The sequence below is a fragment of the Tenrec ecaudatus genome, chromosome 1 (assembly GCF_050624435.1).
Source record: "Tenrec ecaudatus isolate mTenEca1 chromosome 1, mTenEca1.hap1, whole genome shotgun sequence".
Taxonomy (NCBI): Eukaryota; Metazoa; Chordata; class Mammalia; order Afrosoricida; family Tenrecidae; genus Tenrec; species Tenrec ecaudatus.
In genome coordinates this window covers 24,934,345-25,004,439 of record NC_134530.1, presented here as the reverse complement: position 1 = coordinate 25,004,439, position 70,095 = coordinate 24,934,345, and the positions used below count along the sequence as shown (strand labels likewise).

General features: G+C 54.5%; 2 protein-coding genes and 1 pseudogene across 2 annotated transcripts; all 3 read left to right on the top strand.

Annotated features, from left to right (window-relative positions):
- The first annotated feature begins 4,440 nt into the window (after positions 1–4,440).
- On the top strand, positions 4,441–5,433 carry LOC142432737 (glyceraldehyde-3-phosphate dehydrogenase-like; annotated as a pseudogene).
- Positions 5,434–40,546: 35,113 nt separating this feature from the next.
- On the top strand, positions 40,547–58,613 carry C1H1orf159 (chromosome 1 C1orf159 homolog). Its single transcript, XM_075549608.1, has 10 exons — positions 40,547–40,653; positions 49,500–49,616; positions 52,183–52,273; positions 52,723–52,798; positions 53,338–53,439; positions 53,515–53,580; positions 53,789–53,923; positions 54,065–54,090; positions 54,184–54,214; positions 55,093–58,613. The coding sequence occupies exons 3-10, from the start codon at positions 52,202–52,204 to the stop codon at positions 55,188–55,190; spliced, it is 606 nt and encodes a 201-aa protein (XP_075405723.1). The 5' UTR covers positions 40,547–40,653; positions 49,500–49,616; positions 52,183–52,201; the 3' UTR covers positions 55,191–58,613.
- Positions 58,614–60,121: 1,508 nt separating this feature from the next.
- RNF223 (ring finger protein 223) lies at positions 60,122–65,727 on the top strand. Its single transcript, XM_075549595.1, has 2 exons — positions 60,122–63,036; positions 64,418–65,727. Exon 2 carries the CDS (start codon positions 64,427–64,429, stop codon positions 65,318–65,320), a length of 894 nt encoding a protein of 297 aa, XP_075405710.1. The 5' UTR covers positions 60,122–63,036; positions 64,418–64,426; the 3' UTR covers positions 65,321–65,727.
- Positions 65,728–70,095: the final 4,368 nt, after the last annotated feature.

The window sequence follows — 70,095 nt, the reverse complement described above, 5'->3', positions numbered from 1 at the left end:
CCTCACAGGGGAAGGCAGAGCTCCTGAGGAGCCTGCAGAGATCCGAACACCCGGCCCCCTGCAGCCCCACCAGCCTGTCACACAGCTCAACATCCGCTGTACCACCCAGAACCTTCCAGGGGTCCCCCTCAGGCCCTCCTGCCTCTTGAGCACAGCTTAACCTCACCAGTCCCTCCATACACTACAGGCCAGGGGCAGCATGGCGGGACCGCTGCCCAGCCCCAGCCAAGGTGGGACAAGTGGAGCACACACCACAGCCAACACAGCCCTAGCCCACCCCCACCCCCTGCTGTCTGACCCGGCTTTCCCATCCTGGACAGAGGGACCCATTGCCATTGGAAATTCCCACTGGGAATTAAAAAGATGAGTGTCTAGGACCGAGGTCTGTGGGAATATGAGTCTGCAGATGGTGGCCCCTCAGACAAGAGCTGCCAGCGACTGATGCCGGCACAGGACAGGAATAAAAGGTAGAACTTTCCAGAGCCCCTTGCCCGAGGGTTGGGTGCTGGGCAGCCATACTCCCAGCTCTTTATTAAACAAACAGCATCTGCATCAGGATACGTGCCCCGCCGAGAGCCAGTCGTTAAAAGCTGGCCAGCACACACTAGTGCTGGGATCCCAGGCCAGGCCCACTGAAGGACATTGCCACCCTGATGCCACCAGGAGCCAGGAGCATGGTCACAGGGTGGTCAGAGAGGCTGGGAGGTTGGGGGGCATGGACTCATCAGAGCCATGGATGAAGGCAACCTGGGCCTCGGTGTCAAGTCAGCGGCTGGACCTTCCCAAAGTGTACCCTGGCCACAAACTGCCCAGACCACAGGCCCAGCCTCACCACTGCCAGGCCCAGAAATGACCACCAAGGTGGATGGAGCCTGTCCCAATGGGACCCAGAGACCAGCCCTTCTGAAGGACTCTCAGGGGATGGGTGCGGGGCATGTGGGGCTTGCCAGGGGATGACGCTATACCCAAACTATTTGCAAGAGGTCAGTGTCTCAGGAGGACCAAAGGTGGAAGCCGTGACCCCTGCCCCTCCTGGCTCCATGCACCCGGTCAGGGACTCCGGAAATAGATTCTGAGTTTATCAAATCGTTGGTTCATTTTCGTGCAACAAAGCCTGAGGTCCAGTTCTCAGAGGTTCCCCCTAAGCCCCACAGCCTGCCGAGCCAGACGCCAGAAAGCTCCACTGCCCCGTGGGGCACCCCTCCCACCTCCCAGTCCCCATTCGCCCAGGTGGAGTTGTCCTGGAGGCTGACCGAGCCCAGACTGGCAGCCAGATGGCGCTTGGTCTAGAAGACATGCTCCGCAGAAAGGGTTAAAGGGCCCACTGGGGGTTAATCATACAGGGAGGTAGTCAAACATTAAAACGCAGAGAAGCTGTTTCCCAGACTGACCCTTCCTCTAACCCAGAACCTGTGCTGACATTGGGGGAAAGGCCTGGAAGCCCACCAGGGGCCCTGAGAGTTGGCTAAGGAGCCTAGGCGGGCAGACAGGTGCCCCCAGCTCAGGTCTCCTGCCTCTGTGGGCGTCATAGCTCTATGCACTGACCTGAATACCTCCAAGACACCCCAAAGAGGCCACTGGGCCCCATCAGGCCCCCTGCCCGCGTTCGCCATTGCAACAGTCTCGGTTTGTACCATGCCGGGGCATGGGTGACGTTCTTGGAACCGGGCCACCGTCCTCTGGCTCCTGTTCTAAATCACTCCATGCCCTTTCGGCTAAGCTCCCCCTCTGGCCCTCCCTCCCACTCCTGATAGCTACAAATTGTTTCTTTAAAAAACCCAACATTTCATTGTGGATTGGGTGGAGGTTATGATCATCTTGCGTATCTCTATACTTGCCGGTTTTCATTCAGCGACATGGTCAAGGGTTCTCCACTGGGTTATTGCACTGGACATGGTTTTGAGGTTCACCCCATGGCGGTTGTCTGCCGGGGAGAATTCCATTGTGTGTCCATGACATTGCATTTAGCCACTGTCTGTTTAAGGGCTCTCGAGCCATTTCTACCTGTGAGTTCTTGTGAAAGGTGCTGCCATGGGCACTGATGGACAGGTGATAGGCATTTTGAATACCTTTATGCAAACACCCACCTGTGTCACTTGGAAGAAGGGTGTCAGGGTGACTGTGCCTGCTCCTGGCTCATTAACTCTCCGCGTGTCTTTCAAGCGTAAGTGCATAGAGCATATGCTTCTGTAAGGACCGACGCCCTGGTGGTGTCGTGGGTGACACGTTGGGCTGTTCACCTCCAGGTCAGCAGTTCAAAACCACCAGCTGCTCCCTGGGAGAGGGATGAGGTTTTCTACTCCTGTGAGGATGTACAGACTTGTTTTACCCTGTCCTATCGGACCCCTGCATCAAGAAGGTGGCAGGGAGTTTGTTTCTGGAAGGAGGTTTTTTCTTTTCTTTCTCAGAGCAAGCTTTAGAAGGACGAGGGGTTCCATGGATTTTCTTGGGTGGGTGCCTCCAAGACACCCCTCAGTTAAGCGACGGTCATGAGCACCCCCAGCAACCCTTCCCAGGGGCTGCTCACTCCCAGGGAAGCTAAAGCCAGCACGCTGGCTCCACGCCCCATCCTCACCTGGGGGAGGGCCTGCAGGTGGAGTTTACAGGTGTTGTCACGTCGACACTAACTGGCACACCGGCCTGTTGTGCCCAAAGGCTAAAACCTTACCACTGTTCTGTGGGCTCCTCTCCCCCTCAGCCTCCCCTTTAGCAATGGATGTTTTTGCTTTTTTCCATTTTGCCAACATCTCAACGGATTTCTCGCCTCACATAAAACTTCAGTGCCAACCTTACTGGCAGGTGTACCTGTACCAAGGCCCGGGGCTCACAGCTGCCACCTTCTCCAGAGACTTGCCCGTGGTCCCGATGGGCCCACACCGACAATGGAGAGGTTCTGTATGAGATGTCACCTCAGGCCCCGTCAAGGCAGGCAGTTCTACTTATGGCCACTGGCCCCTCCGAGCTCCCTCCCACCCCTGACCTACTTTCCCCAGGGCCTGGGGCTTTCTCCTGAGAGGATTCCTAAACTGGAGCCCTGCCTCGGGCTTTGCTTCGGGAGAAGCACTCCGGAGCCAACCCGTGGTTCCTTTGAATCTTTCCTCCTTGCCGATTGCTGGGACCCGAACTCTCCTGAAGCTTCGGGATTCCATGGATGTTCACTCTTTTGTGGATTGTGAAGGCCTCACTCGCCTTTCCCATGCGTTCTTCGTCTTTTGCTCAACAATTTCTTTTTCTCTTTTTGTTTCATTTTATCAACGATTTCTAAGAGCTCTTAGTGCAAGATTGATCTCGCCACTGACCGCCTAGAGGAAAGCTGTATTCTCAAATCAGTTGACTCCGGTGTGTGGAATCTTTCGCTGCCAAGGTTTCATACGTGTTGTCAGAAATAAAACAAAGCACCCCAAAGCGGGACGCCAGCTTCTCAACGTGGACAGTGTAGCGATAGGAAGGTGCTGACAGAGCAAACACGCAAATGAAAGGGACAAGAACTGTGTTTCTCCCGAAACAGCATCAGTGCAAAGAGAAGACGGTTTTAGGTAGTTACTATTCGCGCCTTCCTAAGAAGCAGAAAACATCGTGAAGGTGGGAAAGTTCAGAATGCTATAAAAATAGTTTCTCAGAGAAATGAACTCTCGACAATCAAGGCGGTAGCGTTAAAAGATGGAGCTTGATTAAAAAGATGAAAACTCAGTTCAGTAGAAGAGTTAAATGGGAGAGTTGATATGACAAAATAACAATGTATAAATTACCAAGGGCGCATGAGGGAGGGGGGAGCGGGGAGGGAGGGGAAAAAAAAGAGGACCTGATGCAAAGGGATTAAATGGAGAGCAAATGCTTTGAGAATGATTGGGCAGGGAATGTGCGGATGTGCTTTATACAATTGATGTATGTATATGTATGGACTGTGATAAGAGTTGTATGAGCCCCTAATAAAATGTTTAAAAAATAATAATATGCACCAAAAATTAAAAAAAAAATTTTAATGGGAGAGTTAAGGAGATGTTGGAAGTAAAAGCAAAGAGCCAAGGAGAAGTGATCAGAAAGATGATCTGGCCCAGGAGGTCCCATGTTGGTGATGCTGGAGCATATCATTAACATTTCACTAGTACTCGCGACAGAGAGAGGACAACCGAAACAGAAGGGAGAAATAAGAAACGAAAACTCAAGGAAGCTTCCTTGAACTGAAGCGTACGGATTTCTCGGCTGATGAAGGAAAATAACCCCTCACATGTACGTTTTCATGAAAGGCCAATGCTGGGAAGTAAAAGAAGGGCCTACCCAGCAGGAGAGACCAATCACAGGAAGCAGACATCGTATGTAGTGAGGAAGAGGGTCAGAGAAACCCCTCCATGTAAGATGTTGGCATGGCCCTCTCCCCCTCGTGTGACAGGCAGCCACATCTTCCTCCCCGTGTAGTCCCAGGCACCCCCCAGAGACACGATGGTGAAGGTCAAAGTCAACGGATTTGGCCGCATTGGGCGCCTGTTCACCAGGGCTACTTTCAACTCCGGCAAAGTAGACATTGTTGCCATCCATGACCCCTTCATTGACCAGAATTACACGGTCTACATGTGCAGTGTGATTCCACCCGCGGCAAGTTCAATGGCACTGTCAAGGCTGAGAACGGGAAGCTTATCATCAATGGGAAGGCCATCTCCGCCTTCCAAGAGCGAGATCCCGCCAACATCAACTGGGGTAAGACCGGTGCCGAGTATGTCATAGAAGCCACTGGTGGCTTCACAACCCCAGAGAAGACTGGGGCTCACTTGAACAGCATTGCCAAAGGGTGATCATCTCCGCCCCTTCTGCCGATGGCCCCATGTGTGTGATGGGCGTGAACCACGAGAAGCATGACAACTCCTTCAAGATGGTCAGCAATGTCTCCTGCACCACCAACTGCTTAGCCCCCCTGGCCAAGGTCATCCATGATAACTCTGACATCGTGGAGCGACTCATGACCACAGTCCACGCCATCACTGCTACCCAGAAGACTGTGGATGGCCCCTCTGGGAAACTCTGGCATGACGGTCGTGTGACTGCCCATAACATCATCCCCGAATCTACTGGTGCTGCCAAGGCTGTGGGCAAGGTTATTCCGGAGCTGAAACTCCCTGGCATGGCCTTCCGTGTCCCCACCCCCAATGTGTCGTCGTGGATCTCACCTGACATCTGGAGAAAGCTGGCAACTACGATGACATTGAGAAGGTGGTGAAGCAGACGGCCAATGGTCCTCTAAAGGGAATCCTGGGCTCCACTGAGGACCAGGTTGTCTCCTGTGACTTCAACAGTGACACCCACTCTTCCACCTTGGACGATGGGGCTGGCATTGCCCTCAACGACCACTTTGTCGAGCTCATTTCCTGGTATGACAATGAATTCGGCTACAGCAACAGAGTGGTGGGCCTCATGGCCCATGTGGCCTCCAAGGAGTAAGAGCCCCCCTGGACCAGCAGCCCCAACAACAGCACTAGAGGAAGAGAAAGAGACCCTCAAGTGCTGGGGGGGCTTGGCCCCAACTTGATCCCCCAACACCCTGAGAATATCCATCATCCCAAGTTTCCATCCAGACCCCCTGACAAAGGGTGGACCTCAGAGAGCCTAACCTCCTCATTTACGAATAAAAAGAACACTGTACCCAGAAGGGAGAGAGAGGGATTGACATAACAACCTCAACAATAGGCACAAACATATCAGAGACCATGGCGATGATGAAAGGCTCAGACAATGGTTTATTTTGTTTTAAGATCGCAATGAGTCGGGGCTGACTCAACCACAAACAGACAGCAACAATGGAAAGTCCCAGGGAGAAAATAACACACTAAAAATTAATCATTAGAATGCTATCTTTTGGAAATTGCTGGAGCAATGATTTCCAGAAGACACTGACACAATGGTTTTCAACTTTGGAGGAAAAATGATGGCCATTTTGGAATTCTATACCCAGCTAAACTATCGTTTAGGTGAGCGACCAGAAGAAAGACATTTTACAGCAATATATCTCTCATGTGTCCTTTCTTAAGAAGCTACTGAATGACATTCTACACCCAATCCAGGAGCCAACCAAGAACGAAAAAGACACGGGAGCCAGGAATAGGGAGAACTATGCCAAGGGAGAAGCAATGGGGGCTTAGAGATGAAGACCAAGGGAGTCTTTGATGCATTCCAATTGTGGTGCTGGAGAAGAATGCTGAAAGTACCATGGACTGCTGAAAGCACAAGCCCATCTCTCTTGGAAGAAGTGTGGTCAGAAGGATGGCCAGACTTTGTCTTCCGTGCATTAGTCATGTTGGCAGGAGAGACCAGGCCCCGGAGCAGCGGTTCTCAACCTGTGGGTCACGACCCCTTTGGGGATGAAATGACCCTTTCACAGGGGTCGCCCAATTCATCACAGTAGCAAAATGACAGCGATGAAATAGCAACGAAAATAATCTTATGGTTGGGGGGTCGCCACCACATGAGGAACTGTCTGAAAGGGTCGCCACGTTAGGAAGCTTGAGAACCATCGCCCTAGAGAAAGACATGGTGTTTGTGAGTGAAGGAGCGAGGAAGGGGAAGTCCCTCAGGAGATGGCTGGACACCATGGCTGTGACAAGGGACTCAGATCAGGAACAGTTAGAAGCATGGCGCAGGGCCGGGCAGTGTTGCACGCAGTTGTCGCACACAGGGTTGCTGTGGCCGAACGGAGTTAATGGCACCTCCCAGCAACAACAAGACCAGAGGAATGCTCAAGATGCCAGGCACGTCCCAGACCCAGGGTGTAGCAGATGTCTCCTGGAGAGATTTCATCAGAAATCATGTGTTTCCGCTGAACCTACTAGGAAGGAGTCTGAGAAATAGGGATGAGTTCAGAGAAAACGGGGAAAGCCAGTGAAAGCAAAGGCAATGATGAACTCCATGACAAACCATGGGGCTAGGAAGAAGCAACCAGGGGCGTGCTCCTTGCCCACCAGCATCATCCCTGGAGGTCGACCTCGCTAGAATGACACCCCGCTGGGAAGCTCGGAGGAGACCCGGCAGAGGTGGGTGGGCATGGAAGGGACAGAAGAGAGACTAACGCCATCTTTCTTCAGGAGACCTCACTAATAATACATGAGGTCGAAACATCAAGTAGACCTTTGCATACTCCTGTCCTTGAGGGAATGGAGATAAATGCTGCCCGGAGAGGACAAAGAATAGACGTGGGACTTGGGGAGGGTGCAGGGGGCTGTCCAAGAAGCTGCTGCTTCTCCAAGTCCCCTAGAAAGACTTGATTCTTAAATTATGGCCAAACCTAACCGATAAAAACGTTAATCAGGAATCCACTTCTCCTCTGAGGTCTCAGGACTCCCGGCCTGAGTGGCAGCGAAAGGGCTCCGTCAGGAAGAAGACACGGTTTCACTCCGTGCTCCTCACGGCCATTGTGAGTCAACGCCACCTAACAGCCACGGCAGAGAAGTTGGGCTGCCAACCACAAGATGGGCAGTTTGAAGCAAGACCAGCTCTTCCGCTCCCGGAAAGAGTTCCGTCTCAGAAACCCACAGGGACAGCAGCTATTTCCCCCGTACTGCAGGGTGGCAACGATCAGAAACGACTCCAGGGCTGCGGGCTTCCTGAGGGTGACTGTCTTGTTTTCCTTGTCTCCAGGGAAACATCTTGAGTTTCCTTTCAAAGCTTCGGCAGTGAGCGCCCCCCCCCCCAAACACCCCCTCCTGGGGTTTTCCACTTCCTTTTGTCAGGCTGGCTGATACTCAGCCAATGACGTCTTTTCGTCTGAGCTGCCCATGGCCCAGCACCCTCACCCACACCCCCCTCCCACCTCGCTCTGCCCACCCTGTCACAGCTCCAGCAGGCCCCAACGTCAGCTTTGGCGAATGAAACCGATCGGGCCCCATTCCAGGCCAGCAGAAGGGCCACCAGAAGGGGAATCACAGGAAGCATGGGTCAGGCTGGTGCAATAAACCAGACTCGGCCCTCCGAGAGCTTCCAGGCTGCTAGGCCGGCCAGGGGCCAAGATCAGAGGCATTTCTGCCTCCTTGGATACCAGCCCACCTAGGAGGTGGCTGGGGCTCAAACAGGGCGCAGGAGCAGCTCACTTCGACAGGAAGCTCGGAAACACCCACAGACGTGACAGAGGTCAACAACTCCCCGCTCCTGGGGGAGCGGCAGGTCGGACGTGGCCTTTCTCACGCCAGGGAGGGACTTGTAACCTGCACGAGCGTGGGAGGTGTGAACCCGAGGGATGAGCCCCACCCGTCCCCGACCCAAAGTGAGAGCTGTTGGCAGACTCCCAGATGTGGCCACAGCGTGACCCCCAGCCCCAATGAACGCCATCGATCAGCCTCCAGCTCCAACCACCCTGGTCAAGGCCCCGGCTTCTTCTTCAGGCTGTCCCCCACTGGCTCAGAGCCCCGGGCCTGGCCACCGCCCGGGTACCTCAGGTGCGAGTGGTACTCAGCACCGGGTGCCACCAAGGCCTAGGCCAATGTGGCAGGGACAAGTCAGAAAGAAATCCGTACAGGCTACGGGGCCGAGGGCCATGGAATGTGGGCTTCTGAGTCACGGGCTGCTCCCTGGGGCGGTAGCCCCAGCCCCCATGCACCCACTGTGCTCCCAGACCCCCTTGGAGCTCCCTACCTGGCTGGGGTGACAGTGCAGGCGGCTGCGTTCCCGGGGTCTTATCTGCGGCCCTCGGAATGTTGGTGGAGACCTTCGCCTGGTACGGCCCACTGCCGCTTGGCCCAGGAATCCCGCACTGAATAATTTTTAACTTCTGCTCCTGGAGGAAGCCAGGGGATGGTGCGGACTGGTTTGTCCTCACAGGAATGCGAAGGGGCTTTCTTCGAAAAGGATATGCCCCACAGGAAAAAAAATGTGAAACCTTTTTTTTTTTTAAGCTACGTATGTTTCTGCCAAAATAAAAACTTTTTAAACGAATACAAAATAGACACTGACTCATCTTACCTTGTTAAAAAGTGCTGTTTAAAGCGAATCTTGTGATCGTAACAAGGAAAGCTGACCTTGGGAAAGAAAAAAATCGAAGGAGAGCAAGTTGACCAACCGGGGCCTGGGGGCCCTGTGGGAAGGTGGCTGGGCCCGTGGGCCCTCCCCCACAGACTGAATGCCTGCCTGGTGGTCCACGACAGCGCTGGGTCTCTGGGAAGAGGGGGGGGTTGAGTCCTGCCTCCACACCAAGCCCTTTCCTGCCCAGCAGCCACCGCGGTGCCCACCCCTTGATTCCTTGATTTATTTTTCTTTAATAACTTTTATTGTGAAGAAGTGAGCCATGGTGGGGTAGTGGTTACGTGTCAGGCTGCTATCGGCAAGGTCAGCAGTTTGAAACCACCAGAGACAGGGTAAAGAGTTAGTCCGACAGCCCACACACACAGCTCCAGGCTCGCTGTGAGTTGGCATCGCCTCGACGGCAGTAAGTTTGATTTGGGAGGGCTAGCTGTCCCCTGTCCCCCTCATACCACCGGCTGAGGTACCCACACAAGCTTGCAAAGTGGGGTCATTCGGTCCAGGTCGGGCCAGACCCATCACAAGGGTTGGGTACCTGCAGCCCCTGGTCCTCAGCCCTGGGGCAGGGACTGGAGATGACAGCCCCAGGACCCTGCCCTGGACACGGCAAGGCTGCCCCAAGATCTTGGGGGCCTGTGACCTCAAGGGGGGTGGGGGGGACTGCTAACCCTGGCCTAAGTGCCCACAGCACCCAGTGAATCGAGAAACAGGTGTCAGAGATCCAGTCTCTCTTTAACAACGTGAGACACACCCACAACTGCAGGGCAGGTGCTGAGCAGACACCGGGGGTCCTGGTGGACCTACAGATCCCACGTGGGGACATCTGCTGGGGGAAGTTAGGATAGAGCGGAGGAGGGAAGCAGAGAGATGGAGCAGGGGCCAGAGGATGGCCTGGGGGACAGGAGGGAGAACAGGGGAGCCAGGTAGAGACAGTGGACAACAGAGAGGGTCTGGAGTCTGCCAAGGAGGAGTCAGGCCGCCGGCCCATGGCTCAGCCCTCTCTGTCTGGCACCATTCACAGGCTCAGCCGCCAGGGTCCCCAGGGAGCGCTTGGATGTGACATGTGGTCACTGAACAGTGGCCAGACGGGAAGGGCCAGAGCTGAGGATCAGGCGAGCTCCTGGGGTAAGGCCTCCCCAACATGCCACAGACTCACCGTGCCCAGCACCTCGCCCCCTCAGGTCCCCAGACTCTCCATCTGGCGGGGTGTTTTCTCTTTTCTCTCTCCAGCCCTGGGAACCCCCAAGTCTGCTCAGGGACAGCAGGAGAGAGTTTGAATTGTGATGGCCAGGCCAGGACCCCAGGCTGGTGGATGGATGGTCAGCGCAGGCCCTGACAGTCCTTCCGTCTTGGGGGGGGGCACAGGCGGGGGGCTGTTTCCACCGCCATGCTGGGAGTGAACCACGGTGGGCAGGGCAAGGGCCTCCCAGGAGGACTCAGATGTCTGGTCCGATGTGAGCGCCCAGTAGGCCCACGCATGGCCTGGCTGACGGGCTGAACCCAGCTTACCCTTCTTCTCCTTCCCTGAGATTGCCTTAGGAGTCCGTGCCTTTTCCCCACACGAATGTCCAGCTAAGTATGTTTGTCGTTCAGAGCTCTGGTGGTGTCACTACAAGGGCAGCGGTTCAAACTCACTAGCCTCTCCCACGACAAGGACGAAGCTCTCGCCGAGGAAGACTTACAGTCTCAGAAGCCCGGACGAGCAGTTCTTCTCTGCGCTGTCTACCCACTGTGCGCTAGAACCACACAGCGCCTGGTCCTGCTTTTGTGCCGCTCTGTCCATCCAGGCTCGGGGCTGCTGAATATTGAAGGATTCTGGGAAACCCCACCTGTCCTTTGGAAGAGGCTTGAACGGGACGGAAAGATCAGTGGGGAGGAAGAGACCCTTCACAGCCTTCAGTTCTCCCCGTCAGGAGCATGGACCCCCAAGGGGCTCTTAGGGCCACGGGCTTGGCCTTTCTCTGCATTTGAAAATTCCCTCTCTAGAGACACTGTATATATTCTCGATTAACTGTCAGGTTATTGTTTGGTTTTCTCACAACTATACATTCTACCCAGACTTTTTTTTTAAATTTAATTTTCGAATTGGTTATGGACGCTGTAGAAAAAGACAGTTTGGTTTTGTTTAGCTTTGCACTTTTAAAACAATGGGGGTCAAGCTCCCCTGACATGAAACTGACCATTGAGGCGTGGTTGATTCCGTGGCCTTTAGGAGGTGCACAATGGAGCACCGCCTGACCTTTCTCTGGCTCCCAAGCCATTTCCAAGACTCCCAAAGCAAACACCGCACCCTTCCAGCAGCCCCGCCCCACACCGCCTTCTCCACCCTCCACGGCCGTTAATCTGCTTTGGGCCTTTGTGGGGCGACCTGCCCTGGAGATTTCATAGACGTGGAAGCACACCACATGTGATCTTTTGTGTCCTGGGCTCTTTATTGCTCTTGGTTTCTGTAAGCTGAGCAACCTGATTCTAATGTCTTCCCCTGGACTCCATCGGCGTTTCTGGATACGCCATCATCTCCTCTGTGAACCCCGTCACTGGTCTCCTCCCTTCTGATCCCTGTTGTCCTTGTCAGGGGCCATCGGGTTGGCTCCGACACAGAGCGACCCTTTGCACCCCAGAGCCAAACGCAGCCTGGTCCTGAGCGGGTCGCATAGCTCCAGCCCCTTGCTGCCGCCGCCCCCCCCCCCCACCCTGTGTTGTTGGAAACCTTGCTCTTTAGAGACTATGCCACCCCTCCCCCCACCCCCAGCGGGAGAGAGGGGGTGGGGACAGGAAGGTAAGGAGGGTGGGAAAATGAAGACCAACAGAAAAGAACCACATGTGGCCCGGGGTGTTCATGGGATACCGTCTCTGATGCGATGAGTCGGGCTATGCAAATACAAACCAAACCAAACTCACTGCCATGGAGTCAGTGCTGACTCAGAGCGAACCCCTGTGTCTCTGCTTACGGGAATAGAAAGCCCTGTCTTTCTCCTGCGGAGCTGCTGGTGGTTTTGAACTGCTGACCATGCGGGTCGCAGCTACCACCAGTGCTCCATGCAGCTACATAGAGCGTGTTTTCCTTTGTCTGCATTACATTCCACAAACACAAGGGAAGAGATCAACGAAATATATCCTGGTGGTATGGTGTCCATGCATTGGGCTGCAATCGGCAAGGTCGGCGGTTCAAAGCCACCAGTCTGAGAAAGACAGACAGGGCTTGCTACTCCTGCGCAGAGTCTCCATATCAGAAACGCACAGGGGCATTTGTAGTCTGTCCTGTGGGGTCGCTGTGAGTCTGCGTGGACTCAATGGCTGCGAGTTTGGCTTGTTGTTCGGTGCTGCCGAGTCGGCAGAGCCACCCCGTAGGATCCTGTACCTGAGCCCGTTCTGCCAGTTACAATGCCCAGCCATCCTGTCCGCGGCCGACTTCTTCCTTGCTGCCTTGTAACATTTAAACAATGTAAAGCAAGAGAGACAGAGAGCGCAAGAGAAGGGTGACAGGCCGGACAACGCCCCCCCCCCCAATTCCTTCCCTAAACCGTGGTCTGAGGGGCCGTAAAAGAAGGACAAGTAAAAGTGAAACTGATTTAAATTCTTTTGTGACACAAAAGTTCATTTTAAACAAAAAAGAGAGAGAGAAAGATGAGGCAGGAGGAGGGACAGAGAGAAATCTCTCCTCTCTTATGCTGACCCTCTGCTGCACACGCACAGCGTCCTGCTCCAGCGACCGGTCCCTCGGGATAACGTGGCCAAAGGGCACGAGGTGGAGTCTGGCCACCGTCGTTTCTCAGGGCCACTGTGGCTGGACTTCTGGCAGAGTCGTTCCTTCTGGCAGTCTGGGGTGCCTTGATCTTCCTCGCCCACGCCCTAATCAAAGGCATGGCTTCCTCCCAGGTCTGCCATGCTGGCCGTCTGGATTCACATCCGTAGGAGGCGGTTGGCATCTTCGCTTTTTAATGTTCATTGGCAGCGAATTTACCCAACGCAGTCTATCGCCCGAGTTCCTGACGGCTGCTTCCACTGGTAATGATGGTGGATCCGAGTCAAAGTGAATCCTTGACAACTTTGGTTGTTCCTGTCTTCTTGCTGGTCTAGAAATTGCTGCGGGAAGCATGGGTGTGCATCTACCTGTTCGTGTTTTGCTCGGTATTTCTTTGAGAATCCTGTGGCATTTCTGTTTGGTTTGCACCCTAGTGTTTTCCACAGTTGCACGATTCTACAACCCAGTCAGCAATGCAGGAGCATTCCGGTCCCGGGCAGTTACATTAAAAAGCTGTCAACTTGTGAAGGGGTGGAGTCTAGGCTGTCAATCAGGTCACAGCCAATGAGACCTCTGTGTGGGCATGGCGCTCTCCTGAGGATTCTGGGAATTCGTCTTCCTCACTGGAGGCCAGACAGACACACTCCCTGCAAGACATTCCTGTTGACAAGCCACATGGAGCTACACTGATGGAGCCAGAGCCCTGGAGCTGGAGGAGCCACGTGGAGAACCACACCAGCACTGAGATGCTTCCACCACCACTGGATCCACAAGACTTTCTGCCCACTGGCCTGTGATCTTCCTGCATTCAGCATCATTGCATGGCTGCGTGAGTCTAAAGAGGAATTTATGGACTAGTATCAACACATGGGGGTAATATCAGACTTATGGACTTGACCTGGACTAGGTTGGGATGTTTTTTGTTTTTCTCCACCCCCCTCCCCCGGGATGTTTTCTTAATGTACAACTTTGATATCGAATTCTCTCTTACACACATATGAATTTATTTCTCTAGTCAACCCAGACTAATACACAGTCTCTCCACATCCTTGTTGTTTTCCGCTTGCTAAACGTGCGGGTGTGAGGTGGTATTTCACCATGCGGTCATTGGTATTGATGCGTGGGAGCTTTCTCCCTAGGGTTGTTGCCACCTAGATATCACCTTTAGTGAATCGTCTACTCGTGTCTTGTGCCCATTTTTAAAAATTGGATTGTTGGTGTTTTTCTTATTAGGGTCTTTTCTATAGATTTTTGAAATTAGCCCTTTATCTGATATATCATTTCCCCCCATCCTGTGGGTTCTTTCTTTACTCTTTTGATGAATTCTTCTGCTATAAATACATGTCATGTTTTTAGAAGGTCTCCGTCCTCTATTTTATCTTCTGTAGTGTGTGTGATTTTCGTTGTGCTTGGTAGCTCATTTATGCCTTGTATTAGGGCCTGTAGGTTTGTCCCTATTTTTCATGGATGATGCATATGGGTCTAGCACTTATATTTAGGTCTTCAATCCATAATGAGTTCATTTCTGTATATGGTGTGTGATAGGGGTCTAATTTTTCCAACACCATTTATTAAAGCGAGAATCTCTTCCATGTTAAATGTATTTTTGTTCTTTATTTTAAAAAAACCCAGATGTCTGTAGGTATTGGTTGTATTTCTGGGTTCTCTGTTCTGATCCGTTGGTCTGCCTGTCTATCAAGGAGCCCTGGTGGCATGGTGGTTGTGCGCAGAACTGCTAACTGCGAGGTCAGCAGTTCAAATCCACCAGTGGCTGGTTCCTCAGGAGAAATCCAGGGCTTCCTACTCTCATAAAGAGTTGTGCGTGACTCACAGTCACACAGGGACAGTTCTACCTATAGGGTCACTGTGAGTCAGAATCAACTCGATGGCACTGAATGACCCAGCTGTTTTGATGGCTGTGGCAGTGTAATAAGTTATCAAATCAGGGGGCGAGAGGCCTCCTACACTTTGTTTTTCAGTTGTGTTTTGTTGATCCTGCGGCCCTTCCTTGTCCACATGAAACTGGTGATTTGTTGTGGTCAGGTGCCGTCGAGTGGCTCTGACCCGCAGCGACCCTGTGCACGACAGAACAGAACCCTGCCCGGTCCTGCGCCTCAGCCCCGTGATGCGGCCACGGGGTCCGTCCATCTTGTTGAGGCCCTTCCTCTTTTTCGCTGCCCTTCGGTGTTGGTCCGAGTAGACTCGAGAAACAAATCCAAGGAGACTCATGTGTGTGGAAGAAAGAGCTTTATATGCAAGAACAGTTGAATACTAAGGAAAACATCCCAGCCCCGTCCAGATCAAGGCCCTAGGTCTGATATTAGCCCATATGGCTGATACCAATCTATAAAGTTCTCTTCAGGCACGCAAAACACATGCAATGATGCCGAATGCAGGAAGACCACAGGCTGATGTTGTGAGCATCTCAGTGCTGGCAGGGCTCTCCACGTGGCTTCTCTGGCTCCAGAGGTCTGGCTCCATCAGCCTCTCTCCATGTATCTTCTCCACAGGGATGTCTCGCAGGGAATGAGCAGAGAAAGAGTGTCTCCCGCCTCTAAGGAGGGAGACAGGAGTTCCCAGAATCCTCAGGAGAAGGCCATGTCCACACAGAGGCCTCATTGGTTATATCTTGATTCACAGGCCAGACTCCACCCCTTCACTTGTCATCCTCTCAAATTGACACCCGATGATGTAACTCCCACACCTTGGTTTTTCCACTTCTTTGAAACATTACGCTGGGTCTGCGCTGGTGCTGCATTGCATGCACAGAGTGCTGTCGCCCCCAGACAACGCCAAGCGTGTCTCCAGTTATCCTTTATGTAACTTCTTGGTCCGGTTGTGAGGTATTTGGGTTTTCTTCCCGTATAGCGCTGGCCACGGTCTCTAGACCTGATCCAGGTCGTACAGAGCGTGCATGGGGAGTTTCTCCGTGTATGGACAACTTGGCTCCGGGGACTTTACCACGTTAGTCAACGTCCCTTCTAGTCCTAGTTTGCTGAGAGCTACCGACAAACCACAAACACGCTTTGAAATCCATCAAAAAGCTTTCTCTGCGCTCCTGAGCGGAGCGCCACAGTGATCAAACGGGTTCTTTTGAAGGCACTACCCCACTGGGTCTGTTGCTGGCAGGATCCGCTGGATGCAAAGGGCCAATTCTGGCCTGGCCTTTGTTGCTGGGCCAGCAGTCAGGGCCACTGCCCCCAGGCTTGCTTTTCCTTCCTCTGTCCCCACTGCCCCTAGCCCTCCCCCACTCAACCTGGCCCCACCTTGATGGAGGGGGCTTCTCAGGGGCCGGGGCAGTACACACGAGCAGGACAGACTCCAGGGAGCTACACTAGACATAAGACCCCTTAATCAGCCACCGGAGGGAGGGCAGGGGCACCAGAGTGCCGGGGGGTCCCTATTTTTGACCAAAGGACTATGCAGTCGGGAATCCTGATGTGAGCCAAACACTCATTGTCCACACGTCACCAGTGACCCCCGAAGAGCCTCAGAGCCTCCCTGAGGCCGACACAGCCATACCCCGCACACATGTATACCACGTGCCACGGAGACCACTCATGACACACACACACACACAATCGCACACTACACACCACATACACGCACCTCATGCCACACATATATGCACCAGACACCATATACACATGCACACCGCATACACACCCCCATGGCAACCAGGCCCCCTCCTCCCATTCCACAGGGGCCCCCTCCTGTCCCACAGCTGGCTAGCCCTCTGCCTCCCCATCAGCCTGCGCAGAGAGGTGGAGGGTTGTTGAATTTTTTTGTTTTGCTTTTGCTACTAATGAATCAGCTGAAGTAGCGGAGACTCCACACCCTGGTCCCCGACCTCCTGCGGTCAGGGCTGCGGCCGATGGGGCTTTTTCTCACACGGTCCCCACGTGGGTATAAAGACAGGGGTCAGAAGCAACGGTTTCTTGATGGGCCTCAGTACCGCCAAGAAAGGAGAGTCAGGTGTGGGGCATGTCCTTGGGACCCTGCGTCCCCTGTGCTGAGAATCTCCTAGACCCAGGGGAAGATTGATGCGGAGACTGGTGGCCATCTCCTTGGAACACCAGCCATGCGGATGTTGACAGGAAACAAGGAACTTCCCGCCGAGCTGGCCAAGAAACAAACGTTCCCTTAGAGGTGAAGCCCTGGGTTTGAGTATCCAGCCTCTAACCGGGGAGAACGTAAGCTTCTGATTTTAACCAATCACATCTTTCCCCTGAAGGGCCTACTGCGAACGTCCCGCTGTTTCTTACTAGACAGTGACCAGGACGGACGGGGTTTCAGAGCAGAGACCTTTGTGGGGACATTTCAGTTTGTCGTTGTAGTTGTCGTCATCGCTGTGGGTGGTGGGGGTTCCGCCCCACAGCGACCTTATGCACAGCAGAAGGAAACACTGCCCTGGCCCTGCTCCGTCCTCGCGATCAATCGCTCTTCTGCCTGAGCCCATCGTGGCAGCCACTGTGTCCGTCCGCCTCCTTGAGGGTCGTCCTGTTTCGCAGCCCCTCCCCTTCACCAAGCACGATGATGTCCTTCTCCAGGGACTGGCTTCCCCTGACCACACGCCCAAAGGATGGGAGACGGAGTTTTTTCTTAGGGTTTCTCTAAAGCATGGCTCGGGGGACACAGGCCTTCCACGCGCCTCCTCCTCAGAGCCGGTCGAGATTACTGCCCACGTGAGCGAGTCTGTGGGGGGCTCCTCCTGCTGCCAGACTCCCCCCACACCCCCGCTGGGACTTTGGCCCTGCACTTTCCAGCTCCGTGGGCTGAGAGGGGGCTGTCCACCGGGCTCTGGCCACACGGATGAGAAGCTCTTATCACTGACTGCCTTGTGTGTGACGGGGTCCCCTGGGCAGCAGGTGTCCCTCTGAGTGGAGGTGGGCATCTGGCACTTGGTCAACGTCTGTCTTCTCTGAGGCGCCATCTGTCTTCATTGTGCCCGCTTCACTAGGGTGGGGGCGGGGAGAGCGGGTGTATTTTAGGGACCATCGTCTCCTGTGATTTTCGTGGCAGACATGTTTCTAGCAGGAAGGAAATGAGGGTATATTCTGGAGGCAAAGAGGAAGGGGCCACGGGTGTGAGAGCAATGGGAGGGGGGCAGGGCTGCACTGTGCTGCCACACAGAGGCACGGGGTCTGAGAGCAGGAGCCTTCCCGGGCCTGGCTGTGTCCTGGGGTCCCCTGGTGGTGCCCCAGGCTCCAGCGACACCTGGAGCCTGAAGGGTGGGACCCGCTGCAGTTAACTGGGATAGTCTCTGCTCCTGGCCCGCTGCCCATGCCTCCTCCTCGCTCTTCCCGCTGGGCCCCCACCCCCAGCGTCCCCCTGCCCCCATCCTGCTTCACGCTGGACATGAAACAGCAGGTTTGGGTGCTTCTCCTGCCAAAGGCACCGTTTCCGGCTCTCTGCCCGCTGTGTGTGCAAGCAGCTGCAGGCTGGGTCTGAGCGGAGAATGTGCCGGAGTCCCCTTCACCAGGGAGCTCTCTCCCTGCCTCCCCCACCTGCCCAGCTTTCCAGAAGAGCTGCTGCCAGGCTCAGCGCTGTGCTGCCCCCTCCATGCCTCTGGGCCAGAAGGGATAGTCTTGACTGGTGTCCACAGCTGCCCAGGAGGACCCCTGGGGCCGGGCTGGGGACCTGGGGAGGGAGGTGGCCTCTGGGCCATGACCAGGGTCCAGGTTTCAGCCCATGTAGAGCATTAACCAGCCCCTGGGGAAAAGGCCACTCAGAGGGGGAGGGGAAGGGGAGCCCTACCCACCCCCACAGGCCCAAGGCCCAGAAGGCGCAGGATGGTGCAGCCAGCCGGCCCTCCAGTCTTCTCTCATTGCCCCCACCCCCCTGCCACACACCAGCCCGACAATGCTCCCCAGCCTGGGCTCCTCAGGCCGGGACCATCTCTCGGAACAAAGCTCTCACCCCCTGGGGACACAGGGAGCCAGCTCGAGGCAGGAGGACATCGGGGCTCATCCCATCTTGGCACAGGCCACTGCCTAGCTCCCTCGCCCCCTCGGCCCCATTCCTGGCCCACAGCGGCCCAGCCCCCACTCCTCCACAAGACACATTCCCCTCCCCTCACGGACTCCCCTCCCTTCTGACATCTCTCTCCCTTCCCCCTCCCCCATGGGCTATCTTTATGGTCCCTTCGGGGTCAATCGGCCACCAGAGTTTGCTCCTGTGCCAGCTGTGGGAAGCCCTTGCCAGCTTCCCTCCTGGTGAGCCCTTATTTGCCAAACAAACATTTGCCCAGGGTGGGGTTGGGCCTCGGGTTAGGCATTAAATGGGCCTGAAGTCGAAGGAGCCGGCAGAGGTGGGTGGGGAGTCAGGCCTCCCACTTGTAGCCCTGACCCCAGCAAGTGCCCAAGCTGCACTGGGGCACCCAGAGCAGGGCACAGAGTGGACCCTCAGCCCTGTTGGCACTAGGCTGGGCAGTACCAAGGAGTGGGAGTGGGCACGAAGCTGGGGAGCCCACCCAAGGACAGACACCCCTCGGTTCCATGGTTCTGGATGGGTTCTCTCCGCTGGCCCTAGGTCACCATGGGCGCTGACGTCATCCCATAGCTTGGGATGGAGGTCCAAGCCCCAGCCCCCACTGAGGACCTCTGGCTGGGCTGTCCCACCCCTGTGACTGAGGATCACAGGGAACCAGAGGCCGGAGCACATGCTCTGCAGGCTACAGGCGAGTGTCCCTGGCTCAGCAAGAGGACCCACACAAGAGGCAGCTGCTGGCTCACCAGTCCCCAAGGATCCATCTCAAACTGGGGGAGGGCCTGCCTCAGGACCAACCCCGCATGCCCCACACATGCTTAGGTCCTGAGAACCCTCCTAAAAGTGCCCTGCCATCCTGCTGGCTCATCTCAGGCAAAGCCAAACACACAGCCATCAAGTCCATGGGGACTGGCAGCGGGGAAAGCCAAGAGGTAGGTGGCCACTAAATCCACCAGGAGAGGTGCGCCGCCTGCAGGCAGGCGTGAGAATGCACCTGCCCGAAACAGGCCTCCACCCGGGGTCTGCTCCGCAGTCCACCCCGTGTCTGCCTTCCCATGCACCCAACTTCAGCCTGCCTCCCTCAGCCCTCCACCACAGAGCGAGGGTCGCGGCTGGAGCCCACTCGGCCGCAGGAGGCCACCCGGTTATGGTCACCCCAGCCGATTCTGGCTTCAGCCTTGGGCCACCCTAGGCTGTGGCCTCCTGCTAACAAGGAAGGCCCATCCCTAGAGAGGAGCCCCGACCTCTGAGGCCACAGGCCATGAGGACCCCCGAAGTGGCCCCCAGCACAGAGCTCTGCCCACGGTTTGCCTTCCTGAAGGTCTGGCATGGTCCCTGGACACAGACACGGACACCGCCCCCCCCCCATTTCCTGAACAGCACCCCCCCCCTTGAGGACAGTGCTGTCCAGCCCACAACCAGGTGAGGGAGCTGAGCCTCAGTAAACATGGCAATTAGGGCCGCTCTAATTGCAGGCGGTTAATTGCACGCAGGTAATTGCGGCTCTCCGGCTGCTGCTGCAGGAAGAGCTGCCTGCCGCACACCTGCTCCTGGGCCGGCTGGGACCCGGGCGAGTCTGGTCCGGTTACAAGCCGTCCGTCGGGCCCTGCCGGCGCATGAGCGAGAAGCAGGCCCGAGTGTAAGCCCCACACACCCTGCCCGAGTGCCCCTTTCCTGTGCGATCACAATGAGGGCCCAACGGCTGTTCTTGGGCGGAGGAGGAAGTAGCCCAGGAGGTGGGTCTGTCTAGAAAAACAAGCGCTCTGGGAACTCCTCCGTAACTGGCCGCGGGGCGGGAAGCAGGCCCCAGCACGCCTTCCCCACAGGCCGACCTGCGGGCCCCTTGGGCAGGAAAACAGAAACCGCAGGGCTCCTGGGAGGCTGCTGGGAGGCTCAGGGACTTAGGCTTTGCTGGGTCCTGGGTCCCTGATTCTGAGGGGTGGGGGAGTCCGGGCTGCCTGGCCAGAGCCAGAGAAAGAAAGGCCAGACTCTCAGCCCTCCGAAGGCCCCTTCTGCTCCGACTGAGGCTCTGCTCTTCCCATTTCCCAGCCCAGGAGGCACCTGCTTTGCCCAGGACTGCCCTGACCCTGGATCACCTGGCGCTCCTCCTCACAGCCCGCCTAGGGTCTCTGGCTTCTCCACATATGCCAACCTCCCACCTGAGGGCCAGGTACTGTCTCCAGCCCAGTGGCTCCCCTGCCCCTGCCCCTGCCCCACCACTGCTCACCCCAGCCTTCCTGCCGAGTTCTCCCACCCCGCTGGCCCTCCTGGTGGACCTGCCTACCCACCCTGGATGCCACCCCACCCCAATCCCCGCAATCACCATGGGCTGAGCGGTCCCCTAAGCAGGACCACGGCCAGATCAGTCGGGGTCATGGTCAGCAAGGTCTACCAGCCCTCCAGAGCCCCCTCACTGCAACTGAATGCTTGGCCCTGAGAATCCATTCAACACCTTCAAACAGTTTTTAAAAATTTTTTTGTACTTGAAATAACTTGGGGTTTACGGGAAGATGAAAAGATAGCATCAGGTCCCAGTGCCTGTTTCCCCAGTGGCTATGTCTCAGGTGACCATACGTCGTAGAGCGGCACAGCATCACGTTGGGGAGCTGCCGCGCCCCTGTGTCCTGCAGCTCTGGGCTCTTTCATCACCCGAGTGGAGCCCGGTGGTGGAAGAGTAAAGGCTGTAAGCTTGGGTAGCTGGTACCAGGGGCAGATCCCCCAGGTAAGCAGCGGCTGACTTGTGCTTCCTTAGGGGTCTGAAGGTCAGACTGTTTACTGCAGATTCGTTAGTAAGCACATGCAAGCAAGAGAAAGCCTTGGAGATCCGCTTCCGTAAAGAATCCAAGGAAACTCTATGGTCAGTCCTACTCTGCGACACAGCCACTGTCAACTAGCCTCCAAGCCACCAGGACCTCCCTCAGCAGCCCTTTGTACACACACACACAATCTGCTCTCCACCTCTGCTGTGAGTGGCCATTTCGAGAATGTTCTCTGAGCAGAGTCAGGCAGCCTGTGATTTTCTGAGAGTAGATATCTGTCTCTGTTGGCACAGTGCCTTTGGGATCCACGCGTGCACTTTTTGGATGGACAGCTCTGTCCCTTGATCGCTGAGCAGTGTCTTGTGTGTGGACCCACCACAGCTGGTTTAACCATGAGCCTGCCGGGAGACTCCAGCTACTGCAAATGCCGCTCCTGAGAGCCATGGCGGGCGGGTTTTATGTGAGTGCGGTTTTCGTTTCTCTGGTAAAACACCCAGGAGTGCAGAGGCTGAGTCGCCTGGTGACTATGCCGTTTTGTCCAACTGCCTGAGTCCTTGTCCCCCCTGCAGTGTGTGAGGGGCCAGCCTCACGGTGTCGGGTGGGCATGGCCGCTGGGGGCCTAAGCAGTGACTGCTCCCTGCGGGCTTGTTCCCTGGAAACCTTGTAGCCACGCCGTCCTCTCCTGGGCAGTTTGCTGTCCGCGTGCCCTCCTCAGTGACCCGTCTCCGCAGGCCTTCGAGTGTGCTAAACTCTCTACTAAAGTCACGGCGCTGGCGAACCACACAGAACAAGCAAGAGGAAAGTGTCCCCAAGTTGATTGTGGGGATGATGGCACAACTCTGTCGAATATGACTGGATTGGATGACAGGTGAATTCCAGGTTACTAAAACCGTTAAAAAGAAAGGGGAAAAATACAACAGCCCAGGGAAACCAAGCATCCATTTAAAGTTAACACAAAGTTATTTAAAATAAAAACCAGTTGGGGGCCAGGTTTCTCCTGTCCTCTGTGAAAGAAAGTCGTGTCCACTAAAATAGGTCTAAGTCCAGGTCCTCGGGGAGCACACTGACTGGACGAGATCGTCCCAATGCAACACATGACATGCACCTGAGTGACACTCACACGTCAGCTGTCCTACAGCTGTGGTCAGATCCCCAGCACGGCACACGCATTTCGCTCTGGTGGCACCGTGGGCTGCGCCCGCGGGCTGCTCATTAAAAGCTCCACAGGTCAGCCCCATCAGCCCCACTTCAGGAGACACCTGCTCCCGTGAAGAGGTTCCGTCTTCAGCGCCCTTGGAGCAATTCTAATCCAGTCTACAAGGTCACCGTGCATCGGAATGAACTCAATGGCTGGAGGGGGGAGGGGTTGGGACATGAATTTGGGGAGATTTTAAAACGCCAAGCCCAAGGTGTGTCCTTGTTTGCATAGTGGCAACGCCAACCCCATCCCAGGACATAGTCTCGCCCCCCACGTGTTGTGATTGTTGCTGTAGGGGCCATGGAGTTAATTCTGACTCGGCAACGCGATGAGCCACAGAACCGACGACGCCCGGGCCGGTGCCATCCCCACTACTCCCGTACCAGAGCCCATGGTTGCAGCCACTCTGTCCATCCAGCTCGTTGAGGACCTTCCTCTTTTTGACCGCCCCTCCACTTTACCAAGCATGATGTCCTGGTGACGTGTCCAAAGCACATGAGACGAAGTCTCGCCATCCTCGCCTCTAAGGCGCACCCCGGCCGTACTCCTTCCAAGACAGATCGGTGTGTCCTTTTAGCGCTCGCTGGTGCTTTAGACATTCTTCTCCAGCACCACAACTCAAAGGCACTGGTTCTTCTTCGGTCCTCCACACTCAGTGTCCAACTTTTACACGTTCAGGCGGCTGTTGGAACCACCCTGGCTTGGGTCAGTCCTCAAGGAAACATCCTTGCTTCCCAGCACTTTGAAGAGGTCTTGGGCGGTAGATTTATCCATTTGTCTTTTGATCTCTTGCCTGCGGCTTCCAGGAGCAATGGCTGTGAACTCAAGTAAAAGGAAAGCCTGGACAACTTTGAGGTTTTCTCCGTTGATCGTGATGTTGTCTGTCGGTCCAGTTGTGAGGATTTGGGTCCTCTTCGCATTGAATGATAATGAATATTGAAGCTGTGATCCTTCATCTCCATCAGCAAGGGCGTCATGTCCTTTCAGCCAAGCACAGCTGTGTCATCTGTATATCTCAGGGTGTTAATAAACCTGCCTCCAATCTGACAATCTGCTCAGCACACAGATTGAATGAGTATGGTGAGAGGATACAACCCTGCTGCACACCTTCCTGCAGGAGTCCCTTGTGTTTGCACAACTGCCTCTTGACCCACGTAGGGGTTCCACAGGAGCACAAGGACGTGTCCTGGAATTCCCACTCTTCCATAGTTTGTTATGATCCACACAGCCCCATAGTTTTGCACGCACACATATGTACCCTCTCAACCAGCCCCTCTAACTCTCCAGGGGGACACGAAGGACACTAGCCCAGGCAGCTGAGTTGGCCACCAGGCCTTAGCTTTCTGCAGGAGCTGCCAGTCCAGCCCAATGGGTTCTCCTGCAGCCGTCAGGTTGATCAAGTGACCCAGACTTGCCCTTGAAGAGTCCTCCTGGCCTCCAGGAAGGATTCCGTACATCTGTGGACCCTCAGGAGAGAGATCCGCCAACCTGATGAAGCCCGTTCTTTCCTGTCCTTGGGACCAGCCAGCCCACGTGTTTACAGAGAGGAAGGTCTCACCAAAGTCAGAATCTGGAGTGACCCTGTCTGAACTGTAGCCACTGTCCACCAAATGTCCCTCTGCGACTCATCTCCATCTCATGGGGAGGGAGGGTGGATTCCTGGACACTGGGCAGCCAGAACTTGGCCACCAGGTGGCGCTGCCTCCACGACAAAAACCTTTGCTCGCAGCAAACACTGCCAGGCCGCAGGAGAGCCGGTGGGGCAATGGATGCCCTTTCAGATTACAGCCAACGTGGTGCCGTGGTCCAGCGCCAACCCACGGCTGGCGGCTCAGGCCAGAGAGACGCCCAGGGTCTGGGGGCCCTCTCCTGCAGGTGGCCTTAGGGACAAGTCAAGAAAAGTTTCCAAAAATGAACAGTTCATGATTCTTTGGGGTGGATATATATATATATATACTTATTTATTTATTATCTATCAGGTGGGAACATCAATTTCATATTGAACAACTTAAACTAATCAAACCGCCTCCCAATTGTTTGCCCCCCTTATGCTCCCCCACCCCCTATTGATTAGTCTTCTTGTGGAATATACTACCTTCCCTCCCCCCCTGCCCACCCCCCCCCCCAGGTAATACCTGACTCTGACTGTCTACCCTCACCTATTGCTTCGCCTTCCCTCCCGGACCTCCCCCGCCCATTAGAGCAAGAACCAGGAGCTGCAAAGCCAATGGGTGACTCAACATGGCCTTACAGGTCATCCCAGGGTCCTGTATTTCTCACGGCCTGCCTCATTCCAGAAAGGACCAAGAGTGACGTGCAAAACATTCCCAGCCCAGGAGTGAAAGGGAAAGTGAAACACCACGGGGAGGGGGAGGGGCAGGCAAGAGTGCCACCACTCAGGCCCCCAGGAGACCCCACAGGTACCCACCCATCACGGGGCCAAGCCCTCCCTGTCCTGCTGGAGGATGCAGGACCCTGGTCCCCAGTGTCCTCACCTGCACAAGGATGCAGCTTAAGGCTGTGTGGAAGAATTACATGTGAGTGTTCCGTAGGGTGGTTGAAACATCCTAAGCCTTCATGTTGAGAACAAAATGAGCTCTTAGAATCTAAAGTATTGCATTTAAAGCCCTAGATGTCAGAAATGAAAAAGAAGATAAAATACAGGAAAATCCCCAAGCCACGAGAAGAAGGCCCACATCTGAATTCCAAAAGCAGGGACAGGAGGTGGTGGGGGTAGCGGGGATGGGGTAGTGTTCAATAAAATGACAACCAGGTTCTCGGCTCTGAAGATCACAGTTAGCAGGAGGTACATCACTGCTAAATAATCAATGAGTGAATGACACGATTAAAAGATTCAAGAAAAAATGTTTAAGTCATACAAAGATCTAATATTAAGACCAGTATCAGAATTTTCAGCATCAACAAACACCTACTAATACCTTCAAAAATTGTGAGAACTCATTTCCAACCTCCAAACTATGCACCATGTGCACGGGTAGACAAGACAGTGTCAGAGATGCAAAGTCCCCAGAAGTTTACCTCGCTGTAAAATTGGGGTATGTGTGTGTGTTTAACTATAACATCGTCAGGGTCTGTGTAAATTCAAGGGGAAAATGTGAGAATCAAGAGAAGGCAGATCCCGGAGGTGAAGGTCAGACACACCTCCACTCTTGTGGCAGTTACATCATCGCCTGTCAACTTGCAAAGGGGTGGAATCTAGCTTGTCAATCAAGTCATTGTCGATGAGGCCTCCCTGTGGACCTTGCCTTCTTCTGAGGATTCTGGGAACTCCTGTCTTCCTTCCTGGAGGCGAGAGACACTCTCTGCTTCATCTTCCTGCTGACAAGTCACATGGAGCTACACTGATGGAGCCAGAGCTCTGGAGCTGGAGGAGCCACGTGGAGACCCACACCAGCACTGAGATGCTTTCACTGCCACTGGATCCACAAGACTTTCTACCCACTGGCCTATGATCTTCCTGCATTCAGCATCATTGCATGGTTGCGTGAGTCTAGAGAGGAATTTATGGACTAGTATCGACATATGGGGTAATAGACTTATGGACTTGAACTGAACTGGGCTGGGCTGTTTTCTTAATGTATAATTGCTCTTTGATATCAAGTTCTCTCTTACACAGATATGAGTGTCTCTGGATTAGTTTCTCTAGTCAACCCGGACTAACACAACTCACCAACCATTTTACCAATTCTGGCAGCAGCCTGTGCTCCGGCAGCTCCTGCAGCATGCTCTGCTTCTCTTCTGGGCGTGACAACCCATTCCCATGGCCACACAGAACTCACAGACCCCGTGACAGTTGATTGGCTTATTTTATTTTATTTTTATTTTTTTTTCACAAGAGAAAAGCTTGTAGTTAGTTCAGGGATCGTTTGCTGGCCCGTAGGAGCATTTTTCCAGTCCAGTCTGTTGGGGCACCACGCCCTGGCCCCAAAGTCCACTTTCAGCATTCCCTGGGGACCTTGCCACTCCATTCCCTTGCTGTTCCGCTGCACTCCCCCAGTGATTTGCCTCGGTGTGGTGGGATCAGGTCAGGTGCAATTCCCACACTGTGTCTCCGGTGCTGTCCCCTGTATCGCCCTTAGTCACTGAGGGGTATCATGTCTCATAGTAGGGCCAGCCATGTTGTTCTCTCTGATTGGCTTATTAAAGGAACAGGGCACAAGCTGCGATCAGGAAGCATGCAGGCAAAGTCTCTCTGCTGCAGTGTAGGGCAGCCTCTCAGCTGTGCAGGTCCACTGAGGACAGACCTCCTTTCAGCCCCCTCAGGACAGGCTCCTTTTGGCTTTGCTTCTGTCCCTGCCAGCTCTGCCACTGGGCCCTTCCTGGGCCTTTCTCTCCTTTCAGCATTATAGCCCTGGCCAGTGTCGTAGCTCTTCCAGAGGGTCTGTGACCTCTGCATTACTTCTCTCTTCCTTCTTTCTTATGCTTCTTCCTGCTCGTCTCTGAAAAACCCTGTGGAGCAGCCTGCTTACACACACAAACTCCAGGTCAGTTGCACGGCATCACACTCCCAGCTGGGGCCAGGAACTGACCGATTCCCCTCTCATTAGACCACAGATACCTCATTTGCATAGGAGGCTACAATTCATCTCATTTGGATGCCCTGTTGATCAGTTCCTGAGATGCATATCAACCGGAGGGCAGTCGGGCTGGTAGCCCGGGGCCAGAATAAAATACTAAATCAAGTTGTTTACAGTTTGACCCAGGGAACATTCATCAATCTGGACAAAAGTGCCAAACCCTCTGGGGTAGGAAACTAGGGGCACTTAGGAGGCAGATCTCCCCAGCTGTTTTCCCAAAGGACCAAGACCAAGAGCCACATAAAGAACTTACAACCCCAGCATACCCCTACTCCTGGGGGATTCTCCTGCCACCCAAGCAAGGGAGGAAATCAGAAGAAGACACGGATTCAGGACACAGGATGCTCCCAGGTGATGATTAATGACATTCTGGGATTCAAGCAGGCTGGAGTGGGAGACAAACACTCTCTTTCAAAGGTGGGTGGGGGTGGAGGGAGATGTCTGATATCAAGGTGTCCGCAGGGCTGGGCTGCCTCCAGCGGCTCTAGGGGAGAACCCATTCTCACCTCTTTATTCCTGGCCACCTTGACTTCCCTGGCTGGTGGCTTCATCACCCCAGCCAGCCTCCGCCTCCATCTTCCCCGGCATCTTCCCTATGTGTCTGTCTCTCCCAACCCCCCAGCTCCTTACTAATTCCGTCCACACAAAGGCCATTCCTAAAGAAGGTCACATTCAGAGGTTCCGGGAGACCTGACTTCAACCCACCAAGCTGATGAAAATAAAAACATCCAGCCAGGGTGGAATAACAGAAATCCAATTTCTCCTCCTCCCACCTGAAACACCTTAAGAACAGGTTTCGAAACACGGGCACCTGTACCCGGGCCTTCAGGAATCACCAGAGGATGGTGATTTCCAAGGGGAAGGGAACAATCCAGGTGAGTCCGGGGATGGCCCCAGCTGGCTAGCCAGGACGTTGCGGGCCTTCGCGCAGAAAGGGTTTTGAGAGTGTGGGAGGCGTGGAGGGAGCCCGCAGCAACCCGGCAAACTCCCTGAGTTGAGAACAGAACTCTAAAAACAGAGACTGGGGGTGGGGTGGGGGTGGGTGAGCTGATACCAAGCTCAAGTAGAAGGAAAAGTTTAGAAAACGATGATGTGAGAGGAGCTGTAGGAGCCCCCAGTAAAATGAGTTTTTAAAGGGCAACAATTAGTCCGAAGCAAAGATGGGCACAGAGAGAGAGATTCGTGGAAGCAAAACATCCCGGCAGAAATTAATGAGAACCTGAACAGATTGTGAGGAAACACGACGATGTCCTGGAACAATGTGTATCGTAATTGCCGCATATGCTTGAGTAGAAGCCGACCTGCAATTTTCAAAATAAAATTTTACTTAGAAAATTTCAAGTTGGCTTATACTCAAGTACATACGGTATTAAACGAGAGCCTAATAGGCTGTGTAAACTTTTACCAAAAGTCCAATAAAGTATTTTTTTGTTTTTAAAATATATTTTATTGTCCCAATGAAGTATTATGCAAAAAACAGAGTGCCCTGGTGGTGTAGTGGTTGATGTGTTGAGCTGCTATCTGCAAGTATTATGCAAAAAAAGATTTTAGGATCTGTTTTTAAGTTGGCCTATTATAAAATATGGAAACTTTTTGTTAGAATAAATTAACTTGTCTTAAAATTAATGAATTAAAATCTAAAAAGAGAAACTGGGTACCGAGCCCTGCAAAGAGCCTGGAGCGGACAGAGCAGGGCAGGTGCCTGAAGGAAGTGTCCACGGTGGGGAGCGCTCCGCTCCGGACTGACAGAGAGAACAGCACATGGCTGGGAACAGCCTGTCCCAAAGAGCTCCACTGGAAAGCTGTGGAATTCACAGGACAATAGAACCTTCTGCGACAGCGGCTCTTAACCTGTGGGTCGAGACCCCTTTGGGGGTCAAGCAACCCTTTCACAGGGGTGGCCTGATTCATCACAGTAGCAAAATGACAGTGATGAAGCAGCAAGGAAAATAATGCTATGGTTGGGGGGTCACCACCACATGAGGAGCTGTCTGAAAGGGTCGTGGCCTGAGGAAGGTTGAGAGCCACTGCTCTGGGAGAGGGTTCGGAAGGCTCTTTCCCCAGTGAGGGGCATAATTCTCCTGAGTGGACACTGCTCAGAAGCCCTGGACAAGGGCTCCAAGGACTCAAACCGTTTCTAAGCACCTCGTATGTGGCCCAGAACAAAACGCCAACAAGGTAAAAAATCACCATGTCTGGCAAGCAGTGAAAAATCAGTAGGCATACAAAGAACCAGGAAACTAGGTCCTCTAACGAGGGGGAAATGAAGCCACGGAAACCTAGGCAGACCCGACGCAGACGTTAAACTGAACAAACCAAAAACTCACCGCCCTTGAGCCCATGGGGACCCATAGGACAGGGTAGAACTGCCCCCTGTGGGAGGAGACCGCCCATCTCTCTCCCTGAGAACAAGGAGATGACAATGCTTCTTCGAGTTGGCCTTTGATCAGCACGAGTTTGAGCTGTGTGGGTCTGCCTACGCACGGACGGAAACAGCAGGCGCTGCGTGGCACTGGTCATCATCATGTGCACTGCCGGCCCGGCCTGGAGATCCAGTATCACAGCCCTCGCGCCGATCTCAGACGGGTTTCATGGCGTTTGGTGTAACGCCGCAAAACACCATGGACCTACACGGAGCGCCTGGCGTGATGCTGGGATTGCTCCCAAGAAGCAGGGAGCAGTCACAACGTGGCAAGCAAAGGCTGCATTGCCTGCCAGGTATCACAGACTGCTCCCTGCGGCTGTGATCGCCGAAACAGCAAAATGAACGAACCCAATGTAAGGAGCATTTATATAAAAAGGGAAATTGGTGGGAGTGGCGACACCAGGAGGGAAGGGCATGTAGAAAGGGAGAACCGATCTCGGAGATCTATGTGTAACCTCCTCTCTGGGAGATGGGCAATGGGGAGGCGGGTGAGGGGAGACGCCAGGGAGTGTAAGATAAGATATAATAATTATTTATAAACTATCAAGGGACCAGGGGTGGGATCGGGGAGGGAGGGGGATGAGGGAAAAAAAGGGAAACCGAGCTGATTCCAGGAACCCAAGTGGAAGGTGAATTATGAGAGTGACGAGTGCAACGAATGTATAAGGGTGCTTTGCTCAATTGATGTATGTACAGATTGTGATAAGAGCTTTATGAGCCCCAATAAAAAGATTATAAATAAATAAATAAATAAATAATTTTAAAAAGGGAAATTGGTGATGCTGTCACTAAGCTATCACTTCGGAGGCCTGGTGGTTGGGGTTTCCCAGGGGCTGCTGACTGCGAGGTTCGAAACCACCCACTGCTCCAAGGGAGAAAGAGGAGGCTCTCTGCTGCGAACAGTGACAGTCCTGGATACCCACAGGGCAGTCCTCTGCGGTCCTCAGGCTCACTGTGAGTCAGAATCAATCCGATGGCAGTGAGTTTGGTTTTGTTGTTGCTGTCATTTATCATGGAAGCGACGGCAGCAGGTACAAAACCCCTGCACTTTTTGCAAAACACCTTTTTATCTCACATCGAATATGTAGCTTTTCCATGGGTAAAGTATATAAAACTTAACATACAAACATTAATTAATGGGCTGCTTACGCTACCAATGAGGAGGCCTGGGGGCATAGTAAGTTATGCATTGGGTTGCTATCACTGCAAGGTCAGCTGTTCAAAACCACCAGCTGCTCCACAGGAGAAAGATGAGGCTTTCTACTCTTGTAAAGAGTTACAGTCGGGGAACAGAACTATATACTCATATCTATATGTTAAGAATTAAGGGGGAATAAAGAATTAAGGTTGCAGATGGACATTGGGCCTCGACTCAAGTACTCCCTCAACACAAGAACATTTTGTTCTAACAATCTGGCATTCTGTGCTGCTCACGTTCCTGACACAATCGCTGAAGACAAAATTGGTTCATAAGCAAATGTGGTGAAGAAAGGTGATGGTGCCTGGTTATCCAAAGATATAGCATCTGGGGTCTTAAAGGCTTGAAGATAAACAAGCAGCCATCTAGCTCAGAAGCAACAAAGCCACATGGAAGAAGCACACCAGCCTGTGTGATCATGAGCTGTCTATGGGATCAGATATCAGGCATCTAAGACCCATGGAGTGGAGACCCAATGCCCATCTGTAGACAACTGGACATCCCCTCACAGAGGGGTCACAGGGAAAAGATGAGCCGGTCAGGGTGCAGTATAGTGTTGGATTGGGGAAGGGAACGCGAGCTTACCTTGGGCTCACAGAAGAATCACGATCAGTTGAGATGCAAAAGCGGCAAAAGGAGTTTATTTGCTAGCTCGAGCTAAGGGAATCAGCCCCGAGTTCTTTGTTCCCTGGGCTTTTATGGGGCCGGGGAGGCAGTTCAGTGTTGCTGTTCTTTAAATTTATTGGAGAAAACTTCTGGCATCAGCGGTGTCCAGTGGTGGTTGGCGAGTAGTTCCGCGCGTATTCGCTTGACTGGTCAATTGGGGATGGTGGTTGCTGCTCCCTACTGGTCAGTCTGGGACAGGTGATGCCTTCTCTGACAGAATTACCTCAGTGTCCAAGAATCTGAAATTAGAGCTTAAGCCTGCCCCAGACTTTGGTTTTATACAGCCTGTCATGGTGCTGATGCCGGCAGTTGTAAACCAAAACCCCACAATAGCACCGATGAAACACACAACTTTCCTCTAGCTCTTTGGTGCTTCCTTCCCCCCACTATCATGACCTAAATTCTTACAAATTGAATTAGACCAGAGCCTGCACACTGCTACAGATAAGAGCCCGCAACACAGGGAATCCAGGATAGCTAAACCCCTCAGGGCCAACAAGGAGAGTAGAGATACCAGGAGGATTAGGGGAAGGGGAGGAGAGAAAGGGGGAACCGATCACAAGAATCAATCTAGAACCCTCTCCCAGGGGGACAAATAATGGAAAAGTGGGTGAGGGGCAATGGAGGACTATGTAAGATATGGAAAAAAATAATCTATAACTTATGGAGGGTTCGTGAGGGAGGGTGGGCAAGGTAGGGTGGGGGAAGAAATGGGGAGCTGATATCAGGGGCAAGTGGGAAGAGAATGCTTTGAAAATGATGATGGCATATGTGCAAAAGTGCTTCACACAGTGGAGTAATGTGTGGATTGTGATAAGAGATGTAAGAGCCCCCAATAAAAGTTTTTTTTTTTTAAGTCAGCATCTCGGAAGTCCACAGGGGCAGTTCTACCCTGGCCTACAGGGTCACTCGGGGTTGGAATCAACTCAATGGCAGTGAGTTTTGTTTGATTTTTTTTTTATGCCATCAGTAGGGCTTGCAGTGAATAGTAGCTAAGTTTTGGGAGAGTCGAAAGTTATATGACGATTTTCGACCATGCAGAGGATTAGCTAACCCTAACGCCTATGTTGTTCAAGGGTCAATTATATAAGTAGAGACATGGAAAGTATGGAAAGACCCAAAACAAACTTGTAGAAATAAAACGATAGTGTATACAGAGACATAAAAATAAAACTCTTAAAAAAAATAGAACTCTTAGCTCCAATGAACATCAGGTTACGGACTGCAGAAGCAAAAAGCAGTGAGTTCAAAGCCATAGCGATGGACATTCAGTATAATGTAAAGGGAGTGTGCTTCAGTATCAGTAAGACAGAGGGCTGTAAAGTGGCCAAATACACGAGGGGCTTCAAAAACCTCATTAAAACAACAACAAAAACTCCATTATTCCCCCCCCCTCAATCTCCATTGATTGATACAGTTTACATGGAAAGGTTTAGCCAACTGTTTTCCTCCATGATCTTTTAATTCCCCTAGTATGTATAATCAGACCCCCAATTACACATGTAAGAGAAAATACACATAAAGAGAAAATCTTTTAAAAACATCTAGAAAAACAAAAAATCTAGAGACGACAACATGGATGAGAGAACGGAAATAAGAAGGAACAAATTTCTCTTTCAAAAGAATGCAAATTAAAAAAGAAATCAACTTAGACTTCTACCCAGGAAAAAAATATGTTTTTTTTCAGAAATAAAGATGAATAAATACTTTTCCAGACATACACAAACTGGAAGATCCATCACCATCGGACCCATACTCCAAATAAAAAACAAAAAATTTAAAGGAAATCCTTTAGACAGAACGATGGAAATTGAGATCTACACAAAGGAATTGAGAGAACCAAAAATAGGAACTTGGTGGGTGTCTTCCTCATCTAGTGCTGCCGGAATAGAAATACCATAAGGGGGGGGGGCTGTAACAAACAGAAGCATATTTCTCCACAGTTTAGTAGGCCAGAAGTCTGAATTCAGGCTGTGGTTCTAGAGGCAGGCTCTCTCCAGGGCAAGCTCCTGGCTCCTTAAGGAGCACTTTGCTTGTATCTTCCCTCCCGTTGTCTGCCTGCTGGTTACACCTGCAATTCCAGGTCTCAGAAGAGATGAATTTGAGACACACCCTGTACTCTGACTGCCTCGTTAGCATAACAACAAGAACCCATTCTGAAATGGAATGATCCTCGTGGGTTTAGAATTAGGATTGACATCTTTGGGGGTAGCTGGGGTGGGGGTTGTGTGCAAACAATTCAATCTGCAACTGCGATAAAATGACCATTAGGCAGAAATAACACCGGCATAGAGAAGTAAAATGCATGACCAGTCACACAAAGGCTAAGGGAGAAAAGGCCAAGACTTAGCCGCTAAGCAGACCGCCTCCTGTGTGGAGTTCTCCGCCCCGGCAGGAAGAACACTGCGAAGTTAAAGACCTGCCCAGAAAGCCTGAGAGCAACTCTGCAGCGGCAGTGTATTACAGCTTAAAGTCTGAGCCCCAGGTTCGCAGGAGGCTGTGGATGACAGTGACAGCCCACTTGGATTAAGCCTCCCGTGGATTCCCTTGGACAGGGATGCGAAGAGCTTTGCCCTGGGAGTGCATCAGGAAGCGAATTCAGGCAGCTGGAGCTAGGTTACATTGTAACAGCTGAACCTTCCCACCCAGTTTTCATGTGTTCCAGTTACTGTCTTGTGCTTTCTTTTGGATGGAGGTTTTTGTGTGTTTTATTTCGCTATTCTGGTTGAGAAGGTTTGGAGATGTGGTTTTCTGTCTATGAAATCTAGGATGGGCGCATCTATAGAGACAGTAACTGGATTGATAGCTCTGGGGCATGGCTGGAGGGGCTGGCAGGGGAGGGAAGCGGGAGCTACCAACAATGAGCATGATAACAAAGTGTTCTGAAATTGATTGTGGTGATGAGTGCACAGATCTTAATGGGAACGGACGATTAAACTGTATAATAGGTGACGTATATGCCAATAATGCTTAAAAAAAAGAAGAAAGAAATCCAGGAGAGAGAAATCTATAGAGAAAATAACTACATTAGTAGCTTCTTGGGGACTGGCAGGGGAAGTTGGGGGGAAATGGAGAGCTAATAACAGTGAGTACAAAAATGAAGAGGTTGTAAAATTGTGATTGTCAACTTGTTTTAATACAGTCAAACGATTGACTTGTATGGTGCATGAATTATATGTCAACAAAATCATTTTTTAAAGCAAGTCACAACTATATGTGCCTATAAGAAACTCACTTTACACGTTACTTTATGGGTTACAAGTAAAGGATGGGGGAGGAGGGATATCGTATTAACACCATTCCAAAAAAAAAGGCTGGCGTAGCTATATTAATATCAGACAAATTTGAATTCAGATTAAAGGTGGACATTTCACAAAGATGGAGTTATGGATTCCTTCAGAAGGGGTAAGCAGTCCTAAGCAATGATTAATAATAGAGCTTCACATACATGAAACAAAAACTGCAAGGAAAAAACAGTGATTTGAATACTACCCTTCTCTCAAGTAAAAGGAGCACTGGTGGATCGTGGTTACTCCTCGGGCTGCCAACTGCAAGGCCAGCAGTTCAAATCCACCATCTGCTCTGTGGGGAAGAAAATAGGGCTTTCTACTCCCAGGGAGAGTTGCGGTCTCCGAAACTCACAGGGGCAGTTCTACCCTGTCCGATAGGGTCGCGGTGAGTCCCAACTCAGTGGCAGTGAGTTTGGGGTTTTCCTCAATAAACACTAGAACAAAGAGGCTGAGAGCCAGCAAGGAAAGAGAAGACGAGTAACAACTTGTCGTGATCGTCATTGGTAGGAAACCCCACCCAACAACAGACTTCCCCTTCTTGTCAAGTGCACCTGCAGCAGGTGCCCAAATAGACCGTATTTCGGACTCAAGGAATGCAGGTCCGTCCTCTGACCACAGCGAAACCAAATCTCCAACCAATAGCAGACAGATACCTGGGAGTTCCTCCCCAGTGGCTGGTAACTAAATAAGACACTTGTAAGCAACCCATAGGTCAAAGAGAAGAATTTCAAAAGAAATTAGAAAGTCGTTTTCATTGAATGAAAAGGCAAACCACTATCAAAATGCTGGGGACACTGCTCTGCCGCAGTACTTAGGGGGAAATGGTCAGCCTTACAGTACCTACATCACAATGTACATGACAATAACCACATTAGCAAAGCAGCAAGGTCTGCTCCAGCTTCTACCTTGAGACGGAGAAAAACAAGAGCAGGTGGAGGCGAACGTGAGTTGTAAGGAGCCCAAAGAGCAGCAGAGACATCCTTCCGTCAAACGGTGAACAGACCAATAAGAGAGACAGTCGGTGAGAAGGAGAGTTTGCTTTTTGAGAAGATCGAGTCAGTTGTGAAATCTCTAGCAAGGCACCTAGAGTTTCCTACATCAGGAAAACAGACACCCGTCACCAGCGTCGGGAGTGAGGAACGGGGCGGCACAGGTCATGAGATACACAGCCTGGCTGCTCCTCCTGGCTCCTGCCAGCTTGCCCTGACGCCTACTCTTAACTTCCAGCGCATCTTGTTATCTGACATGTCATGTGTATGACCACAGGAAACAGTCCACTAGCCAACTGTTTTGCACATCAGGGACACCGGCGGGAGTGAGGCGAGAGGAACACTGGCTGTGCTGGTTAAGCTCATGAGCCAGCTGGGCTGCGTCAGGATTTCGGTGGTTTGACAGTTTTTCAATGATGTCATCTGGAAGCCACGCAATGATGTGGTCATCCTCCACTTTATGATAACTCATCATGACCAAATCTGGCTGAGCCCATGAATGCAAGGTTGGTTTGACAGTGGGAGGGAATCAGGCAATGTCATTCACCAGATGAGCAAACTGAAGGAAAAAAAAATCCACACCATCATCTCCATAGACGCCTCTTCCCCCAAGCAAAATGGAACGTTTTTTCCAGATTCTACGAGAAAAGAATCCTCAGGAGAGAGGGCCCTTCGTCCACTTGGCGAAGAGCTAGGATTTCCTATGCCCCTGGGGAATGTGAGGTTGATCCTGTCATGTGATGACAGGAGACTTTCAGGAACTCTGGTACTGTAAGAACCACCAATAACTTTATTGCTGTTTCAGGGAGTGGGTGGGGGGTGAACATTTATGAACACAAGACTTGTATCCATCCCATGGAAAGCTTACTCTCCTCTCTTCCAAACACTTATCCGGCTGTGTCCCCGGAATCATCTGAAGGATGATTCCAGGCTTCTTACCCAACCCTCCCAGGCTGCTTCACAGAAAGATGAGCCTGCAACCAGACCCCTAGCCTCATTCGGATCCTGATTGGCTCTCTGATCTAGGCGGGGGCGTGTCCTGGCTAGGTGCTCAGCAACTAACTAACGTCAGCAGTTGGCGCCTCCCACTGCCCCATGGGGGAGAGATGGAAGTCGGCTTCGATGAGAATGTACAGCCTTGGAGCCTGATGGGCCAGGAGCAGTCACACCCTGCTCTGTAGGGTCACTAGGGAGTTGGAATTGCATGAGAGCAGTAGGTTTTTATTCCTATTGTTCACTCATCTGAGAGACCTTAAGACTAAACCCAGGGGAGCTGGATCGAGGGAAGCAGAACAAATTGAACGGAAATAAGGAGAGGATCCAAGTTGTAACCAATGGCAGGGAACACTTTTGTATGAAAAGTTAAATTGGAAAAAAAAAAAAAAAGAAAAGTTAAATTGGAACCTCATTTGCTGCGTAAACATTCACAACCTGAAACACAAGCAAACACTATTTTAAAAGTCAAAGGAAACAACCCCAGCTTCATCTCATCGTCAAGTTTCTTGGCTGGCATATTTGGGAGCTTGTGACATTGCACATAAGCACTGGGTGACATCACCTTCTGATGTTAAATGACACATCACTAACGGCACTGAGGTAGCTTCACAATGACGCACCCTTGGGGACATGTGTCCACCAGCCTTCTTCAGAAATAGCCAAGAAGGGGACCCCTCAGGTTCAGCCCCTGGAATGACAGAACAACTCCCTGGGCTGTAGGCCGGCCAAGGGCAAGGGGAGAGCCAAGGTCCCAGGGGAGGTCCCCAGACAGCAAAGGAAGGCTTTATCTTAGACAGTATTCAAAGAGATGAGAGGCTCCTGCTCGTGGCATGTAAGAGGCCTCATTCCCAGAGTTTGGTTCTCAAGAGTCCTCATCATCTTTCAAGGATCACGCATACTAGGAGCCTGGGATCAGTTCAATAGACTCCAAGAACAACTTTCTTGTGGATCCAAACCTTGTACTGTGTCCAAGGTCAGGCTTGGGAATCAACATTGACTCTGGTGCAGAGGTTGGGACTGGGGGGAGGAGGGGGAAGGAGCTCCTGGGACTGATGCTCAGGCCCCTAAACAAGGATTCCAGCCAGTGCTGTCCTACAGAAGAGAAGTCCCCCTGACTGCCCCTCCTGTTCCAGTATACCAGTATACTCGGATGCAGAACGTACCCGGACACCAGACAACTGGGGCTCTGTGTCCCCAGATCACTCAGGGCAAATGACTGGAGGTCGCCATGGGACCCCAAGGAGAAGACACCAGATTCAGGAAGGTGGTCATTCCCCCTTTGCCTGGCCAGAGCAAACAAGCTGGGTGGCCCTGTGGGCACCAAGGCCCCGGATCATCTGGGAACACCTACGCCACATGCATCGCCTTGGGCCAGGCCAGGAAAGAGGGCCTGTTGGGAACTCAACTGGGTTGGGGTTGGAGTGGGCTGTGGAGGACCAAAGTTTGAGGTGGGTCTAAGTTTCGATTTCTCGGAAGGGCCTAAGGGTCAGTTTCAGGTTCCTGGAACAGACGTAAACCACTGCCTGATGTAGCCTGACCCAAGCTGACCAAAGGGACACAGTGTCCAACAGGCGACCACCCACCGTCGGCAGACCAATCTGGAGGACACACGCGACCCTACCGGACAGTCACTGCTGGACAAGACTGGCACCAGAAATATTCTCCAATAAATTTAAAGAATAATAACCCTGGACTGCCCCTTGCCCCCTAACCCTATAAAAGCCTGGAGAACAAAGAACTCGAACTCGGGGCTGATTCCCTTAGGACACTGGGTCCCTGGTGCGCTGGGCAGTGGGGGGAGGGAAGCCCTAGCTCAAGCTTGAAAAATAAACTCCTTTTGCCATTTTTGCATCTCAACTGGTTGTAATTCTTCCTTGTGCCCAAGGTGAGCTCGCATTCCATTCCCCAATCTAACAGGCCCCAGTGACATGGGAGCTTTTACTTGGCTTCCCCAGAGCCCCTCTTGTTCACATACAGCACAGGGGAGGCCCTGCAGAAGCATCGACCAGGAAGTGTTGAGACCTGCCTGGCTTCTGTTTCAGCCTTACGTGTAGAAATTCCACCTGCTGTAGTGTCACCCAGGTGGTCAGACTGTCCCTGTCACCGACTCAGCCAACCATGGGGACTGTGTGTTCCTGGCTTGCTCTCCTCCCCCAAGTCCTTGGGCTAGACACACAGAGGCTACAGGGCGGGGTTCAGTGGTAGCCTGCCACTGAGAGAACCTGACCAGTTCTACCTGCTTCACCAGCTCAGGTAAACCTGAGGTCACCTGCCTCTCTCTCCGGTCCAGTCAGGCAAGCTCCTGGGTGGAAGGCACAGTAAGAGAACCAGAAAGTCAGCCACGGCTGTGGGTGCCCTTCCTGGCCCCAAAAGGTCATAGAACTCGGTTCACATTCACCATGGTGCTCGAAACAGCTCCAAACCAGGAACTGCTGCTGGTGAAAGCCCAGTCCTCACCTGTTCCCATCCTAGTCCTCTCCTGGCTGCTGCCCCAGGGCAACCCCAACCTGCCTTGGTAAGCAGCTGGGAGCAGAGTCCCTGTCCCCTACCTTCCCAGAGGCCAACTCCACATGCCCAAGGGGGAAGCTGGCTTTGTCATCACACCAAGGTCCTACCACCCAGGTCCCTTCACCAGGGGCCTTAGGGGCCCACTCCCTGACTGCTTCCACATGAACCACAGGATCCACCACTGATTGTCACTGCCTGTTGCTGCTGTAGGTGCCATCGAGTTGCTCTGACTCACAGTGACCTATCAGCATTAGGAAACCCTGCCTGGTCCCAGGTCATCCTCACAATCATTTCTGTGCCAGAGCCCAGGGTTACAGCCACTGTGTCCACCCATCTCCTAGAGGGCCTGGTCCTGTGTAATTGCAGCCAACACCCCCCCCCGCCCCCCACCCCGTGAGGAAGGCAGGGTCTTGCCAGCCCAGCGCTTCTAGCCACCTCAAGGGGTCCTGCTCCGGCCTTTACATCAGAAAGCTGAGGGACCCAGAAGTCCAGAGGTCAGAGAACAGACACCCCAAACCTGAGAGAGGAAGCTCTAGACTCCAAGGCGTATTAGGAAGCATATTTCAATCTCACGAATGGATTTTCGCTTTGAAAACAGATTCATTTGCTTCCTTTTCATTCTAACCCCAAACTCTTTTGTATTTAAAAGCATGTGTCATCTAATCCCATTTGTAAATCAAATCACACCAGTCCGAACTTTGCCTTAACAATAAAACTAAAAGCCACCTAGCAATTGTAAAAATGAACAAAAATGGGCTTGGCTACAGAACTAGTGACGTTATTTAGTGGGAGCCACTGACAACCAAAGAGGGGCCCACACCCCACTGTACCGGAGATTTCCCTCTTCAGTAGAGCGACCATTCAGACCACGTCCCCCCCCCCCCCCACCTGTCCATTATCTTGCCACCCGCCGTTTCCTTGCGGCCGGGCTTCCCCGTCCCTTAGCAACACCAACGGCGGCCGACGCGCGAGGGATTCTGGGAAATGTAGTCTTCCCCGTCCCTTCCTAGCCTGATCCTACGCTCGTAGCAGCGAACCCAAGGGCCCCAGACTACATGTCCCACTAGGCTCAGCGCGCACCTCCTACAGCCTCGCGAGAATCTGATGCCGGAACTCACCTTTCGGGGGAGGCGGGGGCAGGTGCTCGCAGCGGCCACCGGGAGTTGTAGTTTTCTGTCCAGGATAGAACTCCTGGGTGCCGCAGGCCGGGGCAGCGGACAGACTACAATTCCCAGGGGACGCGGCGCGACCGCCTGCAGGGCGGGGGGTACGAAAGAGGAACCGAAGGGCGCCGGGGTGAGTGAGGGACTGGGGGCGGGCGGGCGGAGTAGGGGTGCTGCGCGGGAATGGCCCCTGCCCAGCTGAGCCCCGATCGCAGGCGAGCGGCGCCGGCAGTGTCGGGCGGGGCACAGGGAGCCCCGCGAAGACGGTAGCTGGTCTCTGAGGGTCCAGATGGCGCTTCCCCAGCGCGTCCACCGCAGCTCCTCTTTACCCCACTTCTCGGCCGGCTGAGAGCCCACCCCCAACGGAGCCGAGCGCCCAGAGGCTCCCTCCCGGGGCCGTCACTGAGTGTCTGGGCGACTCCCAGCCGGGCACAAGGCCCTGCCCGCGCCCCGTGCCCCTCCTGGGCGGGGAAGGGACCGCGGGAGGCGGTGCCCGTTGTCTTTCAAACTCAGAAGGGAAAGTGGGGTCCTCAGGCCACCAGGCCGATTCGCCCTGAGCTGTTACAGGGTCGGCCGTGACCTGATCTTTTTCTGCGTTCTAGGATTTGTTTTTGTCCGTGTAGGGAGCCCTGGTGGCGCAGTGCGTGCGCCTTGGGCTGCAAACCACACGGAGCTCCGCGGGAGAAAGATGAGGCGTTCAGCTCCTGTAGAGTGTTCGTGTTGGAAACTCCCAAGGGCAGTTCCACCTGCCCCATAGGGTCAACTCGATGGCCAGTTTGTCATCCCGGAGTCAGCAGGCTTCCGGTGTGATGCGTGTGCAAGGAACCTATTGCTACCGCAAGACATGCCGTTTGAGTGGAGTACATTTCTTGCAGCATAGAGCGTGTTGGCAAATACAGCTTTGCCCCCCAAAAAAACGGGTGTATCGGAGTTCTTCTCTGCCGCATCCTGTTCAAAAGGAAGGCGGCGGTGTATTGCTTTCTTCTCGAGCATTAGGACTGTATTTGAAGGGGTATTAGCGAGCCCTTGTCTTGCTCCAGATTTCTGTCTGGGGAAGTCCAGAGGGGACAAGCTGGTCACGGGGAAGAGGTTTGCCCAGGGGCCCAGGGTGTTTCCATCCCCACTCAAGAGCCACTGCACAGGAAGGTGGGGCTCTAGTGGCACACTAGGTTACACGATTGGGCTCCTGACCACAAGGTCCGCTGTTTGAACCCACCAGCCACTTCACAGGAGAAAGATGAGGCTTTTCTTCTCCCAAGGAGACTTTTGGCCTTGGAAACACAAAGGGGGCAGTGCTCTACGATGTCCTATCAGGTGGCTGTGAGCCTGATGGCAGTGGACATTGCACAGGTCCTGTGTGGAGGCACTCTGCTTCCTGCCCCCCCACCCACCCCATTCTTCCTAAAAGCAGAGCAAGCTGAGCCTTGATGGGCCGTCCCAAGGAGCTAGCCTGCCAACCGAGCTCACGTGTATACCGGTGCACAACACACACAACATACACACATTCCCTTGGGTGGCTTTGTCAGTGGATTCATTGAAAGAATCTAATGGCCCCACAGCCAGCTCTGCTTACACATAGTCCTTTTGCTTCAGCACTAGTTTTCTGCCCAAACGTGGAGGGTGGTGATATGCGTGTGTGAGTGTGTAAGTGCTTCCTTTGCTTCTGTGAAGACAGCCGCTGGGATTGGAGGCTGGCACCGCCCCTCTTTTTGGTGTTCACCACGTTTTGAGTGAACTTTCAACATGATCAGAAAACGGAGCTTCCCATTTCCCTGGAGACCCGGAAGAGAAGCTCATGGTTGTGAAAGACAGAGGGACCATCTAGCCCTGCCCCCTCATCCTCACTCCGGCTCCCCCACCCCCGTGGCCACCATCACCCACAACCCACCTACACCATTTCTTACCACGCCACCCACCCCTCTTTCCAGCCACTCCAGCTGTGGCAGGCTGGAGAAGACCGGTTGTGACAAGTGTCGGTGGGTTCTACCCCCGGTCAGTCCTGGCGGGCACCTAAGCCTTTGTTGACCAACCTTCCACCCACCCAGGTAGCAGTGACGGGCAAGGGTGCTTCCTTCATTCAAACCCATTCTCGGGGAAAACCAGAGTTGATTTTCATTGTCTTGTAGAATTTCTTTTAACCCCATCATTTAGTCTTCCAGAAGATTTTCAAAATAGATCATCGATTGCACTTCATTAGTCAGTGATCGCAATATCGTTGTTTACATGCGTGGAGGTACGTGTCTCAATATTGTTGTTTACGTGCGTGGAGGTACGTGTCTCAATATTGTTTACGTGCGTGGAGGTACGTGTCTCAATATTGTTTTTTACGTGCGTGGAGGTACGTGTCTCAATATTGTTTTTTACGTGCGTGGAGGTACGTGTCTCAATATTGCTGTTTACGTGCGTGGATGTACGTGTCTCAATATTGTTGTTTACATGCGTGGAGGTATGTGCTTGCTCGGTTTTGACAATTGCAAGCGCCTGCGCAGCCGTCCCACAAGGAGCCCTGGTGGCGCTGTCTGGTAAGCAGTGGACTGCTAACTTCAAGGTCAGAGGTTCAAACCCATCGGCTCCTTGGGAGAACATTGAGGCACTCTGCTCCCCTATAATTTACAGCCTAGGTTCCCAAACTTGGCAGATCATTGGAATCTTCCAGGGGATCTGGTGGAACTATAGATCCTGGGGTTGCAACCCTCTTTTCACAGGGGTTGCCCAATTTATAACAATAGCAACATGATGGCGATGAAGTAGCAATGACAATAATTTTGTGGTTGGGAGGTCACCACCACATGAGGAACTGGTTGGAAGGGTCACAGCATTAGGAAGGTTGAGAACCACTGCTCTGGAGATGCTGATTCTTTAGGTTACAAATGAAGCCCAGGAATCTGGAGTTTACATGGGGACATTGTGAGTCAGAATATACTCAATGGCTGTGGGTTTGGGTGTAACCCACACTCCTACTAAGGTCAGTTTCCCAGGAACCTCACTGTCCCCTACCCCAAGCTAGTGCTCCTTGACTCTTCCCTCTCCTCCTCCCTCCATTCCTTTCCACCTTCCTTCCTTCCTCAGCCACGTTCCTGCCACCTCCATTTTCCAAAAGGTTTTGGGTACTATCCGTATTACGTACTTCTTTAAATGTCTGGTGGGATTCATCAATTAAGCTATGTGGACTTGTTTGCTTTGTAGGACATATTTCAATCGTGAGTTCCGTTTCTGTAAGGGACAGAACGATCGTCCCCATTTTCTGCTGCACCTGGTGTCCTTGTGGGCAGCCCTTTTGCCTTTGAGCCAATTCGCCCATCCCATCTGTTGTGGAATGGGTGGGCAGGCAGGCAGTGGTTTGTCACATCTGCTGGTTGTCCCTTCGTGCTTGTAGGATTTGCGGTGGCGTCTCCTCTTTCGTTTCAGGCTTTGGTCCTTCGGCATGACTTTTTCCCTTCCTCATAACCCTTGTGAAGTGTTTACCAATGTACTCTTTTTTTCAGGCAGTCGACTTTCGGCTGTGTGCATTTTCTTTAACATTTGTCCGTGCAATCCGTCGTCATTTGTTTCGAGGCTTTTAGTTGGAGAACAGTATGAGGGAGGTACCCCCAAAACAGAATTTTCTCCCCAAAGCTATGCATTCAATTTTATTTTTTTTAACCAAACAACCTTCAAAATACTCTCCATTACACTTAACACATTTGTCAACTCTGCAATTCCATCCTTGGAAACATTTTTCAAACTCATCTGTTTGGATGACTGACAGCACCTCCCTCGTTTTTTCCGTCACCTCTTCTAAGTCATCCTTTCATGTCGCAAACGGGCGCCCTGAGATGGCTGCATGAGCAGGTGCATTGTGGTGGCAGAACCCCATCTGCCACAAATCAGGCCGTTTTTGTCACGCACGGTTACATAATCTTTTCAGAAGCTGTAAATAGAAAGCTTGTTTAACAGTCTGACCTGGTGGGACAAACTGCAAATGCATTACGAGTCGACATTTTCATCCATTCAGGAAGTTGACGGGCATCCAGAACGAGGTTTGTCATCAAGTGACATTTCACCTTTTTTGAAATGAGGAAGCCGCTTGTGCACTGGATTTTCCCGTAGCACTGTCCTTGTAAGCCGGGTTCAACATCACAACCGTTTTTGCAGCATTTTTCCTGAGCAGGAAACAAAATATCACAGCCGCACATGGTTTTCTTAAATCGGCCATCACAAAAGATGAAGTTTGAGCAAAACTGCTTTTTTGAAAAAATTCACTGTGACCAGAGAGCCTTCCCAGGCAACGCCACTGAGTGCACCAACTCAGAGTGAGTTGCTCGATGCTCGCTTAGTGGGGAAAATGCATCGTCCTACAAAAACTCTGCTCACCCAGTGCAATTCCAGTTTGATGGTGGGGGGGGGGTACCCCCTTGTAGACATCTGATTGCTGTTTCCTGCTCCTTATACTCGTTTTGTTTTTCTCCTAATACTCCTAATTGTCATGTCTTTTGCTTGTCCACGTGCTGGGAAAGTCTATTGTGCTAGGTTATCATTTGCACTTTAAATCGTTAATAGCCTTTTAATAAATAGGTATATTAGATTTGCTTTTTGCATCTTTTAAAAATTGTATTTATTTTCTTGCTTTTTTACATCTTAATTGCCTGGTTAGATTGAGAATTTCATGAGTTGCCCCATGCTTGGCCAGACTTCCCGAGTGTCTTGGTTGGACTTTGTAAAACCAACAGTCTTTACCAGCTCTGGGTGGGAAACCCTCAGAAACCAGCTAGTTGGGGTGGGTAAATAGGCACAGGCCCTGAACAGTTCTCACCCTGTTGTACACAAGCTGCAGATCTTGTGCAAGTCCTTTTCACGTGTAAAATTGGGTCATACTAAGCATTAGTGGGGGGAAAGGAGGAGTTAATCACACAGCGGAGGGCTGGGCACATGTTAAGTGCTACATATGTGTTCTTGCCGCTGTTAGAGATCATGGGCCAGTTCAGATGCCCTAGAGATCCCCCACATCTCCAGAAACAGGAAACCTTTGGATCCGTCTCAAACAAGCATGATCTCAAGTGGCCATCTCAGGCTTACACGCTGTTTGCGTAACAACCACCAAGGGCAGAACATCTGGATTGTGTAGACAGTGAGCCCCAGAGGACTATTTATTCATCAGATCGTTCTTTGGGGACTGCTTGAAAGATGAAAGGCACTCCCAAAATGATGTCACATATGGCTCCTTACCTTAAATTCACCTTTTAGCTGCAGGACGCACATCGTGAACCACAAGAAGACTGTTTTCGCTACGTTGTCCGTTTGCCCCTCAGAGGCCAGCCCACAAACCAACACAGTCTCTCTCTATTGGTTAACTTAGTCACTGGCTCTTGCCCGGTGAAGATAAGACTTTACGGGGAGGCGTATCTATTCTCTCCAAGGACCTGATTGCTAAAGACAGTGCATCTTATTAAAAGCCCTTTTGGTCTGCATCCTGCCTGTGAGTTCTATGTAGCCCTTGCAATAGATATTAGAACCCAGCGAAGGAAACTAGAGAACCCTAATTAAGACCACACAGCCATTACCAAATACCTTCCGAGAATGAGTCGCTGGGATGGGCGCTCAGGACCATACTCGGAAGAACATCGCGGTCAGTTGGCACAACGTCGTCCACCAAGGACATGCTCTGCATCCTCCTTTAGTGAGTGATGAGCGTGGGCCTGAGTGGCCACGTGTGACCACCGGCCTCTGCCTGTCTGCAGGAAGGAAGAATGAGGAAAATTAAAGACCCATCGATCCAATTAGGCCACAGGACTCGTGGACCACTCAAGCCTCAGCCTCTCCGACCTGAGCCGCTCCTGGCTGCCACCGCTCTCCGCCCTGAAAGGGACCACACCAGAAGGTCCAAGATCGAGTGGAAGAAAAATGTGGAACAATATAGGGAAAAATACATGGCTGGAACCTAGGACAGTGAGTGGCCCTTAGTTAGCTTTCAGGCCTGGAACTGAAACTCATTCCATGGCTCACCCTTCAGCCAAATAACAGACAGGTATAGATAGTGGTTATGCGTTGGGCTGCGATCCACATGGTCGGCAGTTCAAAACCAGCAGCAGCTCCGAGGGAAAAAGACTGGGCTTTCTACTCCCGTAAACAGTTGCAGTCTCAGAAACCCACAGGGTGAGCATTAACTCAGGGCAGTGGGTTTGGGTTTTTTTGGTATATGTGCTATGCGCTCCTTAGAACTATCTGCTATTGGACATCAAAAGGACAGCATTTGCTCCCGGACAACATTCAGAAGGCAAGGCATGGAAACAGGAAACCCAGGGTAAAAGTGGGATGAGGGATGTTATAATTTGAGGATGGCAATGATATGAAACAAAATGTGTATGGGTGTGAGTTAGGTTTATTGTGCCAGCCTGCCCAATAGGAACATATGGGATTAACGGGTCGCAGTTTGATTGGAGGGCAAAGAGATAAATGGCTAAGCAAGCCCCCCCCCCTTCCGTCTTTCTCACTCCCTGGTGATCGGAGTGTGCTGGAGCGTTCTTGCTGCTGCTGTACCTAGTTCTCTGGCCCAACCGTGAACTACACCACCTGTGGGCCAGGCTAGCCTGTGGATTCGCTGCCAGAGTTTGAGGTTCCTTTGAGACCTGCTTCACCAAACTGCTCATGGGTAATTGCTTGAGCTTGAGGCTGGTGGATCCTGTTACCTTGCATTGCTTGCGTGCAATATCCCATCTGGGCCTTTGATATCCCATCAGTAGCTCCCAAGCTGCTGACCCACCCTGCTGTTATTGCCTGTGGGCTGACTGCCTGCCTTGGCCCAGGGAGGACTCTGCTGTCTGCTTCCTTGACCTTGGACCCGGCAGCCCATGTGAGCTGAAGGGTTTCCAGTATATTCACTATTCCACAGGAGTGAGGCAAACTGAACCCGCTATACTGCTGTGGGGACCAAATTAGCTGTTATATATTCTTTCTCGCTGTATAAAGCTTTCTTCATATATATATATATATATATATATATATATATATATATATATATATATATATATATATAAATCATAAGTGGCCTGGTTTCATTTCTTTAGAGAACATCTGCCTAACACAATGGATTAGAGTGGAAAACTGTTTTGCTCTGTAAACTTTCACCTAATTCACAATGGAAAAACTGTATTAAAGGAATAGGATGCCTGCTCTCAGCACCTCTAGTCAACATTGCACCAGACGTCATCACCTTCTAACGATGTCTGCTTCAATCGTTTAGATAGCCAGTGTATTCGTGTCAGGGGTGGGACAGCCAAAAAGATTGGAAAAGCAGAAATAAAACTATGGATGAAATGATATAAAATGATATTTTGGTAGAAACTCCTAAGGGTAATATGTCAAAGTTCATTGTGTTTCTATAGACTTAACAGTAAACTATTAGAAAATGGGATCAGAAAATAGATTCTATTCACAAAACTAAGCCTCGGGACAAGTTTAATAACATGTATAAGACCTCCTAACTAAAAACTATAACCCGTTCCCGAGAGAAATTAAAGCAGACGTAAGTACCTGAGAGATAAGCATGTTCATGGATTGGAAGACTGGACATCTTTAAAATGTCAGTTCTCCCAGACCAGTCTATAGTCAACAAAGCATCAACATTTCAACAAGCTCTCTTGCAGAAATGGACAGGTGATTCTAAAATATGAGAATGCCTATTACCCAGAATTGCCCAAGCAATGAAATAAAACCTGGCTGGGACTACCTTATTTTCAGAGTTTCTATAAAACTACGATAATCAAGACCCGGTGGTGTTGGTGAAGAGCAGAAACATTGACTAGCAGAACAGATGAGAAAGTCCAAAAAGAGACCCACACGTATGCCAGCCAATTGACTTTCACCAAAAAAGTGTCAAGGAAATCAGTCTGAAAAGGAAAGGAAAGCCTTTTAAGTAAATGGTGCCAGAACAACCAGGTCTGCAAACCTTGACCTTTACCGCGCATCACGCACAAGAGTTGCTGTCACCAGCCCAGATAGCGTCCTGTGTGGTCGAAGAGACACAGCCTGGAAGTAGGTGAACGTGAAAGAGGGCGCTTTTACCCTTGATTGGAGGGCAAAGAGATAAATGGCAAGGAGCAAGCCAGGACTGGAGTCGCCAAGGCAAGTCACCAAAAAAAGAAAAGGGTTGGCCGTTTCCTCCTTGTACACCAGAAGGCAATCGAGGGTCTTAGGAATACTTAACCAGTTTCCAAGGAATGGTCGTTGACTGTGCTTTGGGATGGGGTATGATTCTTGGCCAAGAGGAGGCTCGCTGCTAAATGTCCCAGTTGGACTGGTACCATCCTTCCGGCGACGTTTTGTTCCTCAACCCAAGTTCTTTGGTTGGGGGTTGGGGGGGGTGTCAACTATAAGTTGGGATCGCCCTTTCTGCACGTATTCAGCAGGGGCCAGATCTGGTTAAAACTGAGAATGACCTGTGATTGGATTCTTCCCTCTGGCTCATGGAGAATTTGTACATAGGCCAACAGGCAGTCGCTTTTCAATCTGTATGTTGAGAAGCCCACCGGGAAGCCGGGCCGCATGAAGAATTCCACAGCTGTCCTGTCTCTTTAACGACCTTTTGCTTCTTCATGTATGATGCTCTCGGTGTCACGCACCACCAGTCTAGTCTTTGGTTGTGGGTGTTCAGGGGTCCAGTCTGCTCCGGAGAGGATCTCTAAATTCAGGTGGAATCCTCACAGTCAGATTTGGGTTCTGTTTTTTCCCCGCTTACTCTGAACTTGCACATGAGCAATGGTTCACAGTCGGCCCCGGCCTTGGGTGGGCCGATAATATCGAGCTTTTCTCCATTTCCTCTTCCCCCAGAGGTAGTCCGTTTGAGTCCTGCGTATTCCACCTGGTGAGGCCCACCTGTCGAGTCATCATTTATGTTGTTGGGGGATAAAAAGCATTTGCCGTCAAGAAAAATGTGGTCTCCGGCTTTGCTTCTATCTCCAAGGACATATTTTCCAACGACCGTTCTTTCTTCTCTGTTTCCAGCGTTCGCAGTCCAGTCGCCAATAATGATCAGTGCGTCCTGATTGCATGTTTGATCCGCTTCCGACTGAAGAATTTGGCAGAGTTCTTCCATCTCTGCGTCATTGGCCTTCGTGGTTGGTGAGTCCGTTGGAGCACTATTGTATTAACCAATCTTCCTTGTAGCTGTACCGATAGTGTCCTGTCACTGCATTGAGCCTTAAGACGGAAATGTTCTTTTTGATAATGAACGTGACCCTCTTCCTCTTGAACTTGTCCTTCCCGGCGTCGACCGATCCCAGCCCGTTTCGGCTCCCTAATGCCCAGGATCGTGATCTCGATGCCTCCGTCTGCTTGCTGAAAGCGAAGAGGATTTTAAACACTGACTGATACAACGCAACGACTTCACCGCTTCAGCGTCGACGAGCGCCAGGTAGAGGACAGAAATCCTCACACCTGGACCCATAGGCAACAGCATCATAAGTCAAGTGCAGAGTTACATTGTTGAATGTTTCGTCTCACTTGGATTCCATCAGTGTGCACGGACAGCGGTCAAGTCGAATGATGTCTGCATCGGGTAAACGCGCTGCTCACGACCCCTTGAAGTGTTTGCGAGCAGGGAGTCACTTTGAGGACTCAGACCAAACTCACCGCCATGGATATCCACTCAGAACCACACTAGAGGGCAGGCTAGAACTGCCCCTGTGGGTTTCCAGACCGGACATCTTTACGGGAGTAGAAAGCACCACCCCCACCCCCTGCCCCGGAGTGTCTGGTGGGTTCCAGTGGCTTATCCTGTGGTTCCTGGTCCACCACATAACCCACCAGGGCTCCGGCGGTGCGGACTGACGTGTGGTCATTTCAGTCGCCTTATGCGCATGCGAAAGCCTGACCGCCAAGAGGGAAGACCGCCGAAGAGGATGGTGAAGAATGCAGCAGGTGCCACGGACCGCCAAGAGGACAAAGCATTCTGTCTCGAGAGACGGACCAGGCGGTGTTTTATACTGTGAGTCGGCGCCTACCAGCGACGCAGCAGAAGAAGCGATGCCTCTGACTGTTGGCGAAGACCTATTGAAAGCACACATCTGTCTTGGAAGAGGCACAACCTGATTGCTCCTTAGAATGGAGCAGGGCAAGACTTCATCTCCTCCCGTGGACTTTGGACATGGCATCCGGCGAGTCCAGTCCCTGGAGAAAGGACAGCCTGCTTAGTAAAGGAGCGGCTCGGGGAAAGAGGAGACCCTCGACGCCATAGATTGATACGGTGGCTGCAACCATGGGCTCAAGCCTACGAGGAAGTCTGGAGAGGGCACCAGACCCGGCAGGGTTTCCTCTGGCCGTAGAGCAGAGCCTCTCTCAGAAGCCCTCAGCAGCACCTAACAACGACATAAGTGACCTGACATCACTGAAGATCGATGGCTGCGGTCCACCTGGCCCTAATGCCCAGTGAACCCATGTACAATGGAATGAAGGTTGCCTGGACTGGCCCCATGCCCGTCACCGCCAGCAGGTTTGAGTGCCTCAGTGTGGCTCATATGCCACTCCATCTCACCAGGCTCTCCCTGGCCCCCAAGGACCCTCTACTTGATCCTCCAGAAACTGACCCTTCCTGAGGATGTGTAGAGCAGCGCTTCTCAACCTGGGGGTCGAGACTCCTTTGGGGGTCGAAGGACCCTTTCCCAGGGCTCGGCCAGTTGATAACAGTCGCACAATGACAGTGAGGAAGTAGCCACACCAGTAATGTTATAGTTGTGTGAAAGGGTCACGCCTGAGGACGGGTGAGAACCGCGGGTATTTGAGTTGGGGGTGGCCCTATGTGTTGCTGTGCGCCATATTTCCACCGGCCAGTGTCTAGGAGTCGCTCACGTTTCCTGCCCACGATGGCTGACCGTGCTGGTATTTGGAATATTGACCGCATAACACGGAAACCACCACAGTGCTGCGGGCTGGCAGGGAGGGTGGTGGCATCCTTGAAAGGGACAAGGTGAAGCGAGGGGGCTGCGGCAGGTTACCGCCGCGTGGGGGCTTCAAGAACAGAAGTGTGATCTCGCCTCTCTGGAAGCTAGGAGCCCGCCCTCCATGTGCTTCTTTCTGAGGCTCTGAGGAGGGCCCGTTTCAGACCTCTCTTCCTGTTTGGTGAGGGCCGGCAGGCCGTGGCTTGCGGCTGCAGCACTTCCGACTCTGCCTCCGTCGTCGTCATCCCACTGTCTCTGTCTTTCTCCTCCTTGATCAGCACGCCGCTCACAGGGAGCTGGGACCCACGCTCCCCGTCGCAGGCTCCACTCTGCTTAACTGATCATCCAAGACCTTGTTTCCAAACAGGGCTATGGCCACCGGTCCCGGGCTTGGCACCCAGCTTAAGTACTGAAGTAGTGCTTTGGAAAACAAACCCAGTGCCCACTCCAGTCCCCACTCCGGTCAACCCTACTTCCAGATCTCGAAGGTTGAGCCCAAAGCTCCGGAGACCGGAGTAAAGTGCCATCCTGTGTCTGGGGACTGGTGGGGTAACGGTGGGCTCCCTCTACCCCTCATCCCCCTAGTGGGTCTCCCTTTGTCAGGCCTCATACCACACTGTCCAGGGTCCAGGTGGGGATGAGCCCTAGTCACCCACCACCCGCAGGCCACCCCGGGCAGTGAAAGTCTGTGTGTGCTTGTCAGCCCAGAGGGGTAGCTCAGGTGCCCACACTGCCCTCTGTGTTACTTACAGACGCTGCGCCCGCCGGAACATGGCGCTCCCTCATGCCATCCTGCTGGCAGGAGTCCTGGTGGAAGTCACCAGCAGGTCCACAGAAAGTACGGTAGGTGAGACGGAGCAGCAGCAGGGGTCCAGAGCCTTGCCCATCACAGCTGACCCCCCACCCAGGCCGTCAGAGTCCCGAGCGGTCCGAGACACTGCTCAGGTTGGCCTGGGTCTTGGTCAGCTCTCTGTGTGACCTCTGCCCATAACCACCATGGGGCCTGCATAGAGCTGCCCCCGGAACTGGCAGCTCTGGCATCTTCCAGCCCCTGGGTAGACCAGACCTCTTGCTGCCCCTGCTCCCTGTGGCAGCACCTCCCCACCTTGGACAGGGCCAGCTCCATCAAATGGACATGGCTCCTCCCCACCTGTTTCTTCCAGAGACCAGGCACCCGTTGGTGGTGGTTGACAGGCCTTTGGTGCTTCTCAAGCCAGGAGACCAGTGGGAGCAGAGCTGGGGCGCCAGGGGCCCAGAAGGGCTAGGGACTCACCGTTCACTCCCATCCCCAGGTCCCGCAGCCCGAGTGTTGTGTGGAAGTGTCAGATGTCAATGGCACCTGCCCGGGCACAGGCCAGTGCGGCCCAGGTAAGCAGCCCCTGAAGGCTGAGGATTCGAGGCGGCCTCCCACCCTGCCCCCAGGCCCTGGGGATGGGAACTGGCAAACAGTCTCCGACCAAGAGGGACACTGGGTTCCTTCACGGAGCTTCCTGGAGCAGGTGACAGCAGACCCCCATGGCGTCTACAAGGAGACTGGGCAGCCAGGGATGCACTAGCAGGGGCCCTGGTCTGAGGGTCGCTTAGCGCACAACTCTCACGCCCACAGCAGCCTTCTCAAGCCGGGGTCTGCTCAGCTCAACTAGGCTGCAGTAGGCACACATGACATCAGATGCATTCCTGCCCAGCACAGCCCCCTGAGTTAGCAGCGGGCACTGTCTTGGGGCCAGAGCAGCAGCTGAAAGAGTGACGTGTGCTGGGCGGGGCCTGGGGGTGACACCGAGTTGGGGGGCCTGGCAGGGTCAGCCACAGTCCCCACACACTCAGAGAAGGCGCCGGCAAAGAACTGTGACACCCACCCCACCCTGGGCCCTGCCCACCTCCCCACCCCCCACCCCACCCCTGTGCAGGCTGCTACCGGCACAGGGCCGAGGACGGGAGCATCAGCTGCCTGCAGTGCCCCAACACCTCCTTCCCGGCTGCCGCCACCAACAGCTCCAAATGCCACCGCTGTAAGTCACCCGCCTGCTCCCCCAGCTCCTCACCTGTCCCTCCTAGCCCTCAGCTTCACTCTGTCCTCGTCACAGCCTCCAGCCGGGGGGGTCTCCTCCCCATGAACAGGAGCACAGGGACACCCACAATGCCGAATGCCGGTAAGTCACCAGCACACAGACGGAGCCCACACATCCGGCCCTGCTTGGGCTTTGCCAGGGCTGGTTCCCCTGGCTGACCGGGGCCAGGGCCACTCACACCCTTGTCCAACTCCTGCCTGGTGGGGGCAGGAGGCCGGGCCAGCCCCGAGGGAGGCGTGGGGAGCCAGTGGGGCCACGGGCCCGGGGACTGGCCGTCACTCTGCCGCAGGGGGCCCCCAGGTGGTTGCCTCGCTCTTCCTGGGGACGTTCTTCGTCAGCTCGGGCCTCATCCTCTCTGTGGCCGGGTTCTTCTACCTCAAGCGCACCAGTAAGCTCCCCAGCTTCTGCTGCCGCAGAAACAAAGGTGTGTCCCTCGTGGGCAGCCCGGCTGAGCCCAGGGTGGGAGGGAGGGTGGTCAGCCCAGAATGCTGCCGAGCAGGACATGGGGTGGCCTCTGAGACCGCCTTGTGGACCACACGGCCACCAACTTTCTCTCCTCCTGCAGCCCCAGCCCTGCAGCCCAGTGAAGCCGTAAGTAGCCGCCCACCTCCAGCACCCCAGCCCGCACCTGCCTGCCCTCCCGGGTCAGCCCTGCCGCTCACCCTGCTTTTCTCTCCCCTCAAGGCTGCGATGATCCCCCGGCCACAGTCCTCAGGTAACACCACACACCTGGCTCTGCCCATCGCCTCCTCTTGAGGGTCACCTCCCCGAATATCCAAGTCCCTCCAGGACAGCTCCCCTCAGCCCCCGCTGACTGGCCCTTGTTCTGACAGCCAAGGGCCCTGGTGCCCTTCATTTGCTCCTGCAGCAAGGAGCCAGTGGGGAGAAAAAGGGGGTCCCTGAGGGAACCCACTGGCTCCTCGGGAGCCTCAGTCCTACTGGCGACCCCAGGAGCCCACGAGGGGCCAGGAACACAGAAAGGGCACCGACCTCCCACCCCACAGCGCATCCACCCAGTGCCAGCCCAGAGCCCACGCTCTCAGCCCCTGTGTGGGCTGGGCAATGGAGTGCTTTTTCTTTGGGGACCAGAGCACCGGGTCGGCTGCTCCAAGGGTGGGGGTTTCAAAGTGAGCATCGCAGATTGCCCAGGGAGGCGGGCCTGCGTGTTTCACCACTGGGAGCTCCCCCCAGCCCCCCATCAAGCCTCCCCACCCCGCCAGGTGTGCTGCCACTCTGGGCCAGGACCATGGGTGACCACACTGCCAAGTCTCAAACCCAGCCCAGCCCCCAGCACTTGGGATTTCAGCTGCTCCAAGCTTCCTGGGGCTGCTGGGCAGACCGCCCCCCACCCCACTTGTCTGCCTGGAGCCCCTTGTGGTGGGGGGGCTGTCGGCAGGCTCTAGGGGACCTCCTTCCTTGTCCCTCTGTTGTCTCTGTGTGAGGAGGGCAGGGCCCCTTCACACGTGAGCTTAGTGGGCGTTAGGAGGGAGGCCTGCTCCCAGGGGAGAGTGAGCAGGAACTCGCCCACCCCATACTGGCCCTGCTCCCCTCCTGCCTGGCCCTGACCTGCGCCCTCTCGGCTGACCCTTGTAGTGCGGAAGCCACGCTATGTGCGGCGAGAGCGCCCCCCAGACAAGCCCGTGGGTGCTGCAGTCCCCCCCTCTGTGGAGGCCCGAGTCAGCAGTGTCTAGACCCGGCGGCCAACCTGCAGCTGGACCAGGACAAGCCCTGAGGCCTGGGAGGGCCTGGACTGCGCCCGTGCCCTGCACTTCGAGCGGCACCCTCAGCAGCAGACACCCCGAGGGAAGCCAGCTGTACCTGACTCCCTGGCTCCCGCCCTTCCTGCTCACCTGTTTTCAGTGACTGCTGCAGCTTCACCTCAGTCCCCAAGGGTGGAGGTGGGGGGGCCAGCAAGAACCAGGGGCACCTCTGAGCTGGTGGTGGGCAGCTGCCCCCTATCCTCAGCTTACCCCTACTTACTCTGGCCTACAAACCAGAGGTGCCAATTGGGCCAGCCTGGTGCCTTGTCTGTACTCCAAGGGCCAGGAGACCCATCTCAGCTCCCTGTGGAGTGAGGCCCCAGCCACCCTTACCCTGGCTGCCTTGAAGGGACGGGGTCCAGGGACAGTGAGACCTAACAATACCCCTCTTCCCACTCTGATCCCCCTTCCTTGGGCCTGGGACCTTCATTTGCCTAGGACAGGGCAGGGATAATGTCCCCTGACACCTTGGCATCCCTAAGCCTGAAAACTCACGGCCATGCTTGCTGGCCATGCCTGGTTTCCTGGACTCTCCCTGGGTAGCCTGAGGCTGGCCTTCCAGGGCCTGTCATGGCCAGCGATCCCCTTCTACTAGGGGGTACTGCTGGGAGACCCCTCGAGGCCTTGAGGGCTACAGACAGCCTGGTGGGGAAGCCTCTGCCTGGGCCCCGGGCCCTGGACTCCTGGTCATGTCCCCCCACATCAGAATCCTAGAGAGTATTTTTATTTTTTATTTTTGTACTGTGTGGTTTCCCAAGACCACTTGCACCGTGGGCCGTCCTGGTGCGGAGAGCAGGTGTGCCATTGTAAAAGCCACATCACAGTGATTTGGAGCTTTGTTGCCCTCTTTCAGGGAGGGGTGGAGGGGAGAGGGCCACAGTTAGTTATGACTCGGGGTGACCCAGGGGAAGTGGAACCAGAAGTGCTTGCCTTGAGCGTCAGTGGTCAGCACCACCCAAGGATGCCCAGGAGGTAGGCTTGGCCATCCGTCGGGACACTAGCTGGGCACACTTGGTCACTGTAAGGAGCCGGAGGGGGAACCCTGCAAAGCTCTGACCCAACCCAGGTCCTGTCCACCACCCAATGCCCTTTCCAGAGCACCGCCCCGCGTACTGGGAACGGGGAGCCAGGAAGGGTCTCCACGTGCCCCCTCAAGTGCAGCCCCACGCCTCAGGACCCAGGGCCCTCTCTGGAAGCTGGGGCCTCATCCACAGCCCTTGGTTCAGGAGCGTGCTCACCCACCCTCTCCACCCCTGCCCTGCAGGGTCCGAGAGGGGAGAGTTGTGGGGACCTCAGCTCACTGGTAGCTTTCTGTCCATGCCAAGGCCAACTAGGGGCTGTGAAGTGTGGCAAATGGGATTCCCCAGGGGAGGGGCTCGCCGGAGGAGCCCCTACCCTACCCTCTATCGCACGCCAGCTACTCCTCCCAACCTTTTCAGGGCCCAGCCCCCCACCCTGCTATCCTGTCCCCACCCATGAGGGCCACCTCTGCAGAGGGTCAGGTCGGGGCGGGGTTTGGGTCAGGCCTCCCCAGTTCCTCCTCTCTCCCCCTGGCTCCTGCCTTTTCAAGGATTCCAGGGGTGGGGGCGTGGTGGACGACCCCAGATCGACCCCATTGACTGTATTGAATTCACCTGGCCCAAGTGGGCCGATCCAGGTTTAATGCCCACCCATGCCCACCGCGGGAAAACCTAGGCCTCTGAGCATGTGCAGTGCGCCGCCCTTTGTTCTTGTGCTTGACTCTCTTGGGCATGCATCAATGGACATCCCATCCTTGCCTATCTGCCTAACATTCCCTCCTTTAAGAGATATGGACCCAAATCTTTGGGATACTGGACGACGACATCTCTAGCTACTTCCTGCTGGCAAAGGGGGCAAAGTGGGGTTTTGGGTCCATACCCTTCCTACTCTGTTAGAAGGGGTTGTCCATTTAGAGCCCAGGATAGATAGATCGAGGTGGGTTTAGGAGGTGGTGGTCCTGGAGCTGGCACACTTGGTGTAGAGGCCTTGGTAACCTGAGAACTGGAAAACAAACAACAGGTGAATAGCTTAAGAGAGACATGGTAAGATTGTAAGGTGGCAGTGCCCTTGAAGTTAGGTTAGTGTCACAGAGTTTGGTCACTGTACACACAGGAACGGAGGAAAGGTATTCACTGGCCTAAAGGCTGTGAGGGGTCTGTGGTAGAATCATCTGGGTAGCCCTCATCCGTCCTGGGGTGGTGATGAAATATCATCCTCAGACCATCCAGTGGCTCACAGGAGTATTCGTCTGCTCCCACGGTTCCTGTGGGGGAATCTGAGGCTCCTCCACTGTGAGGAACAACTGGAAAGCTGTAGAGGGACGAGGATGAGGCCCGATGACTCTGCAGGTGTGCAGCTTGGACAGCAGGTCTCGGCCTAGGAGAGGAGCTGGACATTCAGGGATCACTGGGAAGCTATGAGAAAAATCGAAGTTATCCCAAAGACATCTGAGAGGCTCAGTAAAATGATTAGCTACATGTTTTCCTGATACCCCCAGGATGGAGCAGGTGCGGGGTGCCAGGGGTCCAGGGAAGGAAATAAGGACAGAAGTGGCCCCGGTATTTAAAAGGAAGTTTACTAGTATCTCTTGCTGCTGGGCCGTCTGGACCAGGTGCCTTCAATCATCCTCCTCCACTACCAGCTGCCAGCTGGCCTATGGGTGCCTCCCCTCCAGGTTTTGGACCTTAGGACAGAGGCCAGCCCAGTGGCCAGTCTGCTCGCAATGGACGCATGGCGTCTGAGGAGGCTCGTTCCGATCAGGGCAGTTCCTAGCCCAATGACCCGGTCGTCTGCAAATGTAGCACTTGGTACCTGGTTCAAAAGTCTGGGTAACCTGGGAGGCATTCGACGGGTGTCTGTTGTTGAGTACAGCTAATACCTGGGCATGCCTAATGTCCTTTCCTCCTCCTCCCGGGCTCGAGCCTCGCTCTCCTCCTCCCTCTTGTAAAAAGTTGTATTGGTGTGAGCCACTATCTCCTCCAGGGTAGCTCCTTCAGGCCTTTGCACTAGTTTTTGGAGTTTCTTGCGAATGTCCTGTGTGGCCTGTGTGAGAGACTTTCCCCTCATAGGAAATCAATATCTACAGCAGTATGATTCTTTAGCCACTCTAAAAAGTTTACAGGAGACTCCGTAGGTCCCTGGTGAATCGCTGTCACCTTGGCATAATTAATGGCCTTTTGCCTACCTGCCTTTAGTCTGCCCGTGATGCACATGAGGAAATGTTCCCATGCCCACTTGTCCTGAGGCTCACTGTGACTCCAAGCAGGGTCTGTTAAAGGTACAGCAGTTTCCCCTACAGGGTACCTTTCACTCATCACATGTAACTCTTCTGCAAACTTCCTAGAGGTGACAGTGTCCTGGGGAGGTGGGGGTGGGGGGAGCGGCTGGAGAAGGGCCCACAGTGTCCCTGCAGAGGGTAGTGTTCAAGCCCACGGGCCAACCACCAGCAGGATGTCTATCCAGTCTCTGCGAGGAGCCCTGGCCCTGAGGGAAAGGTCACCAAGGTCCACTCCATGGCACTTGGTGCCCCGAGCAGACCCTGAGCTTAAATGTCCTCCAAGCTCCCCACAGCTCTCTGTCCTTCCTTCCCTGGGCACAACCTGACAGCCCCCCAGCCCAGAGGATATGTGGCCTGCAGAATGGGGAGCCCACCCCCAACACGACAGTTGGTGATCCATCCTCCCATGCAGCTTGAAGGAAAGGCAGTGTGAGCGTTGGGGAGGGGAAGCCAGAGGAGGAGGGACACCCCCCAACCACCAGCCCTGTGTGTGCACGGAGCCCACTGGTCTTACTGGGGAAAGAAGTGAACGCCGAATTTGCCTTGGCCCTGTAGTGCTCAGCTTCCGAGTCTCTTCCCGGGTAAAAGCCCAGCTCCTGAAACACTGTCCAGTCTCGATGACCCCACACCCTCGCCCCTTTCTCACCCCCCTGGAATGTTCTGATGCAGCCCCTCCCCACATCCCCCCCACCCCCCGCAGGCTGGGTAGCTGAGTCTGGCCTGTCCCTGGTCCCTCTCAGTTTTTACCACCCTGGGGACACTCCCTGCTCCTCCTTGTCAGCCAGTGCAGATTCAGAGACTCCATGTGTGCAGCAGGAAGCGCTGCCGCTCCTGCCCCTGCCCCTGCCCCTGCTCCATCGTCACAACCTGGCCTGTGGCAGCCCAGTGTGGCCGCCCATGTCATCCCTTGGCTGGGTCACCCGTCCTTAGAATGGAAACAGATGTGGGCCTTGCCTGGTCAGGCACCGAGCTGTCTTCCAGTGTGCTTGGACCAGACCAGTGAGCACGCTCAGCACTGACTGCTTTCCATTTGGTGTTCTGTCGAGTTCTGGGGCCTCATTTGGGTTGGTGCCTTCGGAGGACCTTGGATTTCTTCCTCCAGTACCCTCAGCCCTTCCATCTACCTCCTGAAATGGTTGGGTGGCAACCAGTTCCTTTTGGGGGACAGTGGCTGTGTATTCCACTTTTGGGGGACAGTGGCTGTGTATTAGTTCCATTTGAGGGGGACAGTGGCTATGTACTCCATTTTAAAAAAATCATTTTATTGGGGGCTCATCGCTCATAACATTCCATACATCAACTGCATCAAGTGTATTTGTACATATGTTGCAATCTTCATTTCCAAAACATTTTCTACTTCTTGAGCCCTTAGTATACGCTCCTCTTTTTTACCCACCCTCAGGAATTCTTGGTCAATTATATATTATTCTTTCGTATCTTACACGGTCCGTGGGCTCCCTTCACCCACATTTCTGTTATTCATTCCCTTAAGGCGGGAGAGGGGGGGACGGCTATCTATCCGACCTTGCGATGGGCTTCCCTCCCCGACCATGCCCCTCCCCTGCGGTGTGTTCCGTGTTTGGATGCTTCCCGTGTTATGCGATATTCTGCTCCCAGAATCCTTCAGCATTTCAAGTCCAAGCTTGAGAAGCATGCAGCGCGCTTGCTGCCCTCTGGTCTGACTGTAGGACCGCACTTTCCATCGTGGTGCTTTGTCCACTCTGGCTGCTCGCTGACATTGCGTCGTCCAGCTCTTTGCCGCCTCCTCCCATTTGTGCGGCTTCACCTTCTGACGTCATTCCGTCACGTCTCTTTCCTGTCTTTGCAGCGGCCTGGGGCCTTTCTCATGTCTGATGTCACTCCACGTGTCAGCCTGATCCTGAAATGATCTCTCAGCTCCACTTTGGCGCTCTCAGACATGTTTTCACTTTTGTTTCAACTTCAACCTAAACTTGCTAGTGAGCACTTGGTGGCCTCTTCCACAGGTGGCCCCCGGCCCTGTTCTGTCCGTCACCAGCGAGCCTCTTCATCATCTCTCCACTGACACAGCCAGTGTGCCCCCGCGTGTGTACTCACCACTTACATTGTTGGAACATGGTCTCCGCCATGAATACCACTGCAAAGTTCCATCACGCCATCTCCGGTGTCATTTCTACCACCAAGGCCCTGTTTTCCAACAATATGGTCTAGAAGGAGCTACAGTGAGCCCAGGATGCAGGCAAGGAGGTGCAGGCTCAGAGGAGTGGGCGTCAGGCTGACCTTTGGAGAGCTGACTCTCACTGGAAGCACAAGCAGGGACAGTGCTGGCTCGGATCCTGCTGGCTTGATGCCACAGAGGTGGATACCAGGCCTGTCAGATGCCAGAACCCAGAGGCTAGGGCAGAGGTTAAACCCAGGGATCCGCCCATCTCCTATAGCCCAGTCTCTGGGCTTCCCTGGGGCAGCTAAGCCTCTCTCCCAGGACTTGGGGGGTAGGGAGCGATTCCCAACAAAGCTGTATGCTCCAATGTCCCCACCGGTCACCCCCTCCTGCCCTCAGTGTGTGGAACTAGCTTGCAGGGCATGTAGCTCTGTACCACACCCTCCGCCTCTGTTCACCCCACTAAAACCTAGACTCCAGGCGGCTCTAGAGCTCAAGCCCTCCCTCCGTGTAAGGGTCATACCAGAGGGCAGGGGCTTCTCTCCTCCAGAGCAGGGCACGTAGACATGACCCACATACCTGTGGGCACCCAGACTCCACTCAGGCACACACTGGTAGGCACACGTGCACACCCACAAGTACACCTCACTTACACCCTCACAAGCGCAGACATGCATGTGTGTCTGTCACGCACGTTACCCTGCAACACAGTCCACTCATTCACACCAGCACAGCCAGCCTCGTGGTCTATGCTGCCCAGGGCCACGATGGGAAGCAAGGAGGTGGGCTGGGAGCCAGGATGGGGATACCACCCCCTGGGCCCCACCTCCTCAGGTAGCAAGGCCTGCCACCACCCACGGTAGCAAATTCCATGAACCGATAGGCATCCAGTCACCTCTGCCTCCAGGCCACTGACTGTCCACTGAAGCTCAGCATGACCTCAACTCCCAGACATTCCCAGGAGCCCTCGGGAAGAGTGTTGGTAGAGACTTCCTGGAGGGCCCACTGACCTCACACATTCCGCCATGGAAACCAGAGCCTGTAGCTCCTGAGCCCAGCCTGGCCACACCTCACTGCCCATGTTCTTCGGACCTCCTGTCTCCTCAGAACCCCCTTGGGGTCACTACCACCTCTCTGGGCCCAGGTCCCCTACCTCGGTCCCCTTCTAGGCCCTACACCAGCATTAGCAGTATTCCTCCCTCTCATGAGAAGACAGGGCCCATGCCCCTCCCCTAGAGCCCCCATCTCCCTCAAACCGCTCTGAGCCTCCCAGCCCCCCTCTGAGCCCCCACCTTTCTCTGAGCCTTCACCCCTCTCTGAGCCCCACCTCCTTCCTCTTGTCTCAGAAGGTCCAGAGCTTCCCAGGGCCCCTAACTGAGTCCCTTCCTCCCCTCACCGAGGAGGGCCCTGTCCCCTCAACCCCTGATGTGACGTTACCCACAGAGCCACCTCTGCCCTGAGGTCGGGGACAGGGCTGTCCGTGAGATGGCCTGGGCCAGCAGGGAGTACAGAGGGACAGGGTGGGAAATGTCCCAGGACTAAGGTACCAAGACCCTCCTCAGTTTTGCCCCCTGGGGTGCATCACCCCTGCCCCCTCCAGGACACCTCCCAGCCCATCCTGGTGGAGGCTGGCCACCACCTGCCCTGCGATGGCCAGGCTAGTCCCGCCATCTTACAGCCTCGTCACATCCCGGGGCATCTCTGACCCTCCAAGCAGCACTGTTGCCCCAAAGATGGCAGGCTAGGGTGGCCATGCCTGTGTGTGGACAGTGGGCAAGCAGGTGGCAGGGGTGGCCTCCCAACTCAGAAGTCCCCCCCAGGGGCCTGGGAGGCACAATGGGGGGCTTGGAGGTCCGCTTGGGCCAACACCCTGGGGAGACAGAGGACCTCCTTTGTCCCCACACTCCCTCTCAGTACAGCCCGCCCAGGCTCTGACCCCTCACCTAACTCCCCGCCCTGCCTGCCCAGGGAGAGCCAGCCAATCCCCAAGTCCCAGGCCACACCCCGGGCCAGCGGTGACTCAAAGGTATATATACACCTGCGTGCAGGCCTGCGAGCCCATGCTCAGAGCACACACACCTACCTGCTGGACCTAAGCTCCCCAACCTGGAAGACACTGCCCGAGGCTCCCACAGCCCCCACTGTGCAGCGACCTTGCCAGCCGGAACCGGTCACCAGGACAGCTCTCAGCGGCTGCCTGAAAAGGGACAACTGCCAGGTGGTCCAAGGGAGGAGCACTGAGAGCCTCCAGGGGTTCTGGAGCCAGGCCCGCAGCTGCTGCCCACAGCAGGCAGAAGACCATGCCCAGCCCCTGCTGAGTCCCAGCCTCCAGCCTCCAGGTAAGGCAACGCAGCAGCCCTTGCTCCTCACCTGTACCCAGAGCCCGGGTGGGGCCCTTCCCAGAAGGGTTGTGTGGGGTGCGGTGGGCACGCCCCCACCTGCCGAGGCCACTACTTGGCCCAATGCCTGCCTGATGTACCCAGGCGCGTGATGGGAAGTCATGCCAGGGGCACCTGCAGCTTCATCATGACATTAGTCACAGTGGGTGGGCAATGACGAGGCTGCAGCTCCCGAGCCTCCCTGGATAGTCACAGAGCGTCACCACCACCCGGCTGTCTGGAACCTGGGCACCCTGGAGTGAGTCCTGGGACAGCAGCTGCAGGGCCAGTGGAGGCAGGTCCCCTGATTAGGCCTTTGGGCTCCAGCTGGGCTTGAGAACCCCAGTGAGGACTGCCTCCGGGGGTCATCTAGCCAGCTCATCCTAGCTCCCTGGCTGACCTGACCCACCAAAAGACGACAGGTGTGTCACTTCACCTGCCCGCTAGGCAGAACCTGTGGAGCTCTCCTTCCACGGGTACCCATAGCTCCCCCAGGTGAAGAGCCAGAGCTGGGGCTTGAGTCTAGAGGGGCTCCCAGCAGACCCCTGGACCAGGAGACAGAAGCACCCCCAGCAAGGGAGGGAGCATCTCTGGGGGGCATACATCTTCCTTGGGTGGCTGGCAAGTCATCACAAGTCCAGGTGGCCGAGAGTGAACAGCCCAAGGTCACTCCTACCCCAGCACCTTTAGTACTGCTGGACCCTGGTCACCAGCCTGACGAGCTGGCCAGACAGGTTCCCGCCAAGGATGGGACACAAACCCCATGAAAGCTCTGGGCCTCTGCCCACCCCTCAGGCCCTGAGCTCACCCCACTGGGCTGGCTTAGCCCAGGCTCCTACCTCCAGGCCCAGAGCCTGAGCCCCATGCCCAGGGATGCCTTCATCCACTGCCAGCTCATCAGGGGGCAGTCACTGCCTAGACGGGCTGGGAGCCACAGTTACACCCACTTCCCTTCCCAGGGCCTGTCTCCTGTGTGGGTGCAAGCTAGTGACCCTGGCTCTGCCACCCCCACTAAGCCGCATCTTCACCATGGGGACATGTGGGGTCAATGGCTTTGGCCTTGCAGCAGGTCTGGGGCAGAAACCGTAACCAGCGTGGGGGGTGGGGTGGGGGTGTTGTCTGTGCTGGTGCTCTGGCTGGGGGAGGGAAAGGAGGGGCAGGACATCAGGTCATCAAACCAAAGCTAGGCTGGAGGGAGGGGAGGGGCTGCTGAACTGTGGTCTTCCCTGGGGTCTTGGGGACTGGGGCTGGGCTACAGAAGAGGGGGAGGGGGAGAGAGGGAGACTGGCTCTCAGGAAAGGGCAGCCTAGAGTCACTTACACCGACTTTGTTTATCCCACAGCTTGAAGGCATGTCGTCAGACCAGCGGCCATGGCACACAGCGGTGCCTCCCCCCAGCTGGAGCAGCCCCACAGCCAGGGTGCCCAGTACTCCCCACTCCGCCAGCAACCCCAGGTCCCCCAGTTCTGCCAGCAACCCCAGGTCCCCCAGTTCCGCCAGTAACCCCAGGTCCCCCAGCTCTGCCAGTAACCCCAGGTCCCCCAGCTCTGCCAGTAACCCCAGGTCCCCCAGTTCCGCCAGCAACCCCAGGTCCCCCAGCACTCCGGGTTCTGAGAGGGTGGCCTCTCCATTAGAGTGCTCCATCTGCTTCTCTGGCTACGACAACATCTTCAAGACACCCAAGGAGCTCGCCTGTACCCACGTCTTCTGCCTGGAGTGCCTGGCGAGGTTGGCAGCTGCCCAGCCCACCAGCCGCACTGGCAATGAAGCTATGCCCTGCCCCTTCTGCCGGCAGCCCACGGCTGTGCCCCCAGAGGGGGCCCCCGCGCTGCGAACCAGTCGCCAGCTGCTAGCTAAGATGCCAGCCCACCTGCGGCGGGAGGAGCCTGTGTGGCTGGAGGGCACCAAGCTCTGCTGTCGCCCCCTAGCCTCCACGCCCGGCCACACCTCGCCCGGCTTCGTGTGCGTGGATGTGGCCCTGAGCAAGCCCCCTGAGCCCGTGCCACCCTCGCCCCCACCGGAGCCCGTGGGCCGTAGGGGCCGCCTGGCCCGCTGCTGGGCGAGGTGCAAGGACTGGAGGCGCATGGCCCTGGTCTCAGCACTGCTGCTGGTGCTGTTCTGTGTGGTCCTGTGGCCCGTGCAGTGCGCATTCAAGACGGGGAACCTGCGCTGCTTCCCACGGCCCCACACGGCAGCTGTCACCGCCACGACCACACTCCCCCACGGACCCCTGACTGACAACTAGCCAGCCAGCCAAACAGGCTCTACACATAACCCAACATCCATGAGGACCCCTCCTAGACCTAGGGCTTTCTGGGGCCCGGTTGGACAGAACAGACAAAAGGTTTCCCCAAGTCTTCAGAGACTCAGGCTCCTAGCAGCGCCCCAGAGGCCACCCACCTAACCCCATCATACCAATAGGGAAACTGAGGCCCAAGAGCGCCAGACCAAAGACGGAAGGAAGACTGAGCCGCCCGCTCCAAAGTCAGCTGCCAGCAGGGTGGATTCATCTGACCTGCAGTGTTCACATTCCACCCCAGGCCCCTTCCCGGGCAGGGCTGGTCCCTTCCTTTGGGGAGGTGGGTGGGGTGCCCATCCTGCCCTCTGGCCCCTCTGAGGAGGAAGACAAGGGCAGCAGGTGGAAGGTGGGCCCCAGACAGCACTGCACCGCCAGAAGCTGACCCCCCCACTCTACTTCACCAACTGTATTTTTAGAATAAATTATTTTGTATCCATCTTGGTAACTGGTCTTCACTCTCTCCTGCTGTCCTTGGTCCCTGAACCCCAAGTTCTATCCAGAGGCACCCCCAGCCCGCCCCAGGAGGAGCCTCCCAGCAGATCCTGGGGCTAGGTATCAACCAGCCTCTGGGAGTCCAACCCTTGGCCCTCCAGATGGCTGCCTGTTTTGGAAATGCAGTCCCCAGCAGTGGGCACTGAGGAGCCAGGGAGCATGGGCCCCGAGGGGGATAGACGGGGGGGGGGCACTTTTCTCTGAAAGTAGCCTTTCCCTCCCTCACCATGCTTCAGCTGCAAACCAGCACCTGGACTCCTGAACTCCTTCCTGGGTACTGGACTTGAGGTCCCACAGAGAAGAGTGTGGTGGATAGACGGGAATCTACCCCCCTGCTCACAACCCCAGGAATCCAGCCCCACCAGGCGGGCATGAGAGGAGAGGCTGGGCCGGTTCTGGTTCAGGCAGGTCCCAGCCTCCTCACCCCAGAGCCTAACCACTTCCTGCTCCAACCAGCTGGGACTCCATGGGTGGTGAGGAGACAGAGATGCTGGGTCCCTGATCAGGCAGGGAGGACACAGATCTGATAGAGGGGCACTTTACCCAGACTTCTCTCTTGGCCACCCTGGCTGGCTGCTTTGATCACCCCACCAGTGATGTCACACCTGTCACAGTCACGCACATGGTCTAGTCACAGGTGGTGTGCAGTCACAGGAGCACCATGCATGCTTCACTCCACAAGCATTTGCTGTCGTGTGACTGCAGGGACTGAGCTGCCGGGGGCTGTGGACACAGGGTGCAGGGCACACAGAGGCCGAAATGGTTTCAGACAGGGCAAGACTGGCCCCTCTTTGGACTGATCACTCATGTGGCCCACGCGGGTACCACAGGGCCCTCTCTACCTGTCACTCAACTGTGAAGTGGGCTCTAGTGGTCACTTGAAACCAACCGCCATCCCGCTGTCCCACAGTCCTGCCTCTCCTTTCTCCACTCTGAGATCCCGGCTGCAAACACCACCCCCAGCCCATTTCTGGACAAATCTTCGCGTTAAGTGCCAGCCCTCTGAGGAAGACAGAGCAGGTGGCTCCTAGCGGGCCGGGCAGTTCGCTAGGTCTAATGCCCTGGGTCTTGTAGGTTCTTGTGGAGGAAGGCTGGGAGGGCTCTCCAGCACCGGGTGTGGGCACGGGATGGCCCCCAGGTGGCCCAGGAGCCTGGGGAAGGGATCGGAAGGGAGGTGTTGGCCCGGCTACCCCGGTGTAGTCCTGCCCTGGGCGCCAGGAGCCGCGCCCCATAACCGCCCTCCGGGAGGGGTCACTTCCTGGCCGCTAGTGCCCAGAATACCGAGGTTTGGGCGGCGAGCGCAGCGCCCAGGTTCACACCATCACGCTCCGCTGGAGCTTCCGGTGATGGCAGGGGCGTGGTTATGGAGGTGAAGCCCGCACGCCCCGCCCCGCCATTTGCTAGCTGCCCCCTGAGGCCCACCACCCCGCCGGAGCGCCTCCTCTGGGCCAGGGGATCGCCTTCCAGCCCTGGGGCGGGGACGCTCGCAGCGGAGGGGCCCGGCGGGGCCTGGCCGCGCAGGGAGGGGCGAAGCCACTTGGGGGGCGAGGCGAGTTCCCGGGAAGGTCGGGCTAAGGGGAGGGCCAAGGACTGCAGGGTGGAACCGATGCTAACGCGCGGGGACCTCGGGGAGGCGGGGCCCCCAGGAGGCTGGCCTAGGGGGCGTGGTCACGAGGTGGGCGGAGTCGAGGGCAAAGCACCGAGGTGCCGGGTCTGGGAGCAAGGAGGGGCTGCTCCCAGGGGAAAAAGAAAGGGGAACAGGGGCAGGGAGGGGCAGGCGCACCGACGTTGCCCACCAGGATGTCAATCTCGGAAGCCGACTACACGGCATGGGCGGACCAGGTGGCAGTGGCGCGTTTCCCAGACCGACATCAGACCCCGCCCATGCCCTGTGGCCCCGCTCCGGGCCGCCTCTGCAGTGAACCACCAGGGACCCATCCCCTAGTGGGCTGCACTGGACCGGCTCCACCCGATCCAGGAAGCCTGCACGCCAGCAGGCTCAGCCCAGACTCCGTGGTCGCAGCGCGGCGGCTCCTCCCAGCGAGGTGGGGCCCTGAGCACAAGTCCCAAGTCGACCACCGAGTAGGGTGGGGACTTTTCACCCTGCCTACTCCAGTCCTGGTGCTGCATGCTGCTGCCCACCTGCCTCCCCTGGGCTGATCCTACACCTCCACCCTGTGCCACCCTGTGTGAGCACATCCTGCTAGACTACAGGACACACTTGTTGGGACACACTTGTTGGGGTGCTGACCAACCACTGGCATCTTTGGCTGAGTCAGGAGGGGTCAGACTCACCTAGCCAGCTCCCCCTCCTTGGTGGCCATGTGTGTCCTGATGCACCAGGGAGCAGAAGGCAGCCACATGGCCTGCAGACTTACCCTGATGGTGATATATACCTTGCCCAGTGCCTGGTCCAGCTTCTCTGGGTCACTATGAAAGGGGCAGGAATCAGCTGTCTGCTGTTTCCAGAGAATCAAGTCCCAGGGAAAAACGCACACACACACACACACACAACCCTCTGCAAATGGTGTACAAAGCAGCAACCTCAGGGCTCAGGACCAGTGATCAGTCCAGGCCACAGTGTCCCTTGGAGACCTGCCCTCACTCCTTCTGAATATCTGCTATCCCCCAAGACCCCCAGTCTCCCCACCCCGTAGAGCCTGGGGGTCCTATCAGAGGTCCAGGCCCAAGTCCCACCTTCCCTGCACATGCACCCTGATATAATGGGCCCCAGGCGTGTTGTCATTCATGTCATCGAGGGTCACATGGGTGCTATCCACTGGGATGGGGGGCAGCCCCTCGTGTGTGGGGAAGGGAACCTCTGTCCTGTCTTCCTCCTGGACCCTGACCTATGGTGAGCAGAAATAGGGAAGGGGGCTCTCAGTGCACAAGAGTGGGTGGTACTCTAGTGGTGGGGGTGTACCCCTGCCCTCCTTTGTCCGAGGGCCCTGCCGTGAATCCCTCCATCCCATCCCCACAGGGAGGAAGGATGTTCCTGTAGCGATTCTTGAGCTTGTTCAGTCTCTGTCCCTGCCTCTGGGGTACAGGAATTGACATTCCTGCCGCTGAAGCACTGAAGCCTCGAGAGGGTGAGGGCTTCAACCTGTGGTCCAGGCTTCGCCCCCAGGCTACCTGATAGTGTCAAGTTTTGTGATGGGGGTCAGGAAGGGACAGCAGGTGAGACCAACACCTGGAACTCCTCCCAGAAGCTCTACTGTGCTCTCTGCATGGCATCTGCAGCCCTGTCTTGCACACAGCATGGAGTCTGGTGGCCCGGAGAAGGGGGACACGGCTATGCAGGGCTAGTGTGCAGTCGGACTGGTCATGCCTCCTCCCGCAGCAGCTGCCTGGTGCCTAACCCAGCCCCACCCCCCTGGGGTCAGTTGGGTCCTGAGGGTGAGGGGTTGGCATAAGGAGGGCCTTGAGTCTGCTCTTCTGTCTGCCCACGGGGCCCAGCACCTCCCCTCTAGCCACCTCCCCTTTGCTTCTTTCCTAGCTGGGGCTGCACCAACATGCCTCAGCCTCCAGGGGGAGCAGCCCATGCTGCATCCCAGGATCCCAGGGCAGTACCTGAGACAGGTGCATCCTCAACCCCCCATCCCCACCCCACCCCCCTCTGGTAGTGTTGCTTCAGGAGGTCATGGAAGATGCCAAATGGTCTGACCTCTATTACCACACATCCTAACTGTGGGGGGCAAGAGGTCCCCCACCTCACCCAATCACTGTCCCCTTCTCCCTTGTAGGATTATAGAGACTTTTTCCCAGTCAGTTGCTAGACCACTGTCTGGGCCCACTACAGGTAGGGCCACTCCTTGCTGTGAAGGACAATGGGCTACTTCTCCCTAAAGGCTTGCGACCATTAGTCTGGTCCCAGTAGGTGGGGCTTACACCCTCCTGATAAAGGTTTCTATGGAGATCCAGAGAACAGGTCAAACCTGCTCAGTGACATCCAAAGTTAGGCTGCCATCCTGATCTGCCCTTCTTGTCACAAGTGTATCCCAATCCCTCCTCTTCCTCTTGCGTGTATGTCCCTAGACCACCCCCTCTCATTGCTGTATAACCTATAGTGCAACCCCTCCCTGTGATGGGAGTCTTTACCTCTAATTAGGGGGCTTGCACGCCACCCAAAGATATATAGGCCTTGGTTAGCAATAAAGATCCTCCTTGGCCTGTCTTCACTCCCCCATCCTCGGTCCCCTGTTCCCTTTTCCTCCTTCCCCTCCCCCTCC

Excerpts from the sequence above, each read along its gene's own strand:
- C1H1orf159 (XM_075549608.1), top strand. The coding sequence starts at position 52,202 with ATGGCGCTCCCTCATGCCATCCTGCTGGCAGGAGTCCTGGTGGAAGTC. Across the intron at positions 52,799-53,337 it reads CACAGGCCAGTGCGGCCCAG|GCTGCTACCGGCACAGGGCC; the intron begins GTAAGCAGCCCC and ends ACCCCTGTGCAG. Across the intron at positions 54,091-54,183 it reads CCCTGCAGCCCAGTGAAGCC|GCTGCGATGATCCCCCGGCC; the intron begins GTAAGTAGCCGC and ends TCTCCCCTCAAG.
- RNF223 (XM_075549595.1), top strand. The coding sequence starts at position 64,427 with ATGTCGTCAGACCAGCGGCCATGGCACACAGCGGTGCCTCCCCCCAGC.